General features: G+C 47.6%; 2 protein-coding genes and 1 long non-coding RNA gene across 3 annotated transcripts; 1 reads left to right on the top strand and 2 right to left on the bottom strand.

The window, feature by feature from the left end:
• Nucleotides 1–7965: 7965 nt before the first annotated feature.
• Nucleotides 7966–12024, bottom strand: LOC135821858 (uncharacterized). Its single transcript, XM_065334857.1, has 2 exons — nucleotides 11892–12024; nucleotides 7966–11546 (listed from the first exon to the last, which is right to left on the bottom strand). The coding sequence occupies exons 1-2, from the start codon at nucleotides 12022–12024 to the stop codon at nucleotides 7966–7968; spliced, it is 3714 nt and encodes a 1237-aa protein (XP_065190929.1).
• A 30887-nt stretch (nucleotides 12025–42911) lies between these two features.
• On the bottom strand, nucleotides 42912–47123 carry LOC135821857 (uncharacterized). The gene is made up of 3 exons (XM_065334856.1): nucleotides 44028–47123; nucleotides 43695–43757; nucleotides 42912–43205 (listed from the first exon to the last, which is right to left on the bottom strand). Exons 1-3 carry the CDS (start codon nucleotides 47121–47123, stop codon nucleotides 42912–42914), a joined length of 3453 nt encoding a protein of 1150 aa, XP_065190928.1.
• A 3818-nt stretch (nucleotides 47124–50941) lies between these two features.
• LOC135821323 (uncharacterized) lies at nucleotides 50942–62199 on the top strand. Its single transcript, XR_010554331.1, has 3 exons — nucleotides 50942–51014; nucleotides 53693–53814; nucleotides 62113–62199. It is a non-coding gene; the product is annotated as an uncharacterized LOC135821323 (long non-coding RNA).
• Nucleotides 62200–72089: the final 9890 nt, after the last annotated feature.

Genomic DNA, 72089 nt, shown 5'->3' with positions numbered 1-72089 from the left:
CAGTGATGAGGAGTTCTACTCTGATGATAACCTGGTTATGCATCGACACTGACTTGGGAGGTGAGTCGACCAGTAATTTGGCCAGAGTGCCCATCGCTGCACAAATCCGGGACAATCCGAGCATTGGTTGCAAGTGCAAAAACGATCGTTGGACTCTGCTGCTACCTCAAGTCAAGGATTTGACTGCCTTTATAGTGGTATAAGAAGATGTTTTGGTCTGGGGGGGGGGCTGACTTCCAGACACTGAGCTGCTCATATACTGATGTATACAAGTTGTACATGTACCGGTAATCCTTCTAAAGGGAGTTGTATTTGGTCCAGTATTTCACTCTGCGTCGGTGCAGTCATTTTTTTCGAAATATTTCACTCTACATCATACCATGGGCCACAACCAGCTAAAACATGTCCGAATAGAGTGAATTTTTTCCGATTTTTTTTCCTCTAGAAAACAGTTTTGGGACCTTACTCGACCTCTTGAAAGTGGTACAAGGCACCAAAATATTATGTAATCTAAAAGTACCCCAAACCCCTATTTGTAACATGGAAATTGTTAGGCACAAGTTATGCGATCGACTCCACTAACTAAACTGTTCACAATCTAGCAATTGTTTTTCCTTGGCTCACCATCTGAGTTCTAAATGCACACCTGAAGAGCCGTCATGAACAATACGGCGAACCGATCGTCGCATAAGGTCTATACATGTGATTGAAATTGGTTAGTCCTTTATTGTCATCAACTAAGTACAGTACTGTAGAATACTGGCGATCGGTTTGTTACAATTCATTCTCGTGAAGCTTCCCCTGCATATTTTTATCTCTGATAATATTGAGCCTCCCAAATTGGGTGTTTGTTGCTTTGCGATGTCAAATTGTGGTTTTGACCATTCTATCTGGTCTTGCCGTCCCGTCATCATACCATGCCAGCATTCCATGAGGCCTTGGAATGTAGCTTGTGCTCGGCTCGATGGCGCTCGCCTTCCCCTCCTTTAAATGAACACTAATACCTATGAACCCTGCATGTTGGAAGGCCATTGATTTGCGCTATCATGCAGTGCTCAAGCTGACTTTCATGCAGTGGAATGTCTCAGTACTCCTTGTCAGTTTTGTGCTAGTTTGTTCACGTTTGACTGTTCAAAACCTGGTTTAGTTGGTGGACTCAATCGCATAACTTGTGCGCACAACTTCCATGTTACTGATTTTTTCCTTGGCTCACCATCCCATTCGCTGCATCCCGGCTTCCCTCGTTACAGGCCACGGGTTCCTAATTAACTGTGGGTTTCAATACGGCATGAAAAATCCTTCCGCTTCCAAAGCAGGACTTGAACATGGTACACTTTGTTTCTCAATCATGGTCTACTGGCTTTGGGCATTGCGACCTCAGGCAAGACCACCCACATGTCTTCTGGCCATGTCAGAGCGCAATGCCCTCGTAACATAAGTAACATACTGTATAGCAGGAAATTTTCGGACGGAAATATCTTCGGACAAAGTCGATTTTCGACCTTTCGTACGGATTTTATTTTCGCACAGTGCTTCATGCTAAATGCACGTGTTCGCATGTATAGTGTACATAACTTCACAGGGACAAATTTTAGAACGGAATTAATTTTAGTAAAAAAGAGGCTGTGTACGAAATCGTACGAAAATAAATTCCGTTCGAAAATTTCCTGCTATACAGTAGTCCGCCGCGTCTGATCCGTGCAAAAAAACTTGAAAGTTTCTGTAACAGTAAGAGTGCGAATGGTGCATGACAGCAGTAACTTGCCAGTGGTGCATGACAGCAGTAACTTACCAGCTCACTGTTAGGCTAAGGTCTGTCAGTGCAATGTGCACTCAGTTCATGTATGAAATGACCTTCTTGTTATAATAACAATGTCGAATCCAACAACGCCGTCCGTCTGTGCGTGCTGAACAGATACAGTCACCCAGTACACCATTCTCAGACTGACCATGTGTTCACAGTAGGGAAAACTAGATTGGATCTATATTTTCGGAAAATATTTGGACATAAATATTGGCAGGGGACAAAATATCTATTTGTTATCAGTTAGTGCAGCACGTATTGTGAGCTGCCTTTAGTGCTGAGCAAATTCAGCACAATATTGGTTTTGTGCCGTACAATACTTGCTCCTCAATTTGTTTCTGCTCCGTAATCGTTATCTCCATCTGGTGTTTGTCCTTTTGTCTTCATCCCTGCTATTCATCAGGGATTTGTATAACAATCCACTTACCAAATTACCACCCAATTTGTTTCGTAACACAGCTCAACTGTTCTATTTGTAAGTTCTACAGAAATATATTATAATGACTGGCCACTGGGGGTTACTACAGTGCAAAAGAGCTCAATGCCTTGTGACAGAATAAAATGAGCTGCTCCATCCGAGAAGGGGGCATATGTCATTTTGCATAGTTTCGAGAAACCCGTTTGAAAGTTGAGTGCAATTTTCCGCGAAATCCGCACACATTTGGAGATTTTTTTGCAGAACAGGGAATTTTGGCACCTGCACAAATAACATTATCTGGACAGCATACAAGAAGAGCTTTACATGGGTGCCAGTTTTGTGGAAATTGTCCGTGAATCCCTGAGTTATGAGAAGGTTCGGATCGCAGCTGAACATGCAGATCGCTGCTGTTTTGCTTTCTTCCTGGGTGCTGAAAAGCTTTTTGAAAGTTTGAGTTGTTTCCTTCAGATATACCGCAGTTGTTGTGAACCCTCTGGTTCTCTTAAGTATCAGGAACGAACGACCCCACACGGCACGAGGACAACTATTTATTCTCAACAGTATATTTCACTTCCATCGACTAACTAAACGACGAACAATGAATGAATGTAATGACCAACTGAATGAACAACACTAAAACCACTAGGTAGTTATAGCGTGAAAATGACAGCGTACATGAGAAAAGCATACACATACAACATACAACTACAGCGCACACAGCAAACCGCACATAGCGCATGTAGAGTATACTACGTTGTAAACATCAGCGGTACGGCGGAGTCGGGATACAGCTGCATTGAAACGAACACAATGTCACAAGCGAGAGGGCCTTTCACTCTCGAGAACTTGTCGTTTCACAACATTCTCCCCACCAAAGGGCTTCTCACCGCCGTACAACAACTCACAAGTCAAACGACCGGGGCTCTGACTACACGCCCAGAACGAGTCATCCGCTGCTGTGGGGGTGGCCAAGGTGGAATATTACCAGTGCTCACCATTTCTGCCAACTGAGCAATGGTCTGCGGACTCGCGCACTTCAGATCAAGCTCTAATGTTGGCTTCACGAGAGCACATACCGGAATGACTGCGGAGCTACCCAGGATCGTGATGGCGAACTTGTCCATCCGCTGTTGGCTTGATTCCGCACCGAACGGCTTCACTTCAACAGTCTCAACACCAAGCTTGCCGATCTGGGCTGTCACACACAACACAGTCACTGGGCCACTGCCTCGTGGGGCGGACGCTGGACCAGATTACCTACATTCGATCTCCGTGTTCCACACAGTCTCGCCGCTTACTTCTTCCGTGCTAACCAGTATCGCCCTTCTCGTTTCCTTATCTTCTACGCCTTGCGCTTCTACGTCTTGCGCCTCTAACTCTTGCGCCTCTACGTCTTGCGCCTCTACGTCTTGCGCCTCTACGTCTTGCGCCTCTACGTCTTGCGCCTCTACGTCTTGCGCCTCTACGTCTTGCGCCTCTACGTCTTGCGCCTCTACGTCTTGCGCCTCTACGTCTTGCGCCTCTACGTCTTGCGCCTCTACGTCTTGCGCCTCTACGTCTGGCGCCTCTACGTCTGGCGCCTCTACGTATTGCGCTTCTACGTCTTGCGCTTCTACGTCTTGCGCTTCTATGTCTTGCGCTTCTACGTCGTTCGGCCGAGACTCCAGCTGCTTCTGAGCGTCTCCGACCGATGTCGCCATGCACTGCACCGACCCAGTGGGCCTTGGAACTGATCCTCCCACTGGCTTCGAATACTCCTCTGACCGCTGCTTGTCTGTAAGCAAAGTCTTACACGCCTTGTCCGGCGTCCTTCCGGGCGAGGCAAGCAAATCTCGCTTTGCTTCCTCATAATATGTACTGACGGCGATGCGCTCGTCCATCTTCTTGAGCTTTTCGTTAAACTCTGTGCGGAGCGCACCCTCTTGCCGTCTAGCACTGCGCTCTTCAAACTCCTCGCTCTGTCGGAGCCTTTTCTCCACGTATTCGCTCAACCTATCGCCTTCAAATCCATACCGAATTCCGTTAGCGATAAAGGTGGCTCAATGATCCATAGTTCCTGTGCCATGCTCGCTTCGTATCCTGGCGTGGTCGCCAAATGTTGTGAACCCTCTGGTTCTCTTAAGTATCAGGAACGAACGACCCCACACGGCACGAGGACAACTATTTATTCTCAACAGTATATTTCACTTCCATCGACTAACTAAACGACGAACAATGAATGAATGTAATGACCAACTGAATGAACAACACTAAAACCACTAGGTAGTTATAGCGTGAAAATGACAGCGTACATGAGAAAAGCATACACATACAACATACAACTACAGCGCACACAGCAAACCGCACATAGCGCATGTAGAGTATACTACGTTGTAAACATCAGCGGTACGGCGGAGTCGGGATACAGCTGCATTGAAACGAACACAATGTCACAAGCGAGAGGGCCTTTCACTCTCGAGAACTTGTCGTTTCACAACATTCTCCCCACCAAAGGGCTTCTCACCGCCGTACAACAACTCACAAGTCAAACGACCGGGGCTCTGACTACACGCCCAGAACGAGTCATCCGCTGCTGTGGGGGTGGCCAAGGTGGAATATTACCAGTGCTCACCATTTCTGCCAACTGAGCAATGGTCTGCGGACTCGCGCACTTCAGATCAAGCTCTAATGTTGGCTTCACGAGAGCACATACCGGAATGACTGCGGAGCTACCCAGGATCGTGATGGCGAACTTGTCCATCCGCTGTTGGCTTGATTCCGCACCGAACGGCTTCACTTCAACAGTCTCAACACCAAGCTTGCCGATCTGGGCTGTCACACACAACACAGTCACTGGGCCACTGCCTCGTGGGGCGGACGCTGGACCAGATTACCTACATTCGATCTCCGTGTTCCACACAGTCTCGCCGCTTACTTCTTCCGTGCTAACCAGTATCGCCCTTCTCGTTTCCTTATCTTCTACGCCTTGCGCTTCTACGTCTTGCGCCTCTAACTCTTGCGCCTCTACGTCTTGCGCCTCTACGTCTTGCGCCTCTACGTCTTGCGCCTCTACGTCTTGCGCCTCTACGTCTTGCGCCTCTACGTCTTGCGCCTCTACGTCTTGCGCCTCTACGTCTTGCGCCTCTACGTCTTGCGCCTCTACGTCTTGCGCCTCTACGTCTTGCGCCTCTACGTCTGGCGCCTCTACGTCTGGCGCCTCTACGTATTGCGCTTCTACGTCTTGCGCTTCTACGTCTTGCGCTTCTATGTCTTGCGCTTCTACGTCGTTCGGCCGAGACTCCAGCTGCTTCTGAGCGTCTCCGACCGATGTCGCCATGCACTGCACCGACCCAGTGGGCCTTGGAACTGATCCTCCCACTGGCTTCGAATACTCCTCTGACCGCTGCTTGTCTGTAAGCAAAGTCTTACACGCCTTGTCCGGCGTCCTTCCGGGCGAGGCAAGCAAATCTCGCTTTGCTTCCTCATAATATGTACTGACGGCGATGCGCTCGTCCATCTTCTTGAGCTTTTCGTTAAACTCTGTGCGGAGCGCACCCTCTTGCCGTCTAGCACTGCGCTCTTCAAACTCCTCGCTCTGTCGGAGCCTTTTCTCCACGTATTCGCTCAACCTATCGCCTTCAAATCCATACCGAATTCCGTTAGCGATAAAGGTGGCTCAATGATCCATAGTTCCTGTGCCATGCTCGCTTCGTATCCTGGCGTGGTCGCCAAATGTTGTGAACCCTCTGGTTCTCTTAAGTATCAGGAACGAACGACCCCACACGGCACGAGGACAACTATTTATTCTCAACAGTATATTTCACTTCCATCGACTAACTAAACGACGAACAATGAATGAATGTAATGAACAACTGAATGAACAACACTAAAACCACTAGGTAGTTATAGCGTGAAAATGACAGCGTACATGAGAAAAGCATACACATACAACATACAACTACAGCGCACACAGCAAACCGCACATAGCGCATGTAGAGTATACTACGTTGTAAACATCAGCGGTACGGCGGAGTCGGGATACAGCTGCATTGAAACGAACACAATGTCACAAGCGAGAAGGCCTTTCACTCTCGAGAACTTGTCGTTTCAGATATACCGCAGATATACCGCAGTACTATAGTGTTAACCAGGCATTGGATCGTACCCATTGCATTGGATAATGGCGATGAGTTTTGGGCCAGAAGATGATACAGTGTAAGCGGTGTATGCTGGTGTTAGCGACCACTGTCTTTAGCGACCACCTGCTCTTAACGACCGTTTTTCCCTGCACCGGATACAGCGACCACCTGCCTTGTGCGACCAGCGACCGACTTTTTGTGCACCAGTGCCACAGGTGTGCGTGTGTGCGCGCGCGTGTGTGTGTGTGTGTGCCCACCTGATTGCAGCCAATGCCATTACCACTGCCACACCTGTGACCGCAGAGCATGCAGCTCTGGCTCCAAGCTCCGCACCATCTCATGCCCGACCTGCTCTCGGAAGTTCACACGTCTCCAGTACCGGGCTCAACACAAATGCAAGAAGTAACTCTGCCCTCCTTGCCTCTTTGAGGCACTGCATCACCTTTTTAGGTGGCAGTTTCAAGGTTTCAAGGTTTCAAGGTGCACGCGCGCATGCATGCGCACTAGAGTGTCTGGATAACTGTGCGTATGTGTGTTTTGTTTGTTTGAAGTTTTGTTGTGTGTATGCGTGCATGCATGTGGTTTAAATATATTATTTACAAGTTTGTCATCAGTTAGTGTAGCTCAAAGTATTGTCAGCTACTTTTAGTGCTGAACCCGTTCAGCCCAACAATTGTTCCCTGCCATGCAAAACCGGCTTGCTCGTCAATTTGTTTCTGGTCTATAATCGTCACTTTGTCTGTATCCCTGGCATTCCTCAGGAAGTTGCACAACACTAATCTCACTGAATTAGAACCGAATATGTTTACCTCCACTAACCTGGTGCAGTTGTAAGTCCTATAATAAGATGTTAGGACTGTATGAAGACTAGGAGTTGTCGTCGTTGTCATCGCATCGACAAGAGTTTTTTTTGTCTTTTATAAGGTTTTATTATTGCTATTGATGTAGCTCTGAGCTACTGATTAGAGCAGGAAAAAACTGGTCTCTACTCTAAGAAGAGACATGAAGAAGACTAGCGAAAAGCTGCTTGTAGAGCAACAAAATATAAAGTCGGCAAGTTCTTGCTGAGAACGGCGCTACATTCGGATCACTGGATCCATACTAGGCTCAAGCGATTCCTCAGGGGTCAGCGCGAAGGCAGAAATAGGCATGCGTGTACAGCCAGAAATGGACGTGCGTACACATAGGAGAGCAAGGGAAGCGCAACGCGAGCTGTAGCAGCCAGAAACGGATACATGCGCAGAAAGGGGAGCACACCGCGACATGCACGGCAGCCAGAAACGATACATGCACAGAAAGAGAGCACACCGCGACATGCATGGCAGCCAGAAATGGATACATGCGAAGAAAGGGGAGCACACCGCGACATGCACGGCAGCCAGAAACGGGTACATGCATACAACAGAGAGCAAGTAGAGCACACTGCTAGCTGCAGGACAGCCAGACATGGCTGGGTGCATACAAAAGGGAATCGCTTGGTGCCAAAAAAAGGGGGCACATAAATGATCACGACTGATGTTCGTGACACTCCCCACCAAGAAGAAAGGAGAGAAAATGAGCGAAAGAATAATTTGAGAAAAATCAGTACAGGAAAGAGGAAAGGAGAAATATGCTTACTGGTAGCGCTAGACGGCATCATCGTCAATGAGACTCTTCAGCGCAATTCTCTGCCTTGCTGCGGCAGCGCGCTGTGGACGAGATTTAGTAGAGTCTGTGACGGCATCAGGTTCTGAGGCCACATCTGCTGTAACACCGGCTGGTGGTGTCTCTGTCGCGCTCAGTTCCAGCGGATAGAGTAAGCTGAGTGGACGCTTCAGTGTGCGTCGATCAGCAGTGGTGACAGACGCCGACCGGATCTTGTCGTCTGCACTGACATGTATTTCACACACCTTGCCCAATCTCCAAGATGCTCGGGGAAGCTGGTCCTTTATCAACACAACTTCTCCAATTGCAGGTGTACGATGGAGGACAGAACGGCCTTGGCTGTGATGGGTGGTGTGTGTTGAGCGTAGACTCAGCAGGTAGTCATTGCACCACATGCGCCAAAACTCATGGAGGCGGTTCTGACCTTTCTTCCAACCGGCGAGTAACTCTTCGGCAGTGGTTGGAGTCGGGCGGAAGTCAGGGTCGTCACTTGTCTCCGGGAGATCAAAGAGGCCAGTGCTCTGGCTGGTGGAGAGGAAGTGACCAGGTGTCAGTACAGTACGGACATCTTCGTCGATGTAAACAAGTGGACGGGAATTCACAACTGCTTCTATCTCAGTGAGCAGCGTGCTGAGGTGTTGAAGACTGACTAGGGATCTGCCCAGTGCCTTCTTCATAGCTTTCTTCACTGTGCCCACAAGCCTCTCGTAGAATCCACCCATCCATGGTGCTGATTCCACTATGAATTGCCATTGGATATCATGACGGGCGAAGTGGGACCTGACGTCCTCATGGTGTAGAATATCGCGGAATGCGACTTCTAAAGCTGTGGCCGCTGCCTTGAATTGGGGCGCGTTGTCCGACACTATGAGTGCTGGGGTTCCACGTCGTGCAACAAATCTGCGGAAGGCTAGCAGAAATTCACTTGTAGTCATGTTGCTCACTGTTTCCAAATGCACTGCTCTGGTGGACATGCAGGAAAACAAACAGACCCAGACCTTTGTAGCAACTGGCTGGCCACGGACATATACTGGGCCAAAGAAATCAATTCCAGTGTGGCTGAAGGCTCTGGATGGCTTCACACGCGATGATGGCAAGGGGGCCATATCCGATTTGGCGAATGGGGGACCACTGTGATGCCGGCAAACCTGGCAAAGTCGCAGAGTGGATTTGACTGCCGCTCGTCCCTTCGGTACCCAGTACTTCAGTCGTAGGCTGGCGAGCGTGTGGTTCACACCGAAGTGAAACACTTTCTTGTGGCAGTCAGTGATGACGAGGCTGGCTACAGCTCTGGGTAGTAGGATCGGGAACTTGGCGTCATTGCACAGGTCTGCATTCTCCAGTCGTCCACGACACCGGATGATACCGTCTTCATCACTGAACAGGCCTAGCTTGCCGATCAGCTGATGAGGCTTGTTGGATGCCAAGCAGTCGACAACGTCTGGGTAGTGTCGCTGCTGCCAATGGCGTATCCAAAGCAGTTGTGCTTGTTCCGTTTCCCTGCTGCTGAGGGGGAGAAGCCCAGTCGCGGCCCCTCCCGGTAGCTTTGACTTGAGTCTGGACACAAAGCGGGCACACAAACCAGAGACACGTACTAAGGTGTAGAACGAACTAAACCGTGTTACATCAATATCAAATGGGGGTGTTTCATCACATCTTTTTTTTTGCTTGTGATGTGCATCGGGTTTTTTATTGTGTGGTTGCTGAGACTCTGGCACCTTTGAATCCGGAGGACCCTCCCCAAGGGCGATGGTGGCGTGCACGATTGGGCAATTTGATGGTAGATCAGCTAGAGGCTGCGTGAGGAGAGGCAGTCCGTGCCACCAGAGGATGTTGTCCAGTAGGAATGAGGTTGAGGCTCCTCGTGACGGTAGATCCGCTGGGTTGTGAGCTGAGCGAACATGACGGCACTGGAGATCGTTGACGGCGCGTATTGCGGTTACACGGTTGAGGACAAAGACTGGCAACTTGTCATTTGATTGTAGCCAGTGGAGAACGGTGGTCGAATCAGACCACAACACTGTGGAGCAGAAGGCCAAAGGAAGCTCCTGGCGTAAGTAGAGGATGACTCGGGCACCAAGTAGAGCTGCCATCAGCTCGAGGCGGGGGATGGAGCACGGCTTTACTGGCGCAACACGAGACTTGCTGTAGATGAGGTGAGATGCCCGCTCGTGGGCATTGTCGGTAACAAGATAGGCAGCTACGCCATAGGCTGCTTCGGACGCATCGCAGAAGACATGGAGCGCATGCGAGACATTGGGTGATGCGTTGCCGACGTACCGAGGGAAGGCTACAGTATGCGCTTCTTCTAAATCAATCGCAATACTCTGCCATCGATCCAAGATTTCAAGTGGAAGAGGGTCATCCCAGCCTACATCTAACTTCCACACGTCCTGGAGAAGTATCTTGGCGCGCACCAGAACAGGAGAAAGCAATCCAAGGGGATCGAAGAACTTGGCCACGGTTTGCAGTAGGTGACGTTTGGTTGCTATGACGGCATGAGTGGCAGCGACCTTTGTACAGTAGAGACTATCTTGACGGGTATCCCAAAGCATACCAAGGCACTTTTGTGTACCGGTTGAAGCGCAATCGAGTTCGGGAACGTGGTGAAGGAACTCTGGACTGTTGCTAGACCATTCTCGGGCATTCATCGATGCGGCTGAGAATAACTTCTTCGTTGCAGTGTACTTATGAAGGGCCTCATCAGGAGAGGTTGCGCCGATAAACAAGTTATCTACATAGATATTCCGAAGAAGTTCTTGCGCGTCTGGGACGTCGGCAATAGAGAGATGATGGCGAACAGTAGCTGCTAGAAGGAAGGGGCTACTGATCACCCCGAATGGCACACGACAGAAGCGGTAGACTACAAGATTCTCTGGTGAGGGTGGTTGATCAAGGTCCTTGACCCACAGAAAACGAGTGACGTCTCTGTCCGCTTTGCATAGGCTGAGTTGAAGGAAAGCTTTTTCTATGTCACTGGAAATGGCAATAGGCGAAAGGCGGAAACGCAGAAGGACTCCAGCGAGATCAGGGACGAGGTTCGGGCCAGCAGCTAGGCAGTCGTTCAGGCTGGGGTGGGAGCGTGAGAGCTTGGCGGAAGCATCGTAGACTATTCGGAGCTTTGTAGTCGTGTGTGAAGGCTTCTCTACGCAGTGGTGGGGTAGATAATGCACAGAATTCGAAGTGGGCCCAGGCGGTACTATCTCAATAATGCCTTTGGTCAACTGATCTTGCAGCACACTGTTGTACTGTTGAAGAAGAGTACGCTTTGACGTGACACGCTTCAAAAGGGAGGTCAGTCGGCCCAGTGCTAATCCGTAGTTGGATGGAAGTTCGTCGTGCAGGTCCCGCCACGGCCACTCGACAACATAGCGAGAGTCTTCGAAAGAGAGTGTGTGGAGGAATCGCTGAAGAACGATGTCTTCGTGGTCTGCGTTGTCTGGGACAGGGAACTCTTCCGCTGCCCAAAACCGCTGCAAGTCCATAGAGGGATCTCCATCGCTGTGACTGTGGACTGCAAGACATGATTGACCCTCCGACGTGGCCGGTGTAGGTACCGTACCTGTACAAATGAAGCCGAGGGAAGACTGCAGGAGGACAAGTCCCCCTGGAAGTTCCAAGCGGTCTGGACCCACAATATGGTAGTAGTGATCGAGGCCCACCAGTATGTCGATGGGCAATGAGCCTGAAGAAGAAGCTAGCGGTTCGGCAAGGGGCAAGGATTGCAAGACTGGATACCGCTTTGCCAATTCTACCCTCTGAATCGGTGCAGTTATTTCTGGTAACACACATGCTTTGAGGAGGTGCATAGAGCCATCATTGCACTGCACCCTAACTTCCACCTGGTCATATTCTGTTGTGTGTCGCTTGCTATTGCCAAAGGTTGCTAAAGAAATATACTGCTTACCGACTGTAGGCAGGTTGAGACGTGTTGCTAAGTGTGAAGTGACATACGTGCGATTTGCACCAGTGTCGAACAAGATTCTCGCATTGACAATGTGGCCATCGTGTGTTGAGCATGATGCTACGGCCGTTTGCATTACGACATGGCTACCACCGTTCGCTGTTAGTGTGTTGGCGTTAGGTGTGAAAACCTCCGCATGAGCGCTTAGGCTGGTTTGGGATGAGGCTGTGAATTTAGTCGGGCACAAACTGCGGTGATGGCCAGACGTTTTGCAATGATAGCAAGTGATTGTGCTAGTGCATTCACGTGTACTGTGCCGTGTACTGAAGCATTTGAGGCAACGACCTTTAGCTGCCTTCTGTCTGTCATTGATCGTGGTAACTTTGGTGCATTCGTCTGTATAATGTGCGGCCTTGCAAAATGCACAAGTAGGCTTTCGCCGAGACATTGCTTGTGCTGGTAATGAATGCCCAGAAGATGGAGATGGGGAAGGGGATGTGGCATGAGAGGCCTTGAAGCTGCTCGTGTCGTTGGGCTTCTTTGCAGGGCAAAGGCGATCTGCCGCTTCGTGTGCCGCAATGTACACTCCTAGAGCGTCTCTTAAGTCCTGGCAGGTCCATGGCGTTGGGCCCTTTTTTAGCTCAAGGGTTACAAGTGTGGCACGTGGAAGTTTGCTTGTCATGATGGAGATAATTACGCCTGAGTCAGTTTTCTCGCCGAGAGCATCAAGGCTACGCAAGTGAATTTCTAACTGGTCATACAACTTGCGTAACGAGGTCGTGGTGTTCGACGCGGAAGGTAAGTCGAGCATTGACGTGTAATGCGAATCCACCAGTACTTGTTTGGTGCCGAATCGGGCACGAAGGATATCCAGCGCAATGGTGTAGTTTGCGTTTGACAAAGGGAGGCCGGAGATGGCGTCATGGGCCAACCCAGTAACGTGGTCCTTGAGGTAGGTGAGTTTTTGTATCTCTGACAGTCCCGTGTTACTGTCAATCGAGGACATGAACATGTCATGGAACTCGCTCCATTTCAAAAAATCTCCAGAAAATTTGGAAATTTCAAATTTTGGTAATTTGACAGATGTTGATGTTGGAGTAGTACAAGGCTGAGATTGAGATTGTAGCGTGTTGAGGAGAGCGGTCTGTTGTTGTAGGAGCTGTGACTGTGTTTGAGTGATGGATTTATGTTGTTGTTGTGTGGTAGATAGCAGTTTTGTTGCGGTAGCGTGTAGTGATGCTGAGGCTAAGACATGCTGATCGTGCGAGCCTGGGTCGCTAGCGCCAGCTGGGTTTCCGATCGCGCTAGGCGATGACGTGTGTAACGTGCGTTTGATGGCAGTGATTGTGGAGCGTACAGATGATGAGCAATTTACACAATCCTCTAACTCAGCTTCAACATCTTCTTTAGAGATACCCAGATTCTCAGGAACCAAAATCTCAGCTAAACTACCACAAAAATCGTCATATGCTAATAAGGAAGATTCTAAAACACAGCACAAGAAACTTAGCTTTTGCAAGGTGTCCGGATCGGGAGAGGCAGTGTTGTAAACCACCAGTTCTCAATTGGGAAAGGCCTTCGCGCTTATGGCATTGTATTCGTTGAAATGTTGTATTTCGACTCCGCCGTACCGCTGATGTTGCTGCATGGCATACGCTATATGCGTTGTGTGCGTTTTGGTGTATACGCTGTTATGTCCAGTTTTATATGCTTATGTTTTGCATGTACGCTGTTTCTGCATGCTATAAATAGCTGGTGTTATTAGTGTTCATTGTTAATTATCAGATGAAGTGAAATATACTGTGTAAAGGAAAAGAGTTGTCCTCGTGCCGTGTGGTCGTACGATCCTGACAATTTAGAGAATCTTAGAGGGTTCATAACATTTGGCGACCACGCCAGGATAGGAGCGAGCATGGCAGAGCAACTACACAATTTGGAAGCCAGTTTTATCGCCAATGGAGTTCGGTTAGGATTAGAAGGCGAGTTGTTGATGGAACATGTGGAGCAGAGGCTCCAACAGTACGAGGATCGTGAGGAGCGCAGTGCCAGACGGCGAGAGGAGGCGCTCCGCACCGAGTTTGACAAAACACTAAAGGAGATTAACGAGCGCATCGCCAATGCGTATGAGGGTGATGGTAAAGCCGCGATGGGAGGTACAGAGGAAGCTCCCAGTAACAGCGGGGGGCGTCAACCGTTGATGAAAATCCCCTCATATGATGGAACGCAGCCATTGGAGCGTTATCTTGACCTGTTCGAGGACATCTGCTCCAAGAACGAGTTCGAAGAAAGCGAATGGCTGCTGCGACTGCGCATCGCGCTAGCGGGTAGCAAAGCGGAGAGGATATGTATTGGATGCAATAATTACGAGGAAGCGAAGCGAGAGTTGCTCGCCTCGCTCGGAAAGACTCCGGATAAAGCGTGGAAGACATTGCTGACAGGCAAGCAGCGGTCAGATGAGTCGTTTCACCAATACGTTGTCCGTGTTTGCCGAGAAGTAGAAGTGTGGGCCACACTCGCTATGACAGAAGATGGCGAGGTGGACACCAAGTATAGCGCCGATATAGGTAAAATGTCCCCGGTGCTGCAAGCAATGGCAAAGCAGGTAATCTTGGAGCAATGCGGACCTGAGATGAAGACGTACCTGGTCGAACGGCAGTGCTACGGGATGTCACTGCGCCAGGTACAGGAGCACGGCGCGTCTTACCAGGTCGCGCACGGACGACAGGGTGATACTGCCAGGAAGCCAGTAGAACGATCCGTGCCAAGGCCCACGGCGTCGGCACAGTGCATGGCGATATCGGTTGCAGATGCAGAGAAGCAGCTAAAGTCGCTGCCACTGGAAGGGAGAAAGGGTTTTCTGCAGCGAGAGAGACTCTGCTGGAACTGCCTTAAGTATGGCCATATGGCCAGAGAATGTCGGTCAGGCTCGAGATGCACGAAATGCCAGAGGAAACACCACCTGCTAATACATGAGGTGTTGGATAGAGCAGGTTACAGCCGGGAGAAACCGACTGAGATAGTTACGGAGAAGAATGTTGGGTCGTGCTGTCTACACTCGCCAAGTGTGCGGCTGATGACCGGAGTGGCACGAGTTGAGGGAAGAACTCGAAACGCGAAGGTTCGCGTGTTCCTGGACTCGGGTGCTGAGGCGTCATTCGTGACTGCAGCGTTGGTGTCAGCAATCGATGCAGAACACGTTGGGGTTGAAAATGTAGAGGTGAAGCCGTTCGGCGCGGAACCAACCCAACAGCGCATGGATAAGTACGCCATCACGATCCAGGGTAGCTCCGCTAGCATTCGGGTACGCGCGTTCGTGAAACCAACGCTTGAGATGGACCTGAAGTGCGCAAGTCCGCAGACCATTGCCCAGTGGCACAGTTGGGGAGTAGAGCTGAGTGACAAGCCTCAACAAGGGACATCAGACGAAATACATATGCTGATTGGTGCAGACTATATCAACGCGGTACTGCACAGCAAGAAGGAAGTTAATGGTGAGACGGTGTGGAACACAGAGATAGGTAATGTATTATCTGGTCCAGCGTCTGCACCAAGTCGAAACAGTCAGCCGGTGACCGTGTCATGTGTCACAGCCCACATTGAACAACTATGGCAGTTGGATGAACCTCCAGAACAACATCAGCACCTGCCATCTTTCCCGCTATGTCGCCAGGGCAGCGGGTACCAAGTGGGTCTCTTGTGGCGAAATGAGCGTCGCCCAACGGATAACTTTGCTCAAGCTAGAGTCATCGCAACGCGGCTTCTTGAAAAGCTGAAGAGAAATGGGAAGCGTGCGCTCTATGATGATGTGCTGATCAGGGAGTACCGCGAGCTTGGAGCAATTGAGCTGGAGCCATGTGAGAGCGATGCCGGGTACTATGTACCGCATCATGGTGTATTCCGCGAGCACGCTGCAACCACGAAGTTAAGAGTGGTGTTCAATGCCTCGGCGACGGCTCCAGATGGCAAGTCGTTGAACGACATGGTTGACCCTGGACCGTCGCTATTGCCGAGTCTCGCAGGTATGCTATTACGGTTCCGTGAATATAAGAGCGCGCTGCAAGCGGACATCCGCAAGGCTTTCTTCATGGTCGCGGTTAATCCCGAAGACCGTCCGTACCTGCGTTTCTTGTGGCCCGGGCGAAGCGACAGCGATGAACTGTTAACCTGGAGGCTAACGAAACTGCCATTTGGCGTAAACTGCTCGCCGTACATGCTCACTGCGGTGATTCAGCATCACTTGAAGGAGCTACGGGCGTTGTCTGCACCCAAAGAGCGAGATCGTATTGATCTCTTGCTCACGAGTTTCTACGTTGACGATTTGGTCTCTAGTGTGTCAAATGCCTCGGAAGCCAAGGAGATGCAAGAGTTCAGCGTGCGTGTGCTTACGGATGCTGGCATGGAGTTACGCAAGTGGCGAGGCAACGAAATCCCGTGCGATCCAGAGGCCGGAGATAAAGTCCTCGGTCTGAAATGGAAAACCAGTGATGACTTGCTCAGCATAGCAGCGCTAGGCGAGTCCGATAGGCCGTCTGTTTGGACCCGGCGATCCCTCCTCAAGTGTGTTGCATCAGTGTTTGATCCGCTAGGTCTAGCAGCACCGGCAGTTGTGCCGGGAAAGATACTGCTACAGCAAGCCTGGAAAGTCGGAGGCGACTGGGATGATATGTTGCCTGATGGCATCGCAGCCGCATGTGCGCAATGGTGGGGAGAGTTGGCCGAAGTGGTGAGCATTGACATACCACGTTGGATTTGCTGCAATCTTGACACGCCGATTGCGCTTCATGCCTTCGCGGATGCCAGTGAGAAAGCGTTTGGATGTTGTTTGTATGCAGTCGTCAATGGACAGTCGCACTTGGTATTTGCCAAGGCCAAAGTGTCACCTGTGTCTCCGCCCACGTTAGCCCGCCTTGAGTTACAAGCAGTATGTTTAGCGGCTCGCTACGCTGAGTTTGTGGTGAAGGAGCTGCGTGTTACCGTCACGCAAGTCTATGGCTGGACTGACAGTCTCACTACCGTTCATTGGATCAGTAATCCATCGTACAAATGGAAAACATTTGTGGCTAACCGCGTCAGTCAAGTCCAAGAGATATCGAAGAAGGTCGGCATTGTGTGGAACCATTGCCCGGGCCTTCACAACCCAGCAGATTTACCGTCGCGTGGGAGTAGTGCACAGCAGATCCGTAGTCCGTTCTGGAGGGGCGGACCAACCTGGATCACGGAGCCCAATGACTGGCCCACCGCATCCTCAACCGCAGCTACAGATGAGTCCAGTGTAGAAGTACGAGTGTCAGCCACCACCTGTAGTCGAGAATCTGATAAGGAATGGTGGCTCCGATTCAGTAAATGGTCGAGGGCACAGGGCATGGTGACTCGGATGTTGCAGTGGAAGCACACTGAGCCTCGTGCTGAACTCTATTTTGCAGCAGACAACGTATTGTACCGCATCGTTCAAGCCGCATGTTTCGCTGAGGATCTTGAGCTGATTAAGCAAGGTCAACCAGTGAAGCCCGGGTCGAAGGTGTATCAGCTTGCACCGTTTCTGGATGAACATGGAGTGCTCAGAGCCGGGGGACGACTTCAGCACAGCGAGTTGGCGTATGGAGCCAAGCACCCAGTCCTGTTAGGCAAACATCATCTGACCGATTTGCTGTTGGAGAAAATGCATGTTGAAAGGATGCACCAAGGTGTAGAAGGAGTCTTGTCGTTTATCCGTCAGAAATTCTGGATTATCGGTGGTCGGCGAGCGCTACGCAACATTACTCAGCGATGTGTTACATGCCGCCGCTACAAGGCTAAGGCTGCCTCAGAAGTCTGCCCGCCGCTGCCAGAAGACCGAGTTGTTCACGAGAGGCCGTTCGCAACTACCGGCATCGACTATGCTGGTCCGTTGTACGTGCGCCGTGGTGAGTCATCTCCGAAGGTATGGATAGCATTGTTTGTGTGTGCCACCACCAGAGCAGTTCACTTGGAGGTGGTCGATAGTTTAAGTACCGAGTCATTCTTGATGGCATTTCGGAAGTTTGTCGCGAGACGTAGTTTGCCGTCTCGGATCAGGTCTGACAACGCTACAACGTTCAAGGCGGCATCTGACAAACTGAGTGTGCCATGGATGTTCAATCCTCCAGCTGCACCATGGCATGGAGGCTTCTATGAGCGAATGGTTGGTACAGTGAAGAGTGCCTTGAAAAAGGTAATGGGAACAGCGTTTCTGAAGGTTCAGGAGCTTGAGACCATCTTGTATGAGGTTGAAGCAGTGGTGAATAGTCGTCCGTTAACTTATGTGTCTGATAGCCTGGATGAGCCACCAGTAACCCCTGCAATGATGATGGGTAACATTTGGATGTCGTCAGCGAAGCCAGCAGGTACCCCGGACGCTACGCGTATGTCAGCGAGATTGCGTTACCTCAGTCAGACACTGAAGCATGTCAAGAATCGTTGGGAGGTGGAGTACCTAAGTCAGCTGAACAAGCACCAACAGACCATGTCGCGCCCTTTAGCTGTGGGTGATGTTGTCTTTGTTCTCGATGATACCAAGCGCAAACAGTTCTGGCGTTTGGGACGGATCATCGAGTTATTCCCTGGTCGAGATGGCAAGCGTCGTGTTGCCAAGGTTAAGTTGAGTACCAGTACCCTGTTGAGGCCGATCCAAAGGTTAGTGCCATTAGAAGTATCGTCACAGGACGTGGCTCCTGGGCTTGCCGATACCGCTCAACCTGCTATCGTCCCTCAGCAGCCAGCGTATGAACCGCCAGCACCGTTACCACCACCACGGCAGCAGGAGATGACGCGTTCTGGGCGCGTAGTCAGAGCCCCGGATCGTTTTTGACTTGTGTGCATTGTTGTACGGCGGTGAGAAGCCCTTTGGTGGGGAGAATGTTGTAAACCACCAGTTCTCAATTGGGAAAGGCCTTCGCGCTTATGGCATTGTATTCGTTGAAATGTTGTATTTCGACTCCGCCGTACCGCTGATGTTGCTGCATGGCATACGCTATATGCGTTGTGTGCGTTTTGGTGTATACGCTGTTATGTCCAGTTTTATATGCTTATGTTTTGCATGTACGCTGTTTCTGCATGCTATAAATAGCTGGTGTTATTAGTGTTCATTGTTAATTATCAGATGAAGTGAAATATACTGTGTAAAGGAAAAGAGTTGTCCTCGTGCCGTGTGGTCGTACGATCCTGACAATTTAGAGAATCTTAGAGGGTTCATAACAGGCAGGTTCGATGGTCTGGAGCAGGGCAGAGGCTTCCTTGATGTCTCTCTGAATGGCCACTTGCTGCACATGCACCTGCCTACGTCTGAGGAACAAAGTCCCGACGGGCGTCTTATCCTTCTTCGCTGGCATCTACTTAGTAGGGTTTTGGCACCAGTTTGTCGTCGTTGTCATCGCATCGACAAGAGTTTTTTTTGTCTTTTATAAGGTTTTATTATTGCTATTGATGTAGCTCTGAGCTACTGATTAGAGCAGGAAAAAACTGGTCTCTACTCTAAGAAGAGACATGAAGAAGACTAGCGAAAAGCTGCTTGTAGAGCAACAAAATATAAAGTCGGCAAGTTCTTGCTGAGAACGGCGCTACATTCGGATCACTGGATCCATACTAGGCTCAAGCGATTCCTCAGGGGTCAGCGCGAAGGCAGAAATAGGCATGCGTGTACAGCCAGAAATGGACGTGCGTACACATAGGAGAGCAAGGGAAGCGCAACGCGAGCTGTAGCAGCCAGAAACGGATACATGCGCAGAAAGGGGAGCACACCGCGACATGCACGGCAGCCAGAAACGATACATGCACAGAAAGAGAGCACACCGCGACATGCATGGCAGCCAGAAATGGATACATGCGAAGAAAGGGGAGCACACCGCGACATGCACGGCAGCCAGAAACGGGTACATGCATACAACAGAGAGCAAGTAGAGCACACTGCTAGCTGCAGGACAGCCAGACATGGCTGGGTGCATACAAAAGGGAATCGCTTGGTGCCAAAAAAAGGGGGCACATAAATGATCACGACTGATGTTCGTGACAGGAGTCACTACAGTGCAGGAGGGCTCAACGCCTTGTAACAGAATATAATGTGCCACTCCATCCGTAAAGGGGGCATATGTCATTTTGCCGAGTTTCAAGAAAACCCGTTTCAAAATTGAGTGCAATTTTTCACGAAATCCAAGTACATCGCCAGTGTTTTGGAGATTTTTCACGAAATCCGAGTACATCACCAGTGTTTTGGAGATTTTTCACGAAATCCGAGTACATCGCCAGTGTTTTGGAGATTTTTCACGAAATCCGAGTACATCGCCAGTGTTTTGGAGATTTTTCACGAAATCCGAGTACATCACCAGTGTTTTGTAGATTTTTCACAGAACAGGGGAAATTCTGCACCTGCACAAATAACATTATCTGGACAGCATACAAGAAGAGCTTTACATGGGTGCCAGTTTTGTAGAAATTTTCCGTCAATTTTCCCTGAGTTATGAGAAGTTTCGGATCGCAGCTGAACATGCAGATCGCTGCTGTTTTGCTTTCTTCCTGGGTGCTGAAAAGCTTTTTGAAAGTTTGAGTTGTTTCCTTCAGATGTGCCGCAGCACTATAGTGTTAACTAGGCATCGGATAAGGCTTGTGCCTCCGTTATGGTTGGATGCCGCCGAGGTTACCAACTCATTGCTGTTGCGAACGGGACAATGGTATTGACCATGCCTTGTCATGTCCCCTTGGTGGTTTTACCATTATCCGCCATAATGAGATCCGGGATATGACAGCCTCTCTCCTTGAAGAGACCTGTCACAATGTCTCCATTGAGCCACTGCTGCAGCCACTCACTGGAGAGAGAATGAGATACAGGTCTGCTATCGTGGAGGAGCGTGCGTGGCTTGATGTAGCGGTCAGTGGTTTGTGGGGCAGTCGTTTTGAGCGTACTTTACTTGATATACGGGTTTTAATCCTCATGCACGCTCAAATTGATCTGCAACACACACCACTGTCTATCAGCGCCATGAAAAAGAAAAGCGACGATGCTATGAAGAGAGGGTGAGAGAGGTGGAGCATGCGACGTTCATGCCTGTTGTGCTGTCGGCAAGTGATGGCATGGGAAGAGCAGCGACATCACTCTATCGCCAAATCGCGTTATTGAGAGCGGAAAGGAGGAAGGAGCAGTACTCCCACGTAATATCTTACATCAGATGCCGTCTATCATTTGCCCTGTTGCGATCATGCATCATGTGTTTGCGGGGTTCACTGGGTCTTTTCCGTGAGCGATCGGTTCGGCATCCGGAGTCTGCTGAGCTGGTTGTTGCTGAGGCCCAGGTTGCTTGCATATGAGAATCTATAAATTGCAGCAGCTTATTTTTATTATAAATAGCGGACGTGGACATTTTTCAGGCTACGTTTTATTATTGTTATTATTATTGAAAAGCTTTCCTTTTGATCTTGTCTCTTAGTGTTGTGACCTTTCCACATTGTGTTGCATTGTTTAAAAACAACAAAAAACAGGCATTGGATTGTATCCATAACTGCCGAAATCACGAAGGCATCTGGGCTTAACCTTCATTCCATGTTGACTTTTTTCCTACACTCTTTTCCGTGAGCGATCGGTTCGGCATCCGGAGTCTGCTGAGCTGGTTGTTGCTGAGGCCCAGGTTGCTTGCATATGAGAATCTATAAATTGCAGCAGCTTATTTTTATTATAAATAGCGGACGTGGACATTTTTCAGGCTACGTTTTATTATTGTTATTATTATTGAAAAGCTTTCCTTTTGATCTTGTCTCTTAGTGTTGTGACCTTTCCACATTGTGTTGCATTGTTTAAAAACAACAAAAAACAGGCATTGGATTGTATCCATAACTGCCGAAATCACGAAGGCATCTGGGCTTAACCTTCATTCCATGTTGACTTTTTTCCTACACTCCCAGTATATTGGGTTTTGGACCCCAGGAACGTATTGGGTGGTATTCTTGCAAACTCTCCATTGTAAATATTTTTTTGCTGTGTTACCTTCCCATAGACCAATGCTTTGACCAAACTGCATTTGTTGACAGCTCTGAAGTTTGTCGGGATTATTTGCAAGTTTGAGAGAATACATGGAACGAGGGATTACGGCTGTAGCAGAACATTTTCTTGTAGGGCCTCATACTTCAGTGGATGTCATCCATGTATTCGTCGACCATGGAGATAAATACCAAAACTATCGCCATTGTTGCAGTTCCCTCTGTGCTATGTTACTGTGGCCAGTGTGGAGGTGTGGTAGAACCCTCCCTCCCCCATTGGAAAAATACTTGATCCGCAGCTGACTAATAACAGCTTTCGACCAATAGAAAATGTCCACCCAACTACTTTCTGAAGAAAAACAAATGCATAAATATCTCCAAACCTGAAAAGCATGACAGAAATCCAATTTTCTGCTGCATTTCTCTCACATTTTTTCAGGTTTTTGGCCTCAAATTCCCTTATGAAGCTTCCAGAGAACATATTTGCACAACAAGGAAGGTTATTCAGGCTGTAAGTCAACCACCAAAATTTAAATAACGAAGCATTTTGCAGATAGCAAATTAAGAACGTGTTCTAATATTAATATAGTTACAAGGAATACCAATTGTAATGTTAGTAGGAATTCCTACATGTCCCATATGGCCTACGTCCTCCACGTCATTAAAATGGTCGCATCGCACATCGCAATGTTTGTGACATGGCTCGTCTTAGTCAGACTGCCGGAATCGCTGTTTTCTGTGTTCGAACACTGGTGCGACCCTTGCTGCGCAATGTCTACTTGTTACTGAAGCCTTGGTGGTCTCTGACTTTGTCGGAGCTCTCATCCGCACCAAGCAAATTCACCGCGCTCCGCACTATTCCGTCCCAGAGCGCATTTCGTTTTCTGGAGTTCGTGCTGTCCCACATCATTCGCGTGGGCATTTATCAAGACTGCTTACCCTATCCCGCTGGAAGGTCGTAACAGTGTACTTGAATAATGCTAGCTTGCTTTCATCGCCCGCCACCTGGAGGCCACTTTTTCGGTGGTTCTTTTTTTTTGATCACACCGCAAAAAAATGCGATGATCGCAGCTCAGCCCAAACGTGGCAAATAATGAACAATCCTTGTCCCCGATCGTGGTTTATTGCAGAATCAAAAAGTCTGTCATTGCACAAGTTACACTGAAATAGCACCAAATGCCTGAAAATGCTTGCAATTGGCTTCAATTTTGGAATTTTTTCCAGGGGGAGGATAGTGAAGAGCCCTTGTCCCTGATCATAGCGTCTACTTGGTCTGTTGCAGAATCAAAAAGTCTTTCATTGTAGTTACACTGAAATGGCACCAAATGCCCGGAAATGCTTGCATTTGGCTTCAATTTTTGAAATTTTCCCTGCGGGAGGGCCCCACACCCTCCTTCCATGGCCGCCCCACCTCTAAAGTCGGTGCGACGGGCCTGAACGGACAGAGAGTCAGGCAGGGAAAGAGAAACCAGAGTACTTGTAGCTTGTCGGCACGGTGCTCTTAATTTCTGCCCAGCTGAAGTAAAATCTGTGTCCATTATTTTTGTGTAGTATTCCATCTGCGTCATTTATGGTGTCACCCACAGGGTAGGCGATGGCATTGAGCACACGTCAGATTTTAGTCTTGAAAGTGATTTCAGCCAAAATAACACTGCAGCTACTTGGTAGCATGATTCTCCCACGCTATTATCATAAGAACACCAAACCAGCATGCCATCCATGCAACAGTCATGACAAACAAAAGTACAAAATAATGCATGAGAAAGTAGCTTACGTGAGATCGCTGAAGAAATAGACATTAACCAACGGAATCAGATGCGACATATCTCACGGAATGTGGGGTGCTGTGCCGCAAGGCGGACTCGATGACACTGCTGGGAGCGGCGTGAGTGACAGCACTCATTAACAAACCAGCCCGTGTCCTGAAATTGAATGGGAAACTTCAAGTCCCGAGAAAGTTGTTGGTTTCTGTTGTTCTGCCATCTTCATAACACCGGGCAGATAAAATAGCGTGCTCATCTTAGTAGTAGCTCTCGTGAGAGGTTTGGTCATTCTCAGTCGGGCCGTGGCGAGGTCGCGACGAAGAGTGTAATCGAATTCCTTTCTACTTTAGGTCGGACCCTAGAGCACTAAAATCAAATGGTGAAATGAAGACGAACTCAGGATTGTCGATGGTGAGCTGGATAGTTAGACGCTTGGTGTTGCCTAGCTAAGGACGCACCACTTACCATTCGCGAATACGGCACATAATACAAGGCCAAGGGAGAGGGGAGGGGAGGGGAGTTTTTTCTTTTTTTCCACATTGCACTTACCTACGGAAGAAGGGGAGATAAAACGAAGACAAAACAAAAAAATAAAACAATGGGTGTGTAGGCGCCACATCAGCTGAGCTGGTGAGATGCAGTGGACTCCCCTGCCCAAGTGTCTAGGAATTGGCGTACACAGCAAGCACCATGGGAGAGGGGGGTGGCGAGAGGAATGGCGGAAAGAGAGAGAGAGAGAAAGAGAGAGAGAGAGAGAGAGAGAGAGAGAGAGAGAGAGAGAGAGAGAGAGAGACAGAGACAGAGACAGAGACAGAGACAGAGAGAGAGAGAGAGAGAGAGAGAGAGAGAGAGAGAGAGAGAGAGAGAGAGAGAGAGAGGGGGAGAGAAAGAGAGATAGAGATAGAGATAGAGAGAGAGAGAGGGAGAGAGAGAGTGCACAAGAGAGAAGAGAGAGAGAGAAAGAGAGAGAGAGATGGGCAAGTGAGGGAAAGAGAGAGAAAGAGGGGGAGAGATATAAGTAACGAGAGAGAAAGAGTTCTGCGGAATATCGTCATCGCTATGACTGTAATGCTACTTTTACAAGAGGGTCAACATAATGTCATAATGATTTGCGTTCACTGATGGCAGGCCAGTGTGATACATGTGCATGGCTAGCACCAGTCATGAACAGAGCACCAGTCACTCTGTTGCAGGTGACGGTATGCAGCAATCTTGAAGCTCTGCAGGTGTTTCCGGGCTGGCTGCTTGTCCAGAATTGCCGGTGGCAGTCTATTCCACACTGGCACGATGCAGTATGGGAAAGAGCGCAGAAGGTAGTCAGGAGCTCGTGGCGAGAGATTCAGCTCAAGCTTGTGGAGATGGTGCTGTGCTTGAGATGCTCGTGTGCGGCGATGATGTAGCGGTATATCTGGCGGGGGGCACATGGCGGCAACTTAAGGCAGACCATGGCCACACATCGGTTGGCAGAGAGTAGAGACCTTTCGCCGAACAAGGGGGCGGGGAAGAATAGTACCAGGGCCAATGAAATTTAGGGCGCGGAGCTCGACAGCATCCAGCATGGCCAGGTGTGGAGGGGGAGGGGAGGGGGTGGTACAGAAGACCCTCACTCTGTAAATTATATTACTAGTACTGTATTTGTCCTGTTGTAAGTCGACCTTTTACGACTAAAAATAGAAGGAGAATGGGTGGGGGTCGATTTACAACTGGGATTCGACTTATAACCGGGAATTATCAGTATGAAAGGGTTTGCTCCCCACACCGGAGCTCGCGCTATTCCGCCGACTTTACTTGACACTTGACTGACTCACGACTGCCATCCAGAGCACACGAGAAGTCCATCGAACCTTCGACTCGGCAAACCTGCAAGAAAGCACCACTCCCTGCTCAATACACAGTGTTTCGGGGAATTCACCCCTCATCAGTTGAGCTTGAGTAGGCTGAGGAAGATTGTGCCTGAAGAGCACCACTTATATAGTGCTCTCCAGGCACAAACATCACCAGGGATACAAACTTACAGAGACGCTCCATTTCCAGCGCGACAAACACCTCGTGAACACCAGATAGCAGCGTGAGTCAGTGTCGCTCCTGGACGGTGAGACCAGACGTTGAGGACCCTCGGTCATTCGCAACGCTGTCACCTCCAAACCAACTAGTCGCAAGCCCGCGCTGGGCACAACAGTACGAAGTAGTGGTTGCGACTTCGGCGATGATTTGTAAGAAAGGGTTTGCTCCCCATTATCAGTATCTTACAAAAAATGACCTGCACTGCATGTACGAGTGAACCATGTGTACACATTGTTGCCAGTTTATTGGCCTTTTTCAAGGATTGGGATGTTATACCCTCCAATAAGGAATGTTCACATGATTAGTTGATGTTTTAGTAGCAGGAGATGGTTAGTAGTGCTTCTTTGGGTGAAAACTTTAAACCGCAGAATTGAGACCTCCGGATACGGGGGTCGACCTATATCCGGGGTCGACTTACAATCGGTAAAATACGGTACTACTGTCATGGCCGCGCTTCGGCGGGTTTGTGACTTGGCTTAGATCAGTCTAGTGGCTACCCAGGTAGACGACCAATATAGTAGCCATCCAAGTTGCTAGCTCACACCTGTTTTCCGGCTCACACAAGGTAGTCGAAGGTTGAAGGGGAGCGATCAGAGATACTTTTATTCGTTGGAAGAAGGCGGCTTTTATGTGATTTTGGTTATAGTATAATTGTGATATAATAATTAGTAGGAAATATTTAGTATAGCTTCGGGGAGCTCGCTCACCCACATTACATGAAAAGTGTTAGAAATATGAGTGATCTCCGAGGTTATTCGTACGTCGATCGTGCGACGGAGCCTGGAGTACGCCGTCGGATGTTGCTGCAGCTAGAGCGCGCCGCCTTCGTACGGTGTCTTGATTGGGTCACCCTTCATCTTCTGCCTCGTAGGCTCTTCCCTCTCATTACCCCGTAGGGCGCTTCACGGTCAAGCCGGGACCTCTCCCAAAAAGGGATAACGGAGTCCGCAGTGCGCGAAGCACTTGCAGGATCCTTTAGGTTGTATGACGCGAGAAGAGGGGCCTTGCTTGCTCGACTAACAAAGGTATCAGCTCCCTTGCAGGACTAAGCAGGGTCCCCTCAAGCTCAACAGTGTAGTGAGTACAATGCTGAACAATTGTACTGAAGGTGTAGCCGCCGTACGACAACACTTGTGACTCGAGGCCACGAGTTGTAAGCCATGATTGCTCAACTAACGAAAGTGCCAACTCCTTCGCGGGACTAATCATGGTTCTTACAGAACTCTAGAATATTTCGGAGCCCAGCTTTTGGCTGCTGAATCTCATTGCGTGGTCGCTTTCACGACGAGTCGTGTCCGGGTCATGACACTACTAACATCACCACTGTTTTCACTCTACCTGAGCAATTCTAACTCAAAGCTGAAAAGTCATGGGTTTGCTCCCACACTGGAGCTCGCGCTATTCCGCCGCCGGCTTGACACTTGACTGACTCACGACTGCCATCCAGAGAACACGAGACGTCCATCAAACCTTAGACTCGGCAAACCTGCAAGAAAGCACCACTCCCTGCTCAATACACAGTGTTTCGGGGAATTCACCCCTCATCAGTTGAGCTTGAGTAGGCTGAGGAAGATTGTGGCTGTTACGGAATCTCAGCCATTCCGTTCCCCGGGACGCAGGACACAAAGGACAAGACTGGTTTGTTTTACATAATACATTTGGACATTACGGAAGAGTAGACTACTCTGACAGACACGAACAAGAAGACTGACAAAAGGACTCTCGACTACAGAATCGCGCATGCTCATATCACACATGCACGCGACTAGACGAGACAGTTTGGGGAATGCCAACACACAGGAAAACAACACATCATTTCATAACACCTGCCCCCTTGATGACATTCCACAAAATAATAAATCGACACCACGTTCCACATGTACAACAGCAAAAGGAACCAAAACCAGCTTACATTGTAGCAAAACAAGCTAACAACAAGCTTTCAAAACCCAGAGACAACGCTCAGAAAACAAGCCACAACACATGGGCCAACCAAAAACCTAGAGCCGATGCTCTAAAATAAAATCCGGGCCACGACACAGGGCCAACCAAAAACTGAACACGCAACGAACTGACCGGAGAGAGAAACACAATCAAACAATACAGCGGCCTCGGCGAGCAAGGCTGCACGCCCGCGCTGGGCACAACAGTACGAAATAAAGTTTGGGAGTGGTGCTTTCTCGCAGGTTTGCCGAGTTGAAGGTTCGATGGACTTCTCGTGTTCTCTGGATGGCAGTAGTGAGTCAGTCAAGTTTCAAGTCGTCTGCAGAATAGCGTGAGCTCCAGTGTGAGAGCAAACCCATTCCTAAACAAAATCATCGCCGAAGTCGCAACCTCTATTTCGTACTGAAAAGTCATGACCAAACAAATAGCATTTCTTATTGGTCACTGCACACAGTCCATCAGTAACATTGTCACAGAGCGCCATTGCCAAGGTTTTTCTTTCTCTCTCAACAAGAGAGCTTGGAAGCTCAGGGCCCTACGCTATGCTTTTTTGCCTTGATTACCTAGACAAAAAATGCATAGGGATGTTATAAATTCTTATAAGTTTCTACTTTTGTTGTTAGACATAACCTGGGATTCGAACCCGCACTATCGCCCTGCATGCATCCCCCGATACACTTCACATACATACTAATTCTTCCAAGTTGCTTCACGTTATGATCTTGTATTTGAAAGCCCTATTTGAGTATGCATTGTGGCCGGCCTTCTTTGATTGTACGGTACGGTACGGGATAGGTACGGGACAGGTACGGGACAGGTACGGGACAGTTACGGGACAGGTACAGTCGAGGGTACAACGACACCGTCTACCGCCTTGATGACGGCAAAAAAAGAAAAGGGTTGTAAATAAATTTTTCAATTTTCCTATTTTTTCAGGCATTACGAGTACCTGGGATTCGAACCCGCACTATTGCCCTACATGCATTCCCCCATACACTTCTCATTCATACTCATTCTTCCAAGTTGCTTCACGTTATGATCTTGCGTTTGAAAGCCCTATTTGAATATTGCGGCCAGCTGTATGTGGCCAGCTGTGTTTGATGGTACGGTACAGTTCGGGACAGACACGGGATAGCGCCAGGCGTGACACAAACACACAAACAAACACCAAATTAAAGCTGTGTGGACCCTGGCTAGCGCCAGACGTCACTGAAGTAACGTCTTCTGCATAGCTACGGGAATAAATATTTATTGTGTGGGCGTTGTCTGAACCACAAATCCCATGCATGTTGTGCATGACACTCTAATCAGGCGCTCAATTATGTGAGTGATCTTGCCTGCTGTCGTGACGCCCTCTGGTCTACTGACCTTGGGCGTTACGACCTCTGGCAAGACCACTCAAATGTCTTCGGGCCATATCAGAGCGTCATGCCCTCGCGACTGCGTAGGATTATGTACATGTTCAGCTTCAACAGCGCCTTTCCATTTTACTGCACTTACATGATCAGATCTGGTCCCAGCTGGTCTCCATCTGTAATGGATATGCGTGTGTAAAAGCGAGCGAAAGATCTGCGGCCAAAGCTGGTCATGCGTGCAGTGGAACCGTGGAAGTACGATTCACAGTCAAGTTAAAGTTGAAAACACTCCACATGGCGACTCTCCTAACATAAAAATAACATGGTTGGCCCCGTCCTAACCGTATTGACACTCTAAAAGATTTCTAAAAAAACTTGACAGTTAGTGTAACAGTGTGGATGTGAGTGGTGCTGTTGCGAGTGCTGCTGTTGCGAGTGCTGCTGATACGAGTGCTGCTGTCACGAGTGCTGCTGTTGCGATTGCTGCTGTTACGAGTGCTGCTGTTGCGATTGCTGCTGTTACGAGTGCTGCTGTCACGAGTGCTGCTGTTGCGATTGCTGCGGTTACGAGTGCTGCTGTTACGAGTGCTGCTGTTACGAGTGCTGCTGTTACGAGTGCTGCTGTTGCGAGTGCTGCTGTTGCGAGTGCTCAGGCGCGTGCTCGGCGATGGGCACGGGGGGCACGTGCACCCCCCAAAAATTTTCAACCTGGGTAATTGCAATTGTAATGTATGCAAATATGCTCTAAAATTCAAGAAAGGTTGCAAACAAATTGCAGAAAATTGCCGGGCGGGGGGGGGGGGGGGGGCTCCCCTCGGCTCCCGTGCACCCCCCTAGTTGGGGGGCCGAGCACGCCCCTGGTGCTGCTGATACAAGTGCTGCTGTCACGAGTGCTGCTGTTGCGATTGCTGCTGTTACGAGTGCTGCTGTTACGAGTGCTGCTGTTACGAGTGCTGCTGTTACGAGTGCTGCTGTCACGAGTGCTGCTGTCACGAGTGCTGCTGTCACGAGTGCTGCTGTTACGAGTGCTGCTGTTACGAGTGCTGCTGTTATGAGTGCTGCTGTCACGAGTGCTGCTGTTACGAGTGCTGCTGTTGCGAGTGCTGCTGTTACGAGTGCTGCTGTTACGTGCCAGCTATGGCCTGCAAGCACAATATGAGCGCAATTCATGTATGAAATTACCTTCTTGTTATAATAACAATGTCGAATCCAACAACGCCGTCCTTTTGTGCATGCTGAACAGTTACATTCACCCAGTACACCATTTTCAGACTGACCATGTGTTCACAGTAGGAAAAAATAGATTGGATCTATATTTTCGGAAAATATTTGGACATAAATATTGGCAGGATACAAAATATCTATTTGTTATCAGTTAGTGCAACACGTATTGTGAGCTGCCTTTAGTGCTGAGCAAATTCAGCACAATAGTGGTTTTGTGTTGTACATTACTTCCTTCTCAATTTGACTCAGCTTCGTGTTTGTTATCTCCATCTTGTGTTTGTCCTTTTGTCTGCATCCCTGGCATTCTTCAGGACTTTGAACGGCAATCTATTGACTGAATTACCAGCCAATTTGTTTCAACGCACAACTCGACTGGGGGTATTGTAAGTTCTCTAATAAAACAAACAATTAGAGGACAGAGAAAGTGTTTTTACTCCGAGTTTCACGCACTAAGCGATCATCAGAAAACAGTAATGAGCAATCTGGATCAGTATTGGTTTATATACTCAAAAAGCAAAGTGTAAATAGCTGCAGCATGGCGCAAATCTAAAAGTTGTGAACGGCGGCAGTGCAAAGCATGAATGACTGCATCATGAGGCAAATCCAAAAATAAAATCATCCACAGCCATCACCTAATTAAGTAAGAGACACCAGGCTCCAGTGGTTGTCACCTTCCACCACTGCTGTCATTCACACTTTTACTCAGCCGGTTGTCAGCCGGTTGTCTTTTGCTTAATTAGGTGATGGCTGTGGATGGTTTGAAGTTCCGAAGGTAGTCAGACGTATCCTCGTGGCCACAATTTGACACAAGCTCACTCCTTTTGTTGAGAGAGAGGTACTTGTCTGCTTGCGCGATTGCCAATTTTTCCGACAGGTACAGGTTGCACCTTTTACTTTTGTTGCTGTAGGCCGCTGCTCTGCAGTGTACCGGCCATTGAATGTTGCATGCCTTCCCTTCATTCTTCTTGGACCAGATGTACTGCGATAGGCGCGTGTCCTTCTCATGTTGTTTGTGGCGGAATGATGATTGGTGGTTATAGTAGCGTGTTTTCACCAGCTCTACCACTCGGTATTGAGCACTCTCTTGGACAGCCTGGAACCTCTCCGTTTTAATACACTTGTAAATCTTATGGTGATGATGTATAATGACTATGTCATGCCTGCGGTATCATTACTGCAGTGCCGTCCGTACTCAGCAGTTTTTCGAGTTTTATTTGTTGAAGTAAATTGTTGATCGTTCCTTCATTTTCAGGACAGCTTTGATATTTTCTGTTTCGCCTATCCGGTAGTTGCATGCGTTATAAGCACTTCACTCCCGCTCGTTCCTCATTCTTCCTTCCATTTGGCAAATGCTGGTTTTTATACATTGTGTAATTACTCAGCGTTATTTTCAATTCTAAGAATTGTTATTATGATGATGGGTATATTAGAGGAACGGAATCTCATAAAATTCAGGGGAGGGGTTCTTCCAAATTTTTTATCTCTTTATGTTTGAATCTGTTCCTGTTTTTTTTAATTTTGCTAATGGATTGGTCATTTTCACATACTGGTATATCTATGTTCCAGAGCACGCTAACAAATTTAGCGTGCTCAATATATGAGCTGGAGCGCACTAAAACATTACCACAGCTTTTTGGGGGAAAGTCGAGAAAATCGCGATTTGAAATTCATGGCAAATATACGAAGTGGAGTGCGACGCGAGTTGCTGTTCTTGTTCTCCTCGGTGGACTGGACGTGTCTGGATGCATTTCTTTGTTGCAAATGCGTTTATTGTTTGAGTTTGTATTCCATGTTGCGCTGATTCGTCTGATACGAATCGTCATCGATGTATCGAAGGCAGAGCCTAATGTACTCCAGAGCGGAAGAGGACGACATCCTCGCGTTCCATGCGCAGGATGAAATGGTTCGAGGAATTAAGTCGGACGAAATAGAAACAGAAATAAGACGATGATGGCTTCAGCAACGAGTCATTTGAGGGCGACTCTTTCATCGAGCGTAAAATAATTGATGCTGACAGTCCCACGATCTGCAGTGACGAGGAGTTCTACTCTGATGATAACCTGGTTATGCATCGAAACTGACTTGGGAGGTGAGTCGACCAGTAATTTGGCCAGAGTGCCCATCGCTGCACAAACCCGGGACAATCCGAGCATTGGTTGCAAGTGCAAAAACGATCGTTGGACTCTGCTGCTACCTCAAGTCAATGATTTGACTGCCTTTATAGTGGCGTAAGAAGATGTTTTGGTCTGGGGGGGGGGGCTGACTTCCAGACACTGAGCTGCTCATATACTGGTGTATACAAGTTGTACATGTACCGGTAATCCTTCTAAAGGGAGTTGTATTTGGTCCAGTATTTCACTCTGCGTCGGTGCAGTCATTTTTTCGGAATATTTCACTCTACATCATACCATGGGCCACAACCAGCTAAAACATGTCCGAATAGAATGAATTTTTTTCCAATTTTGTTTTCCTCCAGAAAACAGTTTTGGGACCTTACTTGACCTCTTGAAGGTGGTACAAGGCACCAAAATATTATGTAATCTAAAAGCACCCCAAACACCTATTTGTAACATGGAAATTGTTAGGCACAAGTTATGCCATCGACTCCATTAACTAAACTGTTCACAATCTAGCAATTGTTTTTCCTTGGCTCACCATCTGAGTTCTAAATGCACACCTGAAGAGCCGTCATGAACAATACGGCGAACCGATCGTCGCATAAGGTCTATACATGTGATTGAAATTGGTTAGTCCTTTATTGTCATCCACTAAGTACAGTACTATAGAATACTGGCGATCGGTTTGTTACAATTCATTCTCGTGAAGCTTCCCTTTCATATTTTTATCTCTGATAATATTGAGCCTCCCAAATTGGGTGTTTGTTGCTTTGCGATGTCAAATTGTGGTTTGACATTTCTATCTGGTCTTGCCGTCCCGTCATCATACCACGCCAGCATTCCATGAGGCCTTGGAATGTAGCTTGTGCTCGGCTCGATGGCGCTCGCCTTCCCCTCCTTTAAATTAACACTAATACCTATGAACCCTCCATGTTGGAAGGCCATTGATCTGCGCTATCATGCAGTGCTCAAGCTGACTTTCATGCAGTGGAATGTCTCAGTACTCCTTGTCGGTTTTGTGCTAGTTTGTTCACGTCTGACTGCTCAAAACCTGGTTTAGTTGGTGGACTCAATCGCATAACTTGTGCGCACAACTTCCATGTTATTGATTTTTTCCTTGGCTCACCATCCCATTCGCTGCATCCCGGCTTCCCTCGTTACAGGCCACGAGTTCCTAATTAACTGTGGGTTTCAATACGGCATGAAAAATCCTTCCGCTTCCAAAGCAGGACTTGAACATGGTACACTTTGTTTCTCAATCATGGTCTACTGGCTTTGGGCATTGCGACCTCAGGCAAGACCACCCACATGTCTTCTGGCCATGTCAGAGCGCAATGCCCTCGTAACATAAGTAACATACTGTATAGCAGGAAATTTTCGGACGGACATATCTTCGGACAAAGTCGATTTTCGACCTTTCGTACGGATTTTATTTTCGCACAGTGCTTCATGCTAAATGCACGTGTTTGCATGTATAGTGTACATAACTTCACAGGGACAAATTTTAGAACGGAATTAATTTTAGTAAAAAAGAGGCTGTGTACGAAATCGTACAAAAATAAATTCCGTTCGAAAATTTCCTGCTATACAGTAGTCCGCCGCGTCTGATCCGTGTAAAAAAACTTGAAAGTTTCTGTAACAGAAAGAGTGAGAGTGGTGCATGACGGCAGTAACTTGCCAGCTTACTGTCAGGCTAAGGCCTGTCAGTGCAATGTACACTCAGTTCATGTATGAAATTACCTTCTTGTTATAATAACAATGTCGAATCCAACAACGCCGTCCTTCTGTGCATGCTGAACAGTTACACTCACCCAGTACACCATTTTCAGACTGACCATGTGTCCACAGTATTGTATTGTATTGTATTGTATTGTGTTTATTTAAAAGGATTCTCCAAAAGCAAATGGATGCTTATCACGGAAGTCTCCCACATAAATATCGCAAGAAAAATGGGGAAATGGGGAGAGGAGAGTGGAAGATGAAGCATGGGAAGAAGGGAAACAAGTACCTAAATATCGAGGTATAAAAGCAGGAAAGAAATCGACGAGGGAAGAAATCACCTCTGCAGATAATAGCGGGACATTTAGATGAAAAAAACCCAGCAAGGATTAATTTCAAGGAAAAAAAATTTCTCAAACGGAAAAGTTCGGAATTCCAGTCAGAGAATATCTATGCTGAGAGTAATGAGCCTTTAGAGCAATGCGAAAATTGACAGAGGGCTGAACGCAACAGTAGGAAAAAATAGATTGGATCTATATTTTCGGAAAATATTTGGACATAAATATTGGCAGGGGACAAAATAATATCCATTTGTCATCGGTTAGTGCTGCACGTATTGTGAGCTGCCTTTAGTGCTGAACCCATTCAGCCCAAAATTGGTTTTGTGCCGTATATCGCTTGCTCCTCAATTTGAGTCTGCTCCGTAACCGTGATCTCCGCCTGTTGTTTTTTTTCCTTTTGTCTGCATCCCTGCCATTCATCAGGGAATTACAGCACAATCGACTGACTACATTACCAGTCAATTTGTTTAGTCACAATCATAAACTGCAAAATTTGTAAGTTCGAAATAGTTCTAAAAATTAATAATAATTATTATTATATACGGAGACTTGGGGTCACAACAGTGCAAGAGGGCTCAGTGACTTGAGAAAAGATCCATCGGAACAGGGGCATATGTCATTTTGCATACGTCCTCCGGTAGGCAAAACTCTGTTGCGTTTTGTGTGTTCCTGTCATGGTATATCTGTCGGCATTGTACAAACATGTCAGTGATCTATCTACCCCCCCCCCCCCCACAGGGTAGCAGCAGTGTGATCCATTATTTTAAGTTATGGAAATAACACAAGGAGGGGAAGGTGAGCGACAAGCAAGTTGTGTAGTGTGTTGTTATGCGTCCTTGAATCGTGGCTTGACCGTTTGTGTGATGGTTTTACTAGCACCATCCTCGACACACATGTACATCCGCCAACGTCCTTCACAGCTGAGACTTTCAGCTTGTGCTTGCCTTGGTTGCGCTCACCTTCCTCTCCTTATGTTATTTCTAGAACTTAGCAAGTTGGAGGGCTGTTGGAGTGCGCATCCGAGGTGTGCTAGGGCTGATTGCCAGTTAGGTGTAGAACGTCAGTGTCGCGCAAATCCTATTGAGACATTCTCCGGCCTACGATCTGGCTCTAAAACATCTGAAGTGCAAAAACCAAAAGCCTTCCAACTTGAAAGGTTCACCGTTAGGTAGGACTAAAGAGGGAAAGGACAGCCAAGCGGAAATGTGCACAAGCAAAGTCCCATGGCAATAAAGAATGCTGGCTGTCCCAGGACGGCGACATAGCCAGTTAATAATATGACTTTACGGGCTAATGCGGTCCAACTACAATTCGAAGTCGAAGACAATTCGAAGCAGCAAAGCAACACACCACCCAACTTGGGTGGGAACGCCATATCTTCCAAGTTGGAAGGCTGTTGGTTTGCACACTGGAGATGTGTTAGAGCTAGTTCTCAGGTCGCTGAATGTCTCAGTAGCCTGTCAGTTTTGTGCCCTGTTATCGCACGTATTGAACGCTAAATATGTTGTTACATTCGTGGATAGTTGCTTCATAACTCATTTCCATGTGTTTTATTCTTCTAGTTAACATTAAATACACCTCTGTGGAAAGTTAACCTTTTATCACTGCAGGCTACTGCCATCTGTTGACTAACGACCAGCAAAAATGGGTCATTTTACTGAAACACACCACATCTAAAAATTTCGTAGCTCTGGCATCCATTCTCCAATTTACTGGATCTTTACGTTCCTGGAAAGCTGCCATGACGAATAAAAATGTTGAACTAAAGTACAAGTCTCCACAAGGTGGTACACAAGCTACAGAGCTAAGTGAATCCGTCCCATAGTCATGACGCGGTCGCGCAAGTTAAAGAAACTGTTCTTTCACCTGTCATTCCAATCTCCTTGATGGTATCGAGCTCAATGTTCTTGTGTACACTCTTGGCGAGACCACTGCCTGATTGGAACTGCAGTTGCCATGACGCCAAGTGGCAAAATGCAGAATAAATGAAAAAGAAAGCGCCCACACATGGCGCAAAAAATATAGTTGTTCTGGCCGTGTAAAGCCGTGTAGCCGTCAAGCCCTATAAATTATTGTTGCCTTCGAAAGCTGAGAGTTTTCCCTTCGACTTGAATACCTCGTTATGAGTTATGAGTTTTGTTTACAAGCGGAGTAAGAGAATGCCTCTGCTTTGGCTGCTGGGTGCTAGCCCGGTGGATGCCAATCTCCTACCTTCGGCTGAGTGCTGATGAAGCGGAGTTGAAGAAAACGAAAGAAGGATATTGCGTTCCAGAATACAATTTTGGTAAAGAATATATGAGCAAATGTCGCAGTAATGTAGTTAGTGTGTGTTAGCATCCACCGATCACACTGTCATGTTTGCATCTGCCGCGCACCGCTGCATCAGTGCATTGTGCACTGCACTCACACTGCCAGCGCATAGATTCGGGCACGCTTAGCCTGACGTCACACAACTGCTTCCTTTGAACTTTTGCTCACTGCACTCACACTGCCAGCGCATGGATTCGGGCGTGCTTAGCTTGACGTCGTACAGCTGCTTCCTTTGAACTTTCTCTTTCTTTCTTGCTGTTGGCTTCACTTCAAAGACTAGTCTAATTAGTGGTGACTTTTAGCTTGTGCCAGCACCAAATTTTCACCCTCCATCCCTCCCATCTTATCATCTTGCTAATGGTACTATGGAGCATTTAGCTCTATCGCTCCTAACTGGTCACTTGCTTCGCTAGTTGCGGCTCTTCACGAGCCAGTTATTGCCAATTGCATTGGCTTTGCCTTGCAACCCCATTGTGGCACAATGTGGGTTTATTGCGGCTCCTCACGAGCCAGTTGCTGCCAGTGGCCTGGCATTGCTTTCCAGCTCTTCGAGCTTATGCATTACAAGACCAGTTACTCGAAGCAGCACACTATCTCCAAAACAATTCCTTGTTGCCTTGGGCTGAGTATGAGTGTGTGAGGGATATGGTGCTAATGGCTGGCTAACACAGCATTTCAACGATGATTTAGCCGGTTGCCTCTGTTCTCTTCTGGCTTTGTTCTACTGGTCCATCCTTGTCGTGCTGAGTGAACGAGGTGAAGGACTGTTCAGCTGTAATTTCAAGTTTCACGCATTTCAGCGACCATCATACAGAGCCTCTGTCTACAGGAGTGTGATGATCCCCGAAATGCCTTGACCTTGAAGGCACCGCTGCACAGCCATTCGCATCAGTTGTATGCGGAAACTGTTCTGCACATTTGCTTCGAGCTGCCTTAACCAGCCTGGTTTGGAAACTAAAAGTCATTAATTTTTGCTCTTCTTTTGTTAGAAATTTGGGATACAACCCTCTGCAGAATATACCAGCGGCATTGTTTGTAGGCCTGTCCAGCTTAAAATTCCTGTAAGTCTTGCTTTTCCATGTATAGTTGAACCAATTGACCCTGAACTGTTCTTAAGTTAGCGTTTTTTTCCGCGCGACCATATATGGATCCCATTATATGATGTGTACAGTCAACTTCGCTTATAACGACATTCGGTGGGGCATCGGAAAAATGTCCTTATTCGCGAAGTGTCCTTATACCCGAAGTCCCATTTGAATGTATGTGAACCCATATTTTTGTATAGTATGACACGCATATCAAACTGAAGCTTTTTTCATGCTCTATGCCAACGTGAACCCCATTTTCATATTACAATTGAAAGAAACTATACAGTCGATATGGAACTGGAAGGGAAATGAAAAAACTAGTCTTTTGCAAGTTTTGGAGCCATCTACAGGGACATGTACATGACATGTATGATGATTGCTGTACAATCATGTATAGTAGACCTACATGTACAACTACACTACAGGACATTGTAGTTGCGCTGATCACTCCAACATATAATTATTTAGAAGCAAAAAAAAATTAAAAAACACCCCCCTTTGGCTGCATCTTCTTGCAAGTGTGCCTTTATCCATCGCCATGCATGGCATGGGTTCTGGTACTTCTGCATGACAGGTACTTGAAATAGCTATCAAAAGCCCAGAAAGTCGTTATTCAAGCAGTGAATATGACCTCCGGGCACTAAAAGCATGTCGTTATTCGCGAATTGTCGTTATTCAGATAGTCGTTGTATCCGAAGTTAAATGTATACAGTTAGATGGGACTTTGCTCTGGGCATGGAAATGCTGTCGTTATTCACGAATTGTCGTTATATCCGCAGTCGTTATTAGCGAAGTTGACTGTATGTCGAAATGCAGCTAATACCCCAGGACTTCCGCAACACCATTCTTATTTCAGGTCCAACAACACTTGGAGAGAAAGACGTGGCTGCAAACTTGTGCTCCTTGGATGGATCGTGTGATGAGATGTGGACTCGATGGCTGCAGAAGTTCCTGGATATCCTAGACAAACATGCTCCTTTGAGGACCCGCCGCACCAAAACACGCAAACATGTTCCTTGGATGGATGCAAACCTGCTGGCCACAATATCTAGTCGAAACCGGGCCCACCGCAAATGGCTACGCACCTGCAACCCTGTGGAGCATGAAGCTTTCCGCCAGACCAGACGTGATGTGAACCAGCTTAACCGACGACTCAAGGCCTGCTACTATCAGGATCAGTTTGCCAATGCGGAAGGTCAGCCAAGACAAACATGGAGAGTGATTAACCAGGTATCAGGCAGAACACGGACCCACACTGCTCCTCAATGCCCCCCGGATGAAATCGGACAAGTGTTTGCGGACATCGTCACCGATGCGACTCGCCCAAAGGTGCTGTCCATCCCCTCTGGTCCGCATGCAAGTACTGATCTCTGCTGTTTCAAGCCAGTATCCATCGCATGTGTACGCAAGTTGCTCAGCAGTGTAGATACGACAAAGTCAACGGGCAGTGATGGCGTACCTGCTCTTGTACTAGCAGCATGCTCCGACCTCTTAGCTCCATCAGTAACTCTCATCTGCAACAAGTCACTTTCCGAAGGGAGATTTCCACTATCCATGAAACTTGCAAATATCACCCCTGTGTACAAGAGCGGCGACCCTACTAAGGCCACCAATTTCAGGCCTGTTTCTCTGTTGCCGATTATCTCAAAGATCCTTGAGCGCATCGTACATTCGCAACTCACTGAATTCTTGACCACCCACAGCCTCTACCCAGATTGCCAGTTCGGATTCCGGAAACAGCACTCAACAGAGGATGCTGTTGTGATGGCATCGGAGGCCTTTGCCAATGCCAAAGACTCCGGACTCTCAACTTGCGCCGCCTTTGTTGACATGTCGAAGGCATTCGACAAGGTTCAACATGGCACCCTCATCCGCGACCTCTTCAGTATTGGTGCTGGTGGAAGTGCGCTGAATTGGCTGGCAGACTACTTAAGTGACCGGCAGCAAAGAGTTGCCATTGGGAACCAGCACAGCAAGGTATTCCAGCCCAGCAGTGGTGTGCCCCAGGGTTCCGTACTTGGTCCTCTGTTGTTTGTCCTGTATGTCCGTGGTGTGGCAGCTGAAGTGCAACCGTATGGTGTGCGGACAGTTCAGTTCGCAGATGACATCATGCTCTATATTAGTAGCAGGGACAAACATCAGCTGGAACGCAGTATGTCTTCTGCAGTTACACACCTGGCCAGATGGCTTGCCAGCAGGAACCTGGTACTAAACGAGAGTAAAACCCAGATTTTGTTCATCCCTGCCCATCGTTCTGTGAATCCTCGTGTCAGCGTTATGTGCTCTGGAGTTCAACTGGCACAAGTAGAATCCGCAAAGTATCTTGGTGTCCACATGGACCAAGATCTAAAGTGGACCACAATGGTCAACCAGATCGCCAAGCGAGCTGCCTGTAAAATAGCTGTCCTGTTTAGAAACAGGCGCTGCATGCCCCTCCCGTGCCGCATCACATACCTGAAGTCCCTGATCCTTCCTGACTTCCAGTATGCTAGCAACTGTTGCTCTGCTGGCCTCACTTCACATCAGCTCGAGCGCCTAGAGCGGCTACTCAAGCGCGCAGTCCGCTGTGTTTACAACGCTCCATTTGCATCACCATCTGCGCCGCTGTATTGCCAATTGCGATTGCACTCGCTAGAAGTTATGTACTGCCACAAGCTGCTTGGCTACACTTGGCGCTGCCTTCAGGGTAAATGCAGCACATTGCTTACCGATATGTTCAGTCCTCTTAATGCCGGCCGTGCTACACGTAGTCAGGGAAATCGAGCACTTAAATTTCCAGTCACTAAAGACATCCGCTGGCACACATTCTGCCTCATTCCAATATGTATCACTGTGGAACAGGCTCCAGCCCGACATCAGGAAAATCCCACAGTACCACCGATTCATACGATCCCTCCCAGCACATGCTGCTTTTCAGTAATGCCACTGCCCGCTGTATTATTATTTCCTTTACTGGCCTAACTGGCTTTTTACAAAGTAATACTTTACTACCCACTCTACTCAGTGTCATTACCTTCATTGGCCTTTTATAATTTATTCTCCTTTTTAGTCGATATCATGTAATTAGGCAAATTTGCCTGTTTGTTCTTCGACTCTAAATAAACAAACAAAACAAAAAAGAGGAAGAGGTGAAGAGAGACACAGAGAGCGAGAGAAGATTAATTATTTGCAGACATCAAAATTCAGCTGCTACTTCTGAAGCCAGGAGTAAAACGTTCCCTGTAGAATTTTTGTTTTGCGCTGGGCTTCAAATTTGTTCATGCGATTAACCGTGCAGTTTGTCCTTGTTGTGATTTCTCGTTTTTTATTTTATTATTTTTTTACTAGAGCCACGTAAACCCGTCATGTGTGAGCCATGAATAAGGGGAGTGGTGGCGTTGTCTGAGATGCTCCAGGCGTGCCAATAGCAGAGAGAGAGAGAGAGAGAGAGAGAGAGAGAGAGAGACAGAGAGACAGAGAGAGTTTTCTTGAACACGATCCTTCAGCATCAGGACTGTCCGGTGCTGCTTTGTTTCTGGATTCCTCGATGCCATGGTCGATTCGTCTGTATGACTGGGGTGACAGAGCTGCTCAGTCTTCATTTCTCCTCCGAGTAGTATCATTGATCAGAGAGCGCTTTCGATGCACTCTCCAAGACGTTTCCTATTATGCTTATTCTTGACAGCTCTTGAGAATTTGATGGGTGTAGTGCAGTCCACACCGCCTCCACAGTCAAAATGACCTGTGTTTGTTTGTTCAGCTTTTTTTATCGAAATATTCCTTTCAGAACCATGGAAAATCAGCAAAATTTCAAGAAGGAGCTTCGAGCAACATTTGCTTTCGTACATCGTGGTCGCTACTTGGTGGTCCAAAATCGTCTTTGGGAAATAAAAAGGCGGTCGCATTCAGCGGGTAGTCGATAGTCAAAGTGCATTTTAAATGTGAGACCGTCCGTGCCTGGCGAAGTGGTCCGTAGTACTAGGCTGGTCGCTAGTCACCGTGGTCTTTAGTTACAGGTTTTAATGTATAATTGGAAAATTGGGTAAAAGAATTGTTGGTATACTGGCTTCACAATTGGTGAGATTTTGGAAGATGTAGTAGATTTTTGGCGATTCTCAAAGGAACCTCCAAGATCGGGGAAAAGCTTAGCAATTTTTCGATAAGTCTCTTTTGGGCAAAAATTTTGGCCGACCGATTTGGGGATTTTACTAGCCTAGTAACGATCTCACTCATGTCGTAATGGCTATTGTTTGTTTGGGAGGTGGTCAAAGGACACAAGTTACTCGACCTCAACACACTGCAAGCACTGAAGTAGAGAGCTCGAGCGGTCATGTTTCCAGCAACGCGTTTCGTTCGTATTGTGGGAGAACTGGAGCTATCTAGTCTCTCTATCACCCCTCTTCACCCAACACAACACACCAGCGCAAACGGCAGCCTCTTGGTGGAAATGTATGAATCACGAAAAATGCAAGTTGGAAAAGGAGAGAGAACTAGAAAAGAACCACAAGAACACGAAATCACGAGCACTTCAGCCAGGAAAAGACACGTCTAAAACATGGCGTCCAACATGGCGGCAGACCAACCGATAGAGGCCCGTCGTGGCTGAAGCTGCTATTGCAGCGACAGCCATCACGGCCACCATTGAATGCAGAAAATAGATCAGAAAACGAAGTCGAGCAACAGCAACTCGAACGAAGCAAAGAAAACAACAAGACTACGCGCAGCAAGCAAAGGCATAGCGATGACATCATAAGTCACGCGTGAACACAGAATCTAGCATGCGCATGCAGCCTTGCAGGCGCTGGCAAAATAAATAATGAAGTCAAGACACAAATAAATAACACAACGATCGACGAGCGATCGTTGCAGGAAAACAATTACAATTCAAATATACTACTTCAAGGAAAGATGAGAAGTGAAACGACTAGCACTAGAAGAAATAGAATAGAATATAGAACAAGGACAATGGAAGCGGACTACGGATGAAGCTACAATGAGGTAAGAGCCATGACACACTGATGACAGATGTCACCACAACAAATACATAATCGTAATGTTTGTCTACACACACATTGTATCGTCACACTACACACATTGTCATATTGTCACACCTCCCCCTGGTGACATCACGTCAACAGTTAACTACGGTAACGAACAGGAGGAACGAGACCAGCACGGTTGCGAAGACGATGACCACCAACTTGAAGTGGTTGGGCTGGTACATCAGAATCAGAATCACTACTACTTGAAGCACATGCATCATCATACTCAGGCACACTCACACTTGACGGCTTAATTAGATCAATATTGACAGTCTTCACAGAATGTCGACCATTAGTGTCACGAACAATTACAACAGTTGACGGAGACACCACACTATCAACTGTCCATCCAGACTCGTACGGCGCTGTTCGCTTCTGGCGGCGATCTCCCTGCCGCAACATCACCGTGGAACCAACACTGTAGGGGTTCACACACCCAACAGGCTGAACAAAATCAGCAGAGGACAACTCACTTTCTACGTAGTCTCGCACAACAGCCGCTTTACTACACAAGCTATCCACCCATGCACTGGGGGACATGTCACAACGCTCATCGTCCACAATCAAGCCATGAGGGACCCAGCCACACATGGCTTCACTTGGGGAAACACCAAGCGCAGAGTGGGGACGAATACGATAATAGTACAATAATACATTTAAAGCAGACACCCAATCGTCGGATTCCTGCACAATCTTGCGAATTAAAGTCAGCAAAGTCCGGTTAAAACGCTCTACACCACCTTGACTCTGCGGATGACGCACTGCGCCATGTCGCACCTCTACACCAAATGCATCATACAAAGAGGAAACTACCTGATTGACAAATTCTGTTCCATTGTCACAACGTACAACTGCTGGGGCACCCCAGCGGGAACATACATCCACAAACGCAGCTGCTACAGACGGACCATCATGGCGAACCAATGGGACCACCTCGACCCACTTAGTAAACATATCGGTACAGACAAGAACACAATGATACCGGTGGCTTCTATTCGGACCCAACTCCAGGGTATCGAGCTGTACTACATTCCATGGACCAGATGGAATAACCGGACGTGTTGGCTCAGCAACAGGCCCACGCTTCGAATTAGCAGCAGCACACACATCACACGACTGAATCAACGACTGACAAACAACAGCCATATTTGCAAAATAACAACTCGCACGCAACAGCTTCCATGTGGTCTCCCAACTGGAATGACCGCTCACAGCATGGGCACGACACACCACTCGCTGCTGCAATGACTGAGACACAACTGGTACAACACGCACATCATTCGGCGGTACCTTCACACTACGATACAAGTAACCATCATCAGATACAGACAACTGAGACTTCAATTTCTTAAATACCGGGTCGGAAATCTCACGACCATGACGCACAGACTCAATCACACTAACAACAACAGGATCAGACTTCTGCGCATCAAGAATGTCCTGTAACACAATAGCACTCACAATCTTCGGGGGTGCAGAGACGGCAGCAACTACATCTGGCTTGGCTGATTTCTTCCAGCAGCGGATGAACAAATCTGGGACACGCGTCAGCTTGTCAGCCTTGTTCTGCTGGGACGGTACCCACTCAATGGTGACGGACAGCTTCGCGGTCGCGACAATGTCGTCGATGATGTTTAGTCGTCGGCGAACCAACACTTCGTTCAGACCGGACACCTTGACACGCCGCTCATTGTTCAGGCACGACTTCACCCAGCCGTACACGGTCTTGGAATCAGTGACAAGACGGATGTTGCTGGCGTTCCATTCGACTGCCGTCGACAACCCACGGATTACTGCTTCCAATTCTGCGATGTTGATATGCTTCTTCTCGTCGGCATCGCGAAGCCAAGACTTGTCCTCCATGACTTCACCACCAACTTCGGCAACAATGCCATATGCGACATCAGACGCATCGCACCACACGGTGAGCTGCTGCTCGTTTACTGACGCATTCCACACGCCTGTGGCCGGATCCTCATCTTGGACGCGACTTGCTAGTTCGGCACAACAGGTTACCACATCATTGGGGACGTCATCATCCCAACCACCACCATCACGACATGCTAGGCGCTTCAGAAAGCTGCAGGCAGGTCGCAGCCACGAGCACACGGGATAGTGCGATACCAGTCGGCCGCACCACGAGAATACACCACGCTTGGTCAGCTTGCCACACTCGAGACTCACTCCGTCTCGACGCTTCCAACGGGTTTGACCATCTTGGCCAGTGAACAGCTGAAGTCCAAGTACTCGGGCGGAATTGGCGGGCTCAGCTGGCTTCGTGCGCAGGCCATAGCGCTCGAGGGTATCCGCAACAGCCTTTGTCTGCGGTTTCGGGACGTACAGATCGTCAACGTAATTGTCAACACCATCATGATCTCGCGTGCACCACTTGACTATCACGTCCATGAACTTCGGTGCAACGCTCAACCCGAAAGCCATGCGGGTCATCACGTACAGCTTTCCCCTCCATTTCACGCACTGATACCGTAGCAACTCAGGTGACATACGGACTTGCAGATAGGCCTTTCGAATATCCAACATCTCATACTCGTTGGCATCGTGCGTACGCCACTCACGCAACTTCTCGCCACACACAGAGGCATCCATACCGGGCTGAGACACGAGGGCACGGTTCAGCGCACGGTAGTCGAGGCAAGGCCTAACAGGTGTAGTAGGCTTGTGCTCCTGGCTGACTGCAAGCCATGGCAGAATTGCAGCAGGAGCTCCGTGTACCTCTTCATCATGCTCGATGAGCCATCCGTTACCGATCCAGGAGTCCACTTCTTGCTGGAACAGCTTCTCCTGATCATCGCTAAGTTTCCGGGGGTACTCCCCAATGCCGCTGCCGATGCGTCCGGTAGGTGGCTTGTCGTCCTTCCACCTCCATGCTGCTTGCCAACACTGCTCATCTGCTAGCCACTTTATCTGACCATCCTCGACAGATAGCGTCACGTCCTCACCGTCTTGCACCACGCTAACATGCCGAGACGGGTGCTGATCCGGCGACTGCAGAGCATCACTAACGACAGACGACACAGGCTCAGGACTGGCGGGTGACGGACCAAACAACACGGACCGCAGATCACCTGACTCAGAGTACTGCAACCTGACGCCACCGATGGCACGGACAAGGTCAGATCCCAGCAACAGGTCAGCATTAATAACCGACAGCTCAGGAACTACAAACGCAACAACACGGGTAGGCGGCAAATTCACGGGTCCATCCAGGCGACGAATCGTTAGTGAAATTGACCCCGAAATCGGCAGGGCTTCGCCATCCAGGGCGAGGAGCTTCTCCTGCTTTACCGCCGACACTTGGCTGCACATCTTAGCCGCACGTATAAAGCCAGACGACACTAGCGTGCGAGCCGACCCGGTGTCCAGCATGGCCTCTCCACGGCACCAGTCATCCGGCTTGGCCGACTCCACGTCCACATAGATCCTCGGCAAGGGGGCAGCTTCAGTGGACACTGCACACAGGCACTTGTCACTGCTACTATGCGACGTACCAGCAGCCGCCACACGTTCTGCTGCCTTGGCTTCTCGCCACTTCCTTCTCTCAGGGCACGCTGGCTTTGCATGACCAGGCTGATCACAAAAGTGGCACACTACTGGTCCACTGAAACGGGGCTTCTGCTTCTTCTTGAACTCTGGGCAGTTACGCTGGACATGCCCAGGCTGGTTACAGTTATAGCAGACAACAGTACTGCGAGCTGGTCGGTGTACACCTCCACTGTAACTACTGGTACTGGCACTAGCAGAAACGCTCTGGCTGAACCTGCTCGTGTACCGAGCATCGGTCTCACTGGCTCTGAGCGCACGCACACGCTCTAGACACGCAGGTATCGTCAGCTCTTGGCCAGCCAGTGACATTCTCAGCTGGCGGCCAAATTCGGGCTGTAGGCCAGCGATCAGTTGCTCGATCACGATCGGATCCTTGCTGGCGGTACCACCCGGTTTGTGCCCCGACAGCGCTGCATAACGCTGCAAATCGGCCACATACGCGTCGACACTTTCATCCACACGCAAACAACGGCGCTTGAACAAATCATACGCTCTGGACGGCGTCACACTGAACGCACTCACTAAAACTTTCTTGACCTCTGCTTGTTTGCTTTTGTCACTCTCTGCCATACGAGAAAACACTCGAAATGCATCGCCCTGCAAATATAAGGGTAGATGTTGCATGCGTGCATCTTCGTCGGACCATTCCTTGGCAGTGGCCAAAACTAAAAACTTTGCCCAGAATTCCTCTAGGTCTTCACCATCCTTGCCAGAAAACGGCTGGACAAGATACTTGGTAGACATGATTCACTCGAGTATTCCACGAACACACAGTAGGAACTCACAGTAGGAACTCACAGTAAGAACTCTCGTCTCACAAAATAAATAAATCACTACGACACTCGTACTCCGAAAACACTTTCCCGACTCTTTCCCGGCTCTCTCCCGGGTTTCGGCACCACAAAGTTGTGGGAGAACTGGAGCTATCTAGTCTCTCTATCACCCCTCTTCACCCAACACAACACACCAGCGCAAACGGCAGCCTCTTGGTGGAAATGTATGAATCACGAAAAATGCAAGTTGGAAAAGGAGAGAGAACTAGAAAAGAACCACAAGAACACGAAATCACGAGCACTTCAGCCAGGAAAAGACACGTCTAAAACATGGCGTCCAACATGGCGGCAGACCAACCGATAGAGGCCCGTCGTGGCTGAAGCTGCTATTGCAGCGACAGCCATCACGGCCACCATTGAATGCAGAAAATAGATCAGAAAACGAAGTCGAGCAACAGCAACTCGAACGAAGCAAAGAAAACAACAAGACTACGCGCAGCAAGCAAAGGCATAGCGATGACATCATAAGTCACGCGTGAACACAGAATCTAGCATGCGCATGCAGCCTTGCAGGCGCTGGCAAAATAAATAATGAAGTCAAGACACAAATAAATAACACAACGATCGACGAGCGATCGTTGCAGGAAAACAATTACAATTCAAATATACTACTTCAAGGAAAGATGAGAAGTGAAACGACTAGCACTAGAAGAAATAGAATAGAATATAGAACAAGGACAATGGAAGCGGACTACGGATGAAGCTACAATGAGGTAAGAGCCATGACACACTGATGACAGATGTCACCACAACAAATACATAATCGTAATGTTTGTCTACACACACATTGTATCGTCACACTACACACATTGTCATATTGTCACAGTATACGCTCTTTGCAACAACTTTTGATAGATTTTCGGCGATTCTCAAAGAAACCCTCCAAAATCGGTGAAAGGTTTAGCGATTTTTTAGTAAGTCTCGTTTTCGGCGAATTTTTCGGCCTGCCGATTTTGGAGAAAGCCTACCTCTTGGAGCTGCTCGATCCTGGGCAATCTCGGGGAGTTTGTCAGGATGACGCTGAGAGTAATGGTCTGGCGCATTCCTGTGTCACACATCACTGTGCAGAAGATACTCACAGACATACACACTCACTCACAATCACACAGACACACAGACACACACATACACACACACACATAATATTTTAAATTAAACACACATGCACACACACACACACACACACACACACACGCGCGCACACACACACACACACACACAAACACACGCCCATAGAACACACACATACTGGCCAACCCTCCCGGTTTTCGACACTACTCCCGGGGTCCAGGGATTTCAAGCAAACTCCCAGAAAAGTCACAGTTTTGTCTGATACAGGATTTTCCTGAAAACTCCGTGGATTCGCCACAAATGTCCCGTTTTTTTTTCTTTCAAAAATATGTACGGTGCCCACTCGCACTTCGAACTGTGCACGCCTGCACGGCACTTTCAAGATCTGACCAGCCTTGCCTGCAAGATCTGAACTGACAGGCGGGCGCCGACTGGTCGAACTGCACTGCAGGGTTGAACTGTGCTGTATGCAGATCTGCAGAGTTGAGCGATTTTTGGCGGGAAAGTGCTTTCCCCTTGTTTTGTGCCATCGAGGGATTTTGAGAGAAATCCAGGGCTTCTGCATGTCTTGTCAAGGGATTGAGATCTTGGTGGTCGGTCAGTATGCACACACACACACACACACACACACACACACACACACACACACACACACACACACACACACACACACACACACACACACACACACACACACACACACACACACACACACACACACACACACACACACACACACACACACACACACGCGCGCACACACACACACACATACACGCGCGCGCACACACAGAACACAGAGAGCTGCAAAGGAGTCATCGCTATGCTTTGTTTTTACCTAGTTCATTTTCCGTGCAATTCGATCTGAAAAAAAACATTGTGAAAGGGAAAACCCCATACTCGATACAGTAGACTCGTACGCCCAAAAATGTGGCGCCCAAGAACGTCCAGGCTGGAAATCTAAGAACGCCCCAGCCTGGATTTAAGAACAAACTCCAAGATTTTTAAGAACGCGACATTTTGGTATTGCACATTTCTGTATCAGAATGAAAATGCTACCGCAACCACAAACTCTTGTCGGGTCCTCGCGAAAACATCACCCAGCGGCCAGTGCAGCGCTACATAGTACACATGCATGTAAAGTGTACAACCGGTACATGTAGCGCAAAATGCACATGAGCGTCACGGGTCATGTTGGACGCGTAAGAACGCGAAATAAGAACGTAGCCTGGGGCGCTGAAAAATAAGAACTTTGCTAGGCTGGCCCTCTGAAACCGCGTTCTTGGGCGTATGAGTCTACTGTAGTTTAGAAAAGCGATCCTGTCAGCTTTTCTATTATTGTTTGTATTGCAACGACGATTACATCAGTTCGAATACCACACCACACTATGTGCATGAAAAACTAAAAAAGTGAAGCATACGTATGGTCCTGGGCTTGGCAGCTCCCTCTTTGTTATTTTGCCTTTGCATACAGACAGTGTAGTTCCAGCTCATAGCTCTAAATCCCAGATATGTGCCCGGTCCTGGAAAAATGATGCATTTTGAACATTTGAGCGAGAGCACGCTAAAATATGACCACAGACCAAAAATTCTATTTTCAGTTTTTTGTTCAAAAATGAGCAAACACACTTTTAAAATGTTCACTGTCTGAAAGTTTTGGATTGATCTGACATGTCTAAGTGTTGCTACAATGGTATTATATGCAGTGGTGTACCCGTGTACATCGTACATATTTGCACTCTCATGTTTCTTAATATGCTGCTGCATCTCCTTGCATGGACGTGCGTACAACCTCACAGCACACTACTCATACTATGCATGCATGTATGTACTCCGTGCTCATAATCGACAGTGCATGTCTCTTGTTGCTGTTCAGTCTTTCCTTGGTAGTTTCCTGACCAGTCGTCCTCTCTCAGTCCTTCGTTGCATTATTCTATTTCAATATAACTCATCATCACATAGACTTGATGATACCACATACGCAGCACTGTTGAAATGGTGAAATTATATTTACAGCAATGAGATTGTCATTTTTGCATACAGTTGATATGTCCCTTGGTTCATCCTTTCTGGGTCAGTTTCTCTGCCCAGGGTCTTATAGCATGAGCTGACAGGTACTCGGCCACATCCAAAGTTCCTATAGGCAGCTGAGCTGAGTGTCCGAAATACCTCCCCAAGGAGAGCTCTTTTTCCATTCTTGATTTTCCAACTACATGGAGTGAAATTCCCCGAGTGCAAAACTGCTATGTCGTGATTTTCTGCTTGTACTAGGAGACATCGATGCACATGTCAAACTCACACTCACCAGCTGCCCGGTACAGGAGAACTTTCTGGACCATCGTGCACTTCTATTGCATTCATTGTATATTTTGTTGTTGTGGCACAGTTCTTCTATCTCTTCATGTTGGCCTGTTGCTCAGCAAGTGGCGCTTTGTGCCGGCTTCATTCGAGTCGCAATTCTGTGAGGCCAGGGAGTATTCCAATGATGTCTCAGTGCTGAGTCATAATGGAGGCACTCCATGTATGCTTTCATTGTTTTGTTTATTAGGTTCAAATTGCAGATCCCGTCGTCGCTGTTGGTGCACCAATTATGGGTTATGGAACAACATTCCTGGTCACAATTCTTTTTCACCTTTTTTTGCATTTTTTCTTGCCCCAGGGATATTAAAAACATTGGAGTAAAAGACCTTCCTCAAGGAATGTTTGAAGTAGGAAGCAGCTTGAAGCAATTGTAAGTTATCTCTTCTTAATTATTGCAATCAAGAGTACAGTCTGTTCTTATCTGCATCGTGTTATATGCATTTTGTTATCTGTTCACTACTCTTAAAAAAATCGACGGGTTCGCGTAGCGGGTAGGTCAAGAACAAGGAGTCGTACAACTCCCTGGTCAAGAACCACCTTTCCGCTTCCGTGGGACGCCACCACCCCATGATCACTCTCGCCACTCTTTGAAGTTGTAAATTGTACTGTAAAGGGGCTGAGAGTACGCGTGTACCCGAATCTCATCCTGAGCACGGTCTTCTTTTTCAGCTCCTGTATAGCTGTATTTTCCATTGCAAAGCCGTCCTCGATTGTTGTGTTCGATGTTCAAACGAAGTGGACATTCAATCAAGAAGACAGAGAACATAAGAGCCTGATTGGAGTTCTAATGGCATAGGACGGCCACAGAGAGAGACATTGCGATTTCCTGAATATAAAATACCGTACGCATGATGCAGAGTTCAATTTGTGTGATATCAAAATTGTTCATGACCTACCACATCGAGCAGAACGAGATCCAAGCACATGCTTACCGACGGCTAGGCTGCCGGCCTGACTGGACAAATGATCCCTGGCTTCCCAAGACGCCAGAAGTCGGAAACCATGTCCTTTTCCGCGACATCCATCTCCAAAAATGATCTCCACCATCGTCTAAAAAGGCTTGAAATACTCAATAATATACAACCGAGATTCGCGGTCTCACGCTTTCTCAGATCGAATCATTTTTTGTTGTAGCTGTTGCAGGGCAGATCCCCGCCACTACTTTAACAGGGTTTGGCTCCAAAGCATGCCTGGAACAAGCCATATCGAGGTTGCAAACCACCCCCCCCCCCCCCCCCCCCTCTCTCAGCAAGAAATTCGAAATTGCAATGGTGGAAGATGTACTATGAAGAGAATTTCATAAAGTATGGTTCGCGGCGCGATCGTTCTACCTACCTCATTCAAACTTTGCAGGATGGTTCTGACCTACATGCTAGGCATGCAAGCACAGGGTTTGATGTCATAGCTGACACACAGAGTCACACACAGCGTATTCGTGTGCACAGATACTAAATCAGTGGACGTCGTCATCTTCTTCCCGCTGGTCTCAAATGTACTATGACGTGCTATTTCGCCTGACGAAAACAAAACAAACACTGACACGTACAATACAGCTGTGGTGCAGGGCTGCCACACTTGGAGGGAGACAAATCTGACGGGGTTGCGGGGGTATCCCCCGGTGAATTTGTTTAAGGAATAGGCTTGCTGTTGGGGCCCCAGAACACATTGTTAGCTGTCCACACACATGCAAGCACGCGTGCATTTTACAGCTACATGTACATGTACATGTACAATGACTGGCCAAACGCGACCTGGAAGCGCCGAATGGCCAACTGGACTAAAAAGGGCTCAGAATAAAATAATCGGTTGTCCCTCTTTGGGAACAAAATCAGTCGGTTTGTCCAACAGGCGATCAAAAATCGGATGATTTCCGAAAAATCGGAGCAAGTGGCAGCCCTGGTGGTGCTAAGGAGGGTGAATGTTGTAATATTTTTGAATGCATAGGTCTGGTTTGCGTTTGTGCATGTAAACAGCTTCCAGGACCTTTACCCGATAGAGTGTACATGCGAAACGAATACTAAACCAAGTCTGAAGACTTGACTAACCCGGCCACTGTGCCTGTCTGGTGCATTACTCACGGTATAATTATTGTAAGGGATAGTGTTAGTGTGATATGTCTCGCTTGGTATGAAACATTTAGTCACAACATGTTTCCACTTGCATCAATTATACATTGCATATAATGGTCCCAACTCTTCATGATCTTCATTTAGTTTCATTCCGGAAGCAGCAAGTTAAATGCATTTTTGCCAAACTTCTTTTATAGTGCGCAATCACCAGACAGACACAGTGGGTTGGTCAAAGTCCATGGTTGATATACAAGAGGTACCTGGTTCAAGTCCTGCCTGGGAGCGGTTTTTCCAACCATGCTGCTACCCACAGTCAACTGGGAACTTGTGGCCAGGCACAAAGGGTACATGGATGCGGCTAATGGGGTTTCTCGGCACTTGTGCCAATGGATGTGAGACTTATCAACTCACGCCCACCGTTAGGCCCTGCATCTGCCGCTAAGGTCTACCGGGTGCTAGCGGCCGTCGTGAGTTCCCTTCGGGAACGGACACGATAATTTACTTCTGTTTTTATACAATAATGTCCTTCTTTTTTCGTTGGGACACTTGCAGTCAGGCATACGATGATGGTATAAGATCATAGTTTAGAAACGTGGGTGCAGTTCCTGCTTGGATGCGGAAAGAATTTTTCCAGGCGTGCTGCAACCCCAGTTAATTAATTGGGAACTTGTGGCCTGGTGCAAGGGAAACAAGGATTCAGTGAACATGAATTTCAGTCGTTGACCACTCTGCTGGTTGACTTATCCACTCACGTTCCAGTACTGCTCAGTTAAGAGCTGCATCCGTACCTTTGATCTTTGTAGGGTGGTGTTACGACGTCGGAAGTGAGCTTGACCACTGCTTGACATCGACAACCAATGGACTTCCAACCATTGTTATAATTTGTGTTCTCTTTTGACGGGTGTGTTTGTTGTAAAGATTCTAAAGCCTGTTTCATGACTGCAAAACATAATATCATTGTGCATCTTCTCCCTCACAGATACCTGGATGGGTTTAACAAAGATTTGCGCTTTTGCCAACTGAAGTACCCCACGGATTTATCGAGGACCTTGTACAGCACCTTCACGGCCCCTAACAACAGTTTAATCAACCACATGCAGAGTAAGTGTTCGAGAATAGAAAATTTCCAACGATGGGGTGCAAAACATCATGATGAGGGGCCTAGATGAGTCTGGAAGCAAAGACACAGCAACAGGCAATATTGGGAATGAACAATGCAAATTGTGTTGTCAATGTAAAAGAAAGGGTCGATTTCTGAGGTGAAACTATAATATTTTGATTGCGCTGTTCGCCTCGCTTCTAGTTCTTTAACCCTTTTCAGTGCCAGAGCACTTAGTGCATGGCCGGCACACGTGGTGGCACTACACGCAATGTTCTCGCTGGGCACTAACATTATCACCATTTCACTCACCAGTAACGGAGTAGCATCATCATACACTCTCTGGAAAGCTGAGGATCTCCACTTTCGATTTATAGTGCTCAGTGCTCGGTTGGTGCAGGAAAATGGCCTGCAAACACTTCGAAAGCTGCTCCAACGTTCCTTCGTAATGCTATTCTACACTCAGAGACAATTTTCTTTCTATCTGCATCTCACACTGAACGTACAGCGAATATTCAGATACGAGCAGAATCAGGCTGTTCTAGCACTGTTGTGTATCGGTAGAAAGACTTTTCATGGCTCTTTTTGTTGTGGTCCTTTCGTTTATTTTGGTTTGTTTTGCGTTCTGCTTTGACTTGTTTTGGTTGCATGTATAGTTTGTACATGATCCAAGTAACGGTTACGTCATTGTCATACGTTGTGTTTTGTTGCGCGCATGCTCGTATGCTGCCATAAATGTTAGTCTTTTTCTTCAGTTATCAGTTTACCTCGTCGTGTCCGGTCTTCTTGTCTGTCCGTCTCCGTCTTGTCAAGAAATTATGTAGAACTCTCAGTTCAGTTTCGTTGTTGTGTGTGGCGGGTCGGATGGGCAGGGAGGCTGGGCCCCTGACGCCTGGACAACATGTGCGCGTGCACAAAATTTGGCGACCACGCCAGGATTGTCAGGGAGACGAGGAACTGGAAGGAACTCCGGTGCGAAGGAAAACGCATCGTGAACAAATCACCGAAACGACGTCGTCTGAGCTGAAGGCGCTGAGCGAGGAAACGTCTGCGAGGAGTGGCTGGCTCGTCGGAGCTGAATGCGCTGAGGGCAGATGAAATGGATGAACATCTGCGAGGAGTGGCTGGTCCGTCGGAGTTGAATGCGCTGAGGGCAGGGACGTCCCGCGAGGTGGCTGGTGAAGACGACGACTCGGAGGTTGGTGCGACGGAAGTCGTTGGAGCTGAATGCGCTGAGGGTAGACGAAGTCGGATAAACGTCTGCGATGAGTGGCTGGTTCCTACGACAAGGACGGTGCGAAGGAAAACGCATCGTGAGCAAATAACCCCATGTGAGTGTGACGCGGAGTTTAGAAGGTGCTCCTGCTGTGATTTGTTGACTAGTTTGATTCGATTTGTTTGAGTTTGATTTGTTTGTCCCTGGTCGGACGTTGCCTTTCGTTGTAGTTTTGTTGGCGTGTCGATCGTTTATTTGTTTATTTGTTGCCTCTTGTAGTTAGCTTGATTAGTACGCTTGCGGCGTATACTCGTAGGGCACAGTGTTCGCAGTCCTCGTAGAACCCTGAAAAGGTCTTTGGTGGGGAGTATGTTGTGTATCGGTAGAAAGACTTTTCATGGCTCTTTTTGTTGTGGTCCTTTCGTTTATTTTGGTTTGTTTTGCGTTCTGCTTTGACTTGTTTTGGTTGCATGTATAGTTTGTACATGATCCAAGTAACGGTTACGTCATTGTCATACGTTGTGTTTTGTTGCGCGCATGCTCGTATGCTGCCATAAATGTTAGTCTTTTTCTTCAGTTATCAGTTTACCTCGTCGTGTCCGGTCTTCTTGTCTGTCCGTCTCCGTCTTGTCAAGAAATTATGTAGAACTCTCAGTTCAGTTTCGTTGTTGTGTGTGGCGGGTCGGATGGGCGGGGAGGCTGGGCCCCTGACGCCTGGACAACATGTGCGCGTGCACAAAAAGCACTAATGCTGGTCTATGTCACGCATGGGCTGTGCACTGGGGAAATCCCCGTAATCAAACACCGCGTCAACTTTGGCATGAAATCTGTCACAGTCACATGCTTGCAATTTGACATTCACCTGTTTCCCGAACTTCGAGCTTGCGTATTTACGCCACGCTATATCGAATGATTCATCATTGGAAAGCTCCGTTTCTAGCCGCAGAAGAGCACCTCTTCTGTCAGCTGTGATAACCGCCGCACAGTGGCAGAAGGATTGGCATCTCCCGATCAATGAAGGTAAGACTGCCGTCATCCACTTTCACCACACCAACCGGCAACCTCCCAGACCACCCTCAATCACACTCAACGATACCAACCTCACTGTGGCCTCAAGGCATCGCCACCTTCGCCTCATCATACAGCAGAATCCATGCTGGAACTCACATGTTGACTATGTCATCACTGAAGCGTCCAGGGGGGTGTTCTTTCTCCTGCGACTACGCAATTCCTTTTAAAACACTTCTGCTCTCTGCTCCTTTTATCTATCTTACATTCGCCCTATTCTTGAGAATGCCTGCACTCTCCTACCGCCTCTCCCCGCAACCGTCAACGACCAGTTGGAGAGCATCCAACGGTGCGCCGATCGCCTCTGTTTGCCTCTCCCCTTTTTGAGCACAGAACCCACTCCACAAAGAACCCACTCTGTGGTGCTGCACCAGCTCAAACGACCATCACCTAGCAGCCACCGTACCCCTTTCCATTATTATTCGTGCACATAGCCTGCACCATAGATATGCACCACCACACCTTCTTGCAATTCACTTACCCCAAAATACAAACCATTCGCACGCTCAGGTTCACCCGAACCTTTGAGCTGGTTCTGTGTGACATCAATGATACAGACTACCACAATCTACTCACCTTAGCCATAATCTCAGTTTGTTAAGTGGCTCCATCTGGCCAATGACTGTTCAAAGCCGAAAGATGAACAGTCAAGATGTTGAGTTAGCTTTTGGGCTACCCTTAGTTAGCGATAACACCAAGGCGCTGCTCTCTACCGCATGCTTCAACTGAGCTGGCTTTACATATGCACTCAACTGCTGCGCATGCGCTTCAAAATTGCCTTGAGTAACTCCTGCTGCACTGACGTTGGCTTGTGTCACTGAGAAGTCACCGTAATTTATTTGCTTTGAGAATAGAACTATTTATTCGGACTCCTAGTACTTTTCTGGCAGCCATTCACTGCACGACAAACATATTGTCTGCCTCTCCAGCATGTAGTATGAACGTGTCGGACTTGTGGGCCAAGCTGGAAGGCCGTGGGCTGAGTTCCAGTGAAACAAAGCCCGAGCTATTTGCCTGTTTGCTGCTCAGTATCAAGGACTCTTCGAACTCGGCGGCACAGGAACCGCAAGCCTCGTACGCCACGGCACCCTTGCAGGAGGAGCAAGAGCAGGATCTGCAGTGTTGCAGTATCCCACCGGCTTCCTTTGTCATGGACTGGAGTAGAAATGAAGATTTGTGCCAGGAAGTACACTCCGCCGTCATCGTTGCCTTGTCGGAGGCAATCGCTCCAATGCTGGCCACCATCAGCGCCCCTGCATCTGGAGCTCAACCTTCGGCGGAAACTTCCAACGCTCTCTCCGTTCCCCGGTTTAACAAGAAAATATATTGAAGGGCAACTTTGTAGATTTCACCCTGGTGCTGCCCGATACCATTGTAACCTCATAATCCGCTCCATGCCAGCTTGAGGTGCAGTTCTGCAGTGCCAGCATGTCTCTGGAGGGGGTGAAAAGTGGAGCTGCCCATCCTGTTCATCGACGCGTCCACGACTTGCCGACATGGCCAGAGGCATGGACTCTCTTTATGAATGTCGTGCGTTCTGCCAACCCGCCCCTCCTGCAGCAGATGCTGCCCCGCCTGCAGGAAATGCTCTTGTATCAAGCCACCACTGTTCTGCCAACAGGCAATAACATCCGAAGGCTTAGTTGTCATCCAACACCCAGTTTCGCTCCGCCGTTGCTGCTCAGCCAGGCAAGCGCATCGATGTCATCGACATCAACCTGTGGCAAATATCAGCGACTAGCCGATCAAGGCCCACATGCGAGTCCTGCCGCCTCATTCACCCGGGGCGGCCAGTGTCCCTTTCGTCCCCAACGTAGCCACCAGCAAGCCTTCAATGGAGTCCGTAGTGTGTCCAATGCCCAACCGGTCCTGTAGTGTGCCCAATGGCCAACAGGTCCTGTAGTGTGTCCAATGGCCAATCGGTCCTGTAGGGTGTTCAATGGCTAACCGGTCTGCTGGAACTGCAACCCTGGGTGTTGCAGTCTCGGCACGTGCAAGTACGCCCATGTTTGCAACCGCTGCGGGTCCAAGGACCACAACCGATCCAAGTGTGGTAGGCGCCAGTAACTCTGCCGCCTTGGCTGCAGCACCTGCTATTGTAAACAATTCTCTCTGGACTTCACTTTCTACTGATTTCACAAGCGCATATCCTGCTGTCCACACACCTTGTTCTGTTTCTCGCTTCGAACTACTGCTCCGTAGCCACCCCGACAGCTCATTGGCTTTGCATGTGATGTACGGCATTCGCTGCATCTTTCACATTGGCTTTACCTGCAACCGTATACCTAACCAGTACTGGTCAATCTTCCCGTCAACATTTCAGCGCTCATAATTTGTCTCTGCACAGTTCACCACTTCCTGCAAAGCAGGCCAGCCCGTTTGATTCACCCCCATTTTTGCACTGCCCTGGCATTGGCATTGGTCCAAAAAAGAATAGCAAACTACGCTTGATACACCATCTGTCCAGCCCTGCCGGCTCAGGCGTTAATGTTGGGATCCCTGCTGAGCCTTTCTCTTTACAGTATATCAGTATTGATGAAGAAATTGACAACACTATGCCCTCCCCATCTCCTGTCTATCTCTCTAAACTTGACGTGAAGAGTGCTGTCTGGCATAATTATACTTGTCCGCCGACGGATTCCCACCTCTTGGGTATCCTGTGGCAGGAGAAGTACTACTATGACCATGTCTGCTGTTTGGGCTCTGCTCTAGGCAGGCGGTATTTGATGCCGTGGCAGCCACCATCGGATGGATAATGCACCATGAATTCTCCATTCCTAATTTGCTTCATTTCCTGGGCAACTGCTCGTGAGTGAGCGTGGTGCTGGGCAGTGGTGAATTGGCAGCTGGCTATTCTCCTCCGTGCATTCTCATACCTCGGAGTTCTGGTTGGGCTTGCGAAGTTGGAAGGCCCGTCTCGTATCCTGACATTCCTGGGCATTTTCCTGGGTTGTGAGAAGGTAGGAGCCCGACTCTCTGACGACTAATTGGTTGACATCAAGCGCCATGGTTGACATCAGTGAACATGAACCCCACTATGTTCCAACACAAGCTCGAATCTCTTCTGGGGAAACTCTCCTTCGCTGCGAGACTCATCGTAACCGGCCGGACATTTATGCGGTGCCTGTGGTCTATTTGCAGTCGTTCACAGCAGCCTTACTACCACATCAGTTTGACTACCGGGTGGCAGGTAGATATCCAATGTTGGCTACAACTCCTGGAACAATGGAACGGAGAGCCATTCTACCTGGTCCCATATAGCACACCATCTCCTGACTTTAAGAAGTTCACCTATGCCAGTGGCACCCTGGGCTGGGGCGCATTCAACATAGGCCGCTGGCTTCAAGGGACATGGTCGTCTGAGCCACTCATTCACAGGATTGAGTGGACTGAGCTCTGCACCTTGGTCACAGATTGCTGCATGTGGGGCAAGGAATGGTGCCAGCTTCGTATCACAATGCACTGTGACAACAATGCTGTGGTAGATTGCATTCGCTCCGCCACATACTAATCACCGCCAGTGATGACTCTGCTTAGGAGGCTGTTCTTTGTGTGCACCCGCTTCAATTTCACCGCCACTGCTGGTCACATGGCTAACCAGTCTAACTGCATTGCTGATCTGCTGTATCGCTTCCGCTTGGAGGAATTCTGGTGTCTCGCCCCAGCTGCTCAAGTACAACCAGACTGAGCAGTGCTGCCATTCCAGTCGATGTAGTAAGGCCTTGACATACAGATACAAACTGTCATTGCTAATTTACCCTACTGAGCACCTGCGTTGGATTTCATCCATCTGCATGCCTAACTTTATCCACCTTGGATTCGAACCCGCACTATCGCGCGCCCTGCATGCATCCCCCGATGCACTTTGCATACATACTAATTCTTCCAAGTTGCTTCACGTTATGATCTTGCATTTGAAAGCCCTATTTGAATATGCATTGTGGCCAGCCGTCTTTGATGGTACGGTACGGTACGGGATAGGTACGGGACAGGTACGATCGAGGGTAATACGACACCGTCTACCGCCTTGATGACGGCAAAAAAGCATAGGGATGTTATAAATTTTTCAATTCTCCTATTTTTTTTGGGCATATCCTGGGATTCGAACCCGCACTATCGCCCGACATGCATTCCCCCATACACTTCGCATTCATACCCATTCTTCCAAGTTGCTTCACGTTATGATCTTGCGTTTGAAAGCCCTATTTGAATATTGCGGCCAGCTGTATGTGGCCAGCAGTGTTTGATGGTACGGTACGGTATGGGACAGATACGGGATAGTGCCAGGTGGGACACAAACAAACAAACAAACAAACACACAAATACCAAATTAAAGCTGTGTGGACCCTGGCTAGCGCCAGACGTTACTGAAGTAACGTCTTCTGCATAGCTACGGGAATAACTAAGTCTGGTACTTAGGTCTCGTGCATTGGCGGTGGACACTTGCTAGGGTGTGTGGTAGTCCCACTGAACTATGTCTGATAGTTGCAATGGCGGTGGACACTTGCTGGGGTGTGTGGTAATCCCACTGAACTATGTCTGATAGTTAAGTTATGTTATGTTATCCTAAGTTCACTTCACCATAGGTACAGGCATTGCTGCCTTCTTACTGTGGATCATAAATGATGCCACAGCTCCTAGGCTATGATGAAAAATATAATAGTATGATAGATTAATATGATCAAATATGAACAGCATGGGAAGTAATAAGATGTCATGACTGTCTGCAGGACAATTATAAAAAATACCATGCAGCAGTGTATTTTATAGTTGCATGACTCTTGTTGTAATGTATGTTTTGTCTCTGTCATTGATGCGCTTTCAGTAATCTGCTGATATGCTAGAAGCATACTAGGCCTACCTGCACTGCGTTCTTTCTGTACGCACTCTCCACATACTTGGCATGCCTAGCCCTAGCGCTGGGTTGTACCATGCAGTCTACCAGTGACATAGGTCTCACGTGATACTTGTTTCTGCTACATTGTAGTGATTATTTAAAACTGGTTTGAGGGAAAGAGACAAACGGGAAAAGTCTGAAGAAAAAATTGACTGTCACCACCAGGACTCGAACCAGGGACCTTCACTTGTAGCCAGCGATGCTCTAACCACTGAGCTATGGTGTAGTCGTCATCCCAGCAGAGGCCGTTCAACATTTTCTTCAGACTTCGTAACTCACACTTCCTGTGAATCCACACAGGCGGGTGGGAGGGGGGGGGGGTGTAGTGACTGTACATATTGACGGATCCAGGCGCAAGGTCGAGGAGATCGAGAGAGAAAGAGAGAGAGAGAGAGAGAGAGAGAACCCGAGAATGGCGGCCAGATCCATATTGTCCTGATTGTTTATTATCCAGAACCCTTTGCTTGTATTTATTCTTATTGCATGTATTAACTATCCTTTCGCTTGATTGAACCGTGTTGGCTGGGGCGATTGACAAGTTGACTAAAACAGGGTGCCGTGTGCTGGTTTTCTGGGAACAGTTTCCTTCAACTGTCAACTGGTTGCTTTGCTGCTACTATCTCTGCTTAAATTTGCATACTATTGTTCGGCTGTTTGCAACACCAATCAGCAGTCATTGTACCCGGTCATGGGTTACTATTGCCGCTCAAGCATGAGCGATTGATTTGGTCATTTCCAATGTTAACTGTATCACCGTAGTTGGCTGTTTGCAATGTCGATCAGCCACCTCTGCACCCAGCAACGGGTACTGTTGCGCCTCACTCACTCATGAGCGTTCATCTTGGCTGTTTGCAACGCCAATCGCTTCACCAGTTGATTGAAGCCTGCACACTGGTGTAGCCCAATTATGCTGGTGCGGTGTTGTGCGAATACGTGGGTATACATGCCGCTTTGCTACGGTGACTTTCCACTGCATGTAATCGCGTGGTTCTCCCATTTCCGAAACACCGCTCCGATGCACTTGGTTGCAAGCACTAATTCTGCGATAACGTCTGATTATGAGGCTAGTAGTGTTTTCAGTTTTGTGTATGCCTATCATTCTAACTGCACGTTCTTCAGGTCTTACAAAACAAACTTGCCAGGAAAATTGTAACATGGCACCCTCAATTTGTCCTGGATGTATTGGTCTTCGATACAACTACAAATGTGGAGGTAAGTAAATAAGTTCTTTCACGTTTTGTAGCTACAAATCCCCCCCCCCCTCCCCCTCCACGCATTGTTTATTGTTCTTTCCTCAGGTGTGCAAGAATGGACTCGGACGGAGAGCCAAGGAGTAATTTATACAAAAGAAAATGACCAAGGAACTACAAGTTACGCTATATTGTCCACTAACACCAGCAGTTACTAAACAATCAGCTCATGCGAAAACATTGCACAATACTTACTTAGTTTTAGAATGTCAGTATCGTCGGTCAGTGTCGTGCAATGTTATCGCATGAGCTGATTTTTTAGTAAGTGTACGCTTCTCGTTGGCTGAGAATTCGAAAGAAACGAGAAGCAATGTTCTCTCGAACTTCGAATATTTGCCAAGCTTGTTGTATTATTATTATTTTTGTTGTTGTTGTGGCACGCAGTGCAGGTTGACGTCACTGTAGTGACGTAATCGTTGTTGAGCGAGCACTGTGAAACAGCGCTTGCACAAAAAGATTGTCCTTCTTTTTGTCTTGCTCATCAAGGGCCCGCCCACCCACCCTCTGTATATATATAATTGCTCTGATTGTGAATGCGGTGGTTTCCTTGCTGTATCTTTCTGCACTGCTGATTTTATAAGTTCTAGTTGCTTATTATTTTATATATTTTATCTGGGTGGTCATTCTGCACTAACTGTTGCTGTATCATTTTGCCTCGAATTCTGGCAACTCTGTTTTCCCCTTGAAACAAGGCAATGTGGCTGTCCACAGCCGACCCTGCACTGTGGTTTTGCTGTTGCAAATGTGAGGTGTGAGAGAGAACTGCTGGTGTTAGTGGACAATTATAGCATAGCTTGGAGTTCCTTGGGCCTTTTTCTTTTGCATTCTTATTTTTATTATTTCTGATTCTAAAATAGAAGAAATCACATGGAAACGAGTTATGAAGCAACTATCCACGACTGTAACAAGATAATAAGAAGCCAGAAGTGCGATAACAGGGTTAAATTTCTGATTTTGTTAGGGATTTCCCAACAGGCATTGTTACCTTTTTACTGGGAACCCTAAAAGGGGCTTTGTGAGAGCGCGAAACAAGGCAGGCAACCTGGCCTGGCGACAAGACGGAGGCAGCGCAGTCCACGTGTCGGCACCAAGATACACAATGGAGGCTGAGTAGGATACACCTCCCCTCCTCCCCCCCCCCCCCCCCCCCCGGTAGAAGCCCCTAATAAGGCCCTGAGCAGTGTGGACCCTGACATTACTAAAGTCACGTCTTTGCATAGCGTCTGGAAGAAGGTTTAATAATACCGTATTTCCCCGTAAGTTAGTACGTACTAACTTTCGAACTTAGCAGCCACATGAGTACTAACTTTAGGGGGTGGTACTAGCTTTCGGGGAGTACTTTTTTTATCGGGGGTAAATGACACGCAGTGGGAAGCCTGCGCAACTCTAGTGCCCGTGCATATGATGTATGTACTGTACGGTGTCTGTACATGTAGGACGGGTACGAACTTACTATCTTTCGGGGGGAACTGTCTTTCGGGGTGATAACCTCAGCAGTGGAAAGTATATTTTTATAGGGGGTGCTAAGTCATTGGGGAGAACTAACTTACGGGGAAATACGGTAGCCATGAAGAGTACGAATACTGTAGACATCACCAGGCAACATGTCAATTTTCTAGAGGTTTAGAATTGTGTGTTTCCAGAATCGATTTTCAAGCTCCGATCATCATTGGAATCACGGAACTGAAGTGATCAAGCGAATAAACAAAGGTGACAAATCAAATCACGCGCAAGTACTACGGAGAGTGAGATAATCGTTAAAAAAGTGAGATAAACGAATGTGTGACAAATGTTCATGATAAAGTGAAGAGAAAAACTCATGAACAAGGGATGTAAACTGACGAGAATACCGTAAGCGCACTGACATGAAACAACGCGGCACGGGACTTGATTCTCTGTACACTGCCTTTCCACTCTGCTACTGTCTCCATATCTTGTATCTTGAGTTTCCCGGCATGCCTTGCCTTGTTTGGCAGTGTAAACAACTGGAGGCTGGAGGCCGAGTCTAATGCATACGTAGGAACGCCACCCCCTCCTTCATATTATGGTCCTGTTAGCGGGAACTCTATGAATGATTGACACGATTGAAATCTGAGCGAGATATGTGAAGAAGAACTGGAGATAAATCTGTGCAGTGCTTACACAGGAACAAAATAGAACAGTAAAAAGGAGCCGCATTCGGATTCATTGTATCCATACAGGTCGGGCCTCTGCAAGATGGATCAGCGGAGAGACCAAATTAGACCTGTGCGTAGCTACAACCCAGGGAACACATGTAAACAACTTACACACGAGCGGAAATACCGTCGGAGATCAAATTCCATTACACAGTGTTTCACCGTTCAAGCAACGGATCATCAGATGGATGATCAAACAAAGTATGATACACTGGTTATATACTCAGAAGGTGTGAACTCCGTCACTATGGAGTGTGAAAGTTATCATTATGTCGGGTCCCGGATGTGACAAGTCCATTTTTCATGATGCATTGTACAGAGTGCCTAGGTGCTAGATGAGGGTGATGATATTGCGGGGTGTGACCAGCCCATTTTTCATGATGCATTGCACAGAGTGCCTAGGGAAAGGTGATAGCGCAGAGTGGTGTCATGCCAGGTAACAGCCCCCCATGCCAGGTAACAGATATAGAGGCGCTACCAAGGCCATAGAATAATCACTGTCCTTATGTTATGGGCACAAAATTTGATAGGACATACTTGCTTTCGTGCCTGAATTTGACACAATCTCATTTCACTTGTTTAGCCTAGTGCGGGCGTCGGTTTCGAGGATGTGATACTTCTCGGTAGTGCAGAGGCCACAACTCACTGTGCACGGGTACAACATTCAATGTATGCGTCCAAAAAGCAGATCCATACCTACCTGCCAATACGTATCCACCGGGTCATGGAGTCCATAACAAGGATATCAAAGTAGCCGTGCTATACGCATCTGCCTTCGGATTCCCCTCTTTGCACCAGTTCACCCCAGTTCCCTCCTCCATCACGCAAAGCTTCCCACCCTTAGCTCACGACTCCTTGTTAAACAAGTCCTAATAGCATGGGATATCCACTACCAAACCTCCCCACCACACCTGCAACAACCACATCTTGCACCACAATGTCAACACGAACCATACAACCTTCGACAGACAAGGACCTACTCCATCGGACACGCACACACAAACAGGCACCGAGATTCCCCCATCAACAGTGCCCTCACCCTCTACAACTCACTCCCTATCGACATCACAACCCAACATCGTAGAAATTATTTCCGAAACAAAGCATCCAGTCTTCTTTTGAGCAGTACCTGCTCCTGCTCCGCGCACTCCCCTGGTTTCTGATATCTCGAACTTGTAGTTAACTACCTCGATCACCCCTGCTAACGGTTTTGCCCCACTTGTTTTTCATGATCAATTGCTTCTTGCCTCCCCGTGTAATTTCCATCTAGCTGTTTCTGGCTAGTAACAGTTCTATCACACTTATCAATCGTCCTTATTGGCGTCACGCCTCCGTGGAATAAAATAATATCATATAAAAAGCAATATCAAGAAACTGAGCGGCACTACATAGGGAGGTGCGATCGTACCACGCTACGCAAACAGATCAGAGAGTAGGTGTAGGATAGGGAGACCGTACTTTCTCAAACGAGAGCCCAGGGTTCTTCCTATTTCAGCTCTGCCAGCTCTGCACGCGCTACTATCAGAGACTGCTATTATTGGTGACTGTGCTTTGACCTTTTTGAATGCTTCAACTCCAGTCGATATAAGCATAAACTGACCATATCAAGACTGATTTTTTCGACCCCATACTCAGGAATATTGTCAAGACTGATGTTTCTTTAAAATAGCATGGGCTCCAGGAAGGAAGCAGAAGTAGATCGAAAACATCCTTGCAAATATATGCTTGGCATGCCTTACTGCTGTTTTTTACGCATTCTACAGTCGATATAATATTGTCAGTTGACAAACCCCCTTCAAATTTTACAATACAGTTGCGTCCACCACTTTCTGAACGAATATTATTATTAAGTTTTATTATTAAAAAATTCGACGAGGAGACAATAATTTTAATATGGCAATAAGTAGGACGAGCTGAAGCGACATGTGGACTACTTTATTAACAATGTAAGCGATGGAGACGATGCAAGAAACAACCTAAAGGGTAAGGAAAAAATACATGTAAGAAGAAAAAGGGGCAATGGAAAAAAAGATGATTCAGTTTAAGTTTGTATCCCTGGTGATGGTTTGGCCTGGAGAGCAGTATATAAGTGGTGCTTTTCAGGCACAATCTTCCTCAGCCTACTCAAGCTCAACTGATGAGGGGTGAATTCCCCGAAACACCGTGTATTGAGCAGGGAGTGGTGCTTTCTTGCAGGTTTGCCGAGTGGAAGGTGCGACGTGCTCCTCGTGTGCTCCGGATGGCAGTCGTGAGTCAGTCAAGTGTCAAGTTCGGCAAGAAGCGTGTGTTCCTAGTTGGAACAATCAACTTCATGAATATTATTATTATTATTATTATTATTATCAACCACCACACCACAACGCTGCGCTCTCCGACCGACCTCAACATGTTGCTACAGCACACCATCAGTAAAGACTTCTGCATCATTGAAAGAATTTAAAGTGAATCTGAGGGCTTGCTGATGACTGCGTGCACCATAATAAAAAACTATTAAATCAATATGGCTTTTCGACTGTTTCCTTTTCATGTATATCATATTCTCCTTCTTTTACCATGGTTGGCTATCACCCACATCTTCCCGTTTGGGCTGCCATTGGAAGCCATAAGATGTTGAATAAAAAAAATAAAAAAATAAAACGACACTTCAGTTGGTACTCTGCTCCTTCAGACAGCAGTTGTTTCGGTCATCAGGATCTCGTCAGTCACAGGGTGCCACGAGGAACCCCCCTTCGTTCATTTCCCACACCCAATACACCTGGTCTCACTACACTTGAAACAACAGCCCAGAGGTTTCAAAGCTACAGTCTAACCTCGATACTTGTTGCATACTCAAATAGTGGTCTGCACTACAATTAGAGACTGTGCTATTCTTATTTCAAACAACCCTCACACCCGGGTAACTTTTGTAGGCTGGACTACTATGGGAGACCTGGGCATTTATTAGAGAAAATACCGTATAATTATGAGAAATGTTGACATCATAATTATTAACACAGGGGATTATATTTCCACTCGGATGTTGACCCAATGTAATCAAGGATGAAAGTAATAGAAAGGACACAATGTTATGAGTTATGACCAACCTTTTCACCAATGTTATTAGCTATCCCTTTATGTACAGTCAGCAAGCGCAGGGTACAAATCTGACAAGGAGTATTGGGATATTCAATGACCTGACACCTAGCTCCAACACATCTACTACTGAAGTAGGCGCAAACCAATAACATCACAACTTGGAGGGCTCCGGCTCAGGTTAGGAAAGGTCCGAACGCATGGCGCATGGCCTGGCTGAGAGAAGCACCACTGACTGCATATTATTTTTAAGTTTTGTTATTATTAACTCGGATGTTGAACCAATAGTAATATGGAAAGAGAAAAGGCTTATAAGTGACTAGTTATGACTAACAGTCTACCAACAAGGCACAACATTGACAAGGATATTGAGACATCCGATCCATCGGTCAGGTCGTCGAATGTTTGAATATCCTTGTCAGTTTTGTGCCTTTTGGTCGCACTATCTGATTGTATAATATCTCGTTACCTTGGTTACCTTGGTGGACTGCTAGTCATAACTCATAACTTAGCGGGCCTTTTCTCTTTCCATATTATTATTAATTTTTGAATGTGGCAGTTCCACAGGCCTAGGGCCTTTCACAAATGATTTGGTTACGTTGGTGGACAGTTGGTCATAACTCCTAGCATTGTTGTCATTCTAATTTCTTACTATGATTCTATTTCCAAGTGTTTTTTTCAATATTGTGCATGTAATTTCGAATAGAGTGTGCGTCCTTCCGATCTATTTTTTCGTCAATTTCCCTTGTCCGGTCTGCTTTAATCTTTGTGCACATGGCTGTCAAATACAAACAAACAATTTTCAATAAAAAAACCAGTTTTTGAAAATGTTGACCCACTCGTATAGGTCAATTTTTGCTGATCACGGCTCTTATCTTGTTGATGGCCAGTACTAAGCTGTATTAATTAACACTGTTCACTATGTCATGGTGCATACTAAGACAAGGTGTTATCTGCAAGTCTCTTCTTGAGTGAAGTTCGTTATTATTTGAAGAAAAATGGATGTGTGATGTTCTTGTTTATGCTAGTGGAGCTCATTGGTAAAGTGTACTCCAAACAACACCAGTTACTCATACGTCGCTCACCCTACGGTTTGTTATTGAACCGTGCGGAATCTGAGCAGTTGTGCACGAACAATAATGGGAAGCTGATTACAATAGGTGTACTTGTAGATACAAGACTTTTCAACTCAGGAGAGCAGATATGGCTTCAGGACGTTTATCGAGCAGAACACTTCAGTGCAGATGTACGGAAGTCCGTGTTTTGCCAAATTTGTAAGTAAAACTATCTTTTTAAAGGATTGGACGAACTTCAAATTCCAAAAGTAGCAGTCGGGGAAGTGAACTGCCTGGAAAGGGAAAAAAACACCACAAGGACTCGAACCAGGAACCTGGTTTGCCATGAGCAATGCTGAATCCATCTGAGCTACGCTGTAAGCCTATAGCACCCGACCTAAAATATACCGGGAACGACCACCCAACAGCAGCCGGTCACACAACTGATCCGAATCTCACTTTTTGAGATAACAAAGCAGGGCTATTTTGAAAGGAGAAATATCGCTGATTTCATTGAAAGTAGGAAACGGAGGTCGGAAGCGACAGACATATATTCCTGAACAAGGTCAAGTTCCCATGCATCCAAGAAATCAAGGGACACGGTGTAGAAGACACTTCATATCAGATATCAAGCGTTTTTGTTCCCTTCTCAACAGGAATGTGAAGGGCATGGCTAAAATAAAAAAGGACTAAAACTTATAGCGTAAATGTAAGTCGTGTTCATGTAATAATGATCAGAGATTGTCATCACACTGAGAGGTGGAATACAAAGCAAAGATATTTATGGTACCGCAAAGCGAACATTATTAGATCTAAAACTAATACAAGAAACACTAATATTCTAAGGCTAGCACTACTGAAGGCGTGATGAGCAGCGAGCAGTGTGAAAGCAAGTGTAAATTGGGGAGAAATGCAGGTGGGAAAGGTATATGCGTGCGAGTGGGTACGTGGGTGTTTGTACCTGCATAATTCTCTGTGAAATTCTGTTGAGAAGGGAACTTGATGTCAAGTGTCTTCTGGACTTAGTACGATGCTTGCGTGGATTCATGCGAACTTGACGTTGTCTAAGAAAGCATAAAAACAAGCATTTTGTGAAGATTTCTTGACCAAATGGGTCCAGGAACATTTTTACATTTGTGAACATGGCGATTGTTTGGTAAGTTTCACAACATTTTCAACTGCGTCGTCATCGATGGTTTCAGTGGCGGAAACCTCGTCAAACTATGACTCATCGCTTTTCTCATACTTGGTCCGCCCAGTTACAATTGGCGCTAATCTTCACACTTGTCTCAGGAAGGAAATACGAATATTTGAAGCAAGCCACGATCACAAAACACTGTGTACATGATTATTTACATGTCAGTAAGCAACCCAGTTGAAAATTCAAGCAAGTTACCCATCCTCCTCGCCACTATCGTCGCTGGAGAAAGAGCTCAAAACCGTTCGATCCGGACAGCTGCTGCACGCTTCATAGCTTTTTCGACTTCTCCTCGTCTCGAATCACGCTCAAAGGCAGTGCATGCCAGTCACCTTGCCGATCAGAAGCTGAGTGAGACTACCCGCATGTTGGCTATAAGTGCTATCCCCGTCCGTCGCAATAATGAGACTTTGTTTGAGACAAAAAGGCAACGCCATATCAGAGTCCTTTTTTTCAAATCGCCTCTTGCGCTTGTCGTACTTGCTGATCAGCACCCGTACCCACGCGAGCCGTTGGAGCCAGTAACAAGTTACATGCAGCACAGTGATAGCTTCCGCTTGATGTAGCACCTCTGCGTACTGCGTGCACCTAAGTCTATTAAGAGAGCATGTCTGAGAAAACCAGAACATATGTGCAAGTCGATCTCTCAGATTTCGCTCAAATTTTGCAGGTAGGTTTGCTTTGGGGTGTAGATCGACATTCCAAAGTCCGCACAAAATCTTTTGAAGGGAACCATGAAATTGGCATACCCCTCAATATTGGCCCAATATTGGCACGATTTATGGGTCTACAAACGAGCCACGGCACAGCGTACAAGAACAAGCTACGAACAAAACTCCATCAAGCCATCATTACCTCACCTTAGAAGAGTTCTTGGGGCAGCACCACTTAGCCACGCCAGCATCCCAGAAGACGAGGGAAATCATCCCTTGACGCCACAAATGATCGTCTTGAAAATAGCCAAATTACAAGCGCTGATAAAACAGCGAGCTACGTCCTCAATTAGCAAACACTATACACCGGCAGATAGTAGAACACCTCTTCTAGCACTGAGGACATGTCCCCCATCATCCTTTTGGGGTTTTCTTGAAATAAACAATTTTGAATTTTTCCACTCGACCATTCTGAAATACGTCCAAACTCATACCTGCGCAGGAAAGCTCGCCCCTCCGCGACGTCTAGTCAGCAATTTCTACTCCAACACCACTCCCAACGCTGCAGAACAAAGTGTATTGTTGACTCTGACAAGGAAAAGCAGCGGTGATCACTTGTCACTCCAAACGACAAGCTTCTCCTTGCGCCACCAACATTTTTCGTTGCAACAGTTGATGCAAAAGTGACTGAATTTTTGCGTGTAGTTTTTGGATTTTACTGCAAGAGGAATGAAGAAATCACGTGGATCGTGACGTAGAATAATGCTTTCTGGTACACGACACAATGCACACGATCGATCACGATCGTTTCTGAGGCGCTATTCGAAACGGACCATGGCATGAGGTAGGAGGTAAGATGCATTATATTTCTTGCATGCTCTGCTCAGAACATGCAGAAACTATCGATAACGCTAGCAGTATTGCATTGGCAAGAATTCTTGGAGATATTTCGTCTTGCAGTAAGAACAGGGATGCATTTTTTCACACTAACCTCGCTCATCCCGAACATGGTTCAGCAGGAACCGTACGGCTGGTTTACATGCTGATGATCCACGTAGATCTGCAACACTGCCAACAGCAAGGAATGAGCGTGGTCCATGCCATCAAGGTCGTTTGGAGTTGACCAGCGCGCGGCCAACACTGGTTGCATGAAGTATGTGGCGCGGCCACATGGCAGATTTCTTACGTCATGAACAACGTGATTTGACCCTACTCGCCGCCCGTCTCTGTGCTGCATGTAGAGGGAAAGTCCCAGCTGGAAGGCCTACAACACGACATGCGTGCTCTTGAGCTGGACATCAAGATGCACTTGATCCGATCTAGATCAACGGGTGATCCATGTAAGTGCAGGAGCGCTTGATCAAGGTGACTCGGAACAACTGCTGAACCGTGATCTACGAGACCTGGCATTCTTGTGTCACGAGGCACGTGATTTCATCATTCCTTTTGCAGTAAAATCCAAAAACTACACGCAAAAATTCAGTCACTTTTGCATCAACTGTTGCAACGAAAAATGTTGGTGGCGCAAGGAGAAGCTTGTCGTTTGGAGTGACAAGTGATCACCGCTGCTTTTCCTTGTCAGAGTCAACAATACACTTTGTTCTGCAGCGTTGGGAGTGGTGTTGGAGTAGAAATTGCTGACTAGACGTCGCGGAGGGGCGAGCTTTCCTGCGCAGGTATGAGTTTGGACG

The sequence above is a fragment of the Sycon ciliatum genome, chromosome 7 (genome assembly GCF_964019385.1).
Source record: "Sycon ciliatum chromosome 7, ocSycCili1.1, whole genome shotgun sequence".
Taxonomy (NCBI): Eukaryota; Metazoa; Porifera; class Calcarea; order Leucosolenida; family Sycettidae; genus Sycon; species Sycon ciliatum.
The sequence above is the reverse complement of the archived record's forward strand: the minus strand, read 5'-3'. Positions and strand labels throughout refer to the sequence as shown.

Excerpts from the sequence above, each read along its gene's own strand:
- LOC135821857 (XM_065334856.1), bottom strand. The coding sequence starts at position 47,123 with ATGTCTACCAAGTATCTTGTCCAGCCGTTTTCTGGCAAGGATGGTGAA. Across the intron at positions 43,758-44,027 it reads TGGTGTGTCGTGCCCATGCT|TGGGTCGAGGTGGTCCCATT; the intron begins GTGAGCGGTCAT and ends ATGTTTACTAAG. Across the intron at positions 43,206-43,694 it reads TAGCAGCTGCGTTTGTGGAT|GGAGATCGCCGCCAGAAGCG; the intron begins GTATGTTCCCGC and ends ATGTTGCGGCAG.
- LOC135821858 (XM_065334857.1), bottom strand. The coding sequence starts at position 12,024 with ATGCAAACGGCCGTAGCATCATGCTCAACACACGATGGCCACATTGTC. Across the intron at positions 11,547-11,891 it reads TCTCAACCTGCCTACAGTCG|GTACGGTACCTACACCGGCC; the intron begins GTAAGCAGTATA and ends TCATTTGTACAG.